Raw genomic sequence first — 72,089 nt, 5'->3', positions numbered from 1 at the left:
GTAAAGTTCGTGTTTATGCTGTATCTAGGCGACATAAAATGACTTTTTATGTTCTAGTGCATAAAATAAAATCTTCGTCTAAGACCAACTTAAGACCAAGGTAATCAGGTGTCAACAGCCACAAACAAAAAAGTTTGTACTTACATATTTTTTAAATAATTTTTAATTTCTATAAAACTAAAAATCAATCAAACCAATCATAATAAATCAGTAAAATTAAAAAGTAGAATTATTATAATAATGCATAAAAATAAAAGTTACATAGAAAGTAATTATTGTTTCCACTGTTGCTATTTCATTTCCTCGCAATCTAAGTGAAAAGCAGAGTGTAAAACTCGAGCATTAAACCCATTTTCCCCTCGACGTGTCTATCCACCCCCGCCGTACCGGCTCGGGTGGCTATATGAACGTCTTGGGTAAAATGGCTCGTTTTATGCTCTTGTTGTACAATCTACTATTTTTGCTTACTTTTAAATGTGTATAGAACCCTCAGGACGCGAGTTTGACTCACACTTAATTTTATTTGTTTTTTTATGGTTGCGGTTTTGTTCACTTCGACGTTTACAGTATCTGCTTTATTGAGTTTGAATGCTTTTGTTGATACTTATGCGTAGTCACTGATTCCTATAGTATGATAGTTTATCTTAAATATCACCTGATACCTATCTCATAGTGTAGAAGTAATGCCAACACCACCAGCCTTATAGGTATGAGTACTCGAGGCTTATTGTTTTTGATTTACCTTTTTTTTTTTTTATTCGACTGGATGGCAAACGAGCAAGTGGGTCATCTGATGGTAAGAGATCACCACCGCCCATAACATCTGCAACACCAGGGGTATTGCAGATGCGTTGCCAACCTAGAGGCCTAAGATGGGATACCTCAAGTGCCAGTAATTTCACCGGCTGTCTTACTCTCCACGCCGAAACACAACAGTGCAAGCACTGCTGCTTCACGGCAGGATTAGCGAGCAAGGTGGTGGTAGCAATCCGGGCAGACCTTGCACAAGGTCCTACCACCTGCAAAAACCTAAGATGGATTTTATATATTATTCAGTTTTAGTATGTTCAGATAGGCCCTCTCTTGACCTTTCTCTTACAGGCTACTTTTATGTATTGCATACTTATGTGACGCAATGGATTTGAATTTAAATATTGACGATTAAGGGCCTGTTTCACCACCTTGTCGACTAACTTTAAGTGTCAGATAAAAGTAATGCCGTCTTTGTTTATTCGGACAAAACAAACAGAGACGGCATCACTGATACCGTCACTTAAAGTTAGTCGACAAGTGGTGAAACAGGCCCTATTTAAGCGATAAAATAGCTATAATGTAGTGGCCTTGTCGCTGTGATTCATGACAACGCTGGTTTTGTTATAATTTTTTTAAAATAATAATAATAATAATAAAGCTTTATTTTTTCCATGCAAAAATGTACAGTATTAAGTATATAATTTAATTAGCGAATTAATTTGACATAATTAATGTTTTTAACAGTAAAAAAAAATAGTACTATTCGGTAATTTATAAATTATTTTTGGATGGACCCAAATTCCTGTCTCTCAACCTCAATTCTGTCCTTGGCTATGTTGAGCCAATCTCGGCCTGCTATTTCCGCTATTTCGTCTGCCCACCCGGCGTGTGTACGACCTCTCGCTCTTTTTAAAGTATTGGCCCTAAAATTGGTCCCTGAGGCACCCCTGTTTCAAACATCCCCTATTCCAAAATAACGACAAATCAAACATAAATGCTAGACACGTTTTCTAACAACCCAAAATGATCTCCAAAGGCATCAAAGTCATTCTATCATCCTCTGAATGATTACCAGGAGAACTACAGTAAACCAATATCGTTGTGGTTGGTGACCGCAAATGTACCGGATGGACGCTCGTTACGAGAGCAATCAGGGTGCTACTGAAAAAATGATCAGAATGATTTGGGGTCAATGATTTAAGCAAGGCGAGGATACAAAAGCTTACGAAACGATAAAGGCGTGCTTGACAGAAATGATTTTAAATAATTTATTGAATCAGGCGTTACTTTGCGGAGGTCCATATCAATGAACTAAAAGAATTTCCTTGCCCACCCGCGACCCCACGATAGCTAAGCTTATGCAAAATATGCGTCTTCATGCAGTTCCTCCACTCCCACACTGTAAGAACACACACAAATCACACAAACCCATCTATCACCACACTACACTGACGCGTTTAGTTTAGAAATGATTTTGTATACGCAAACAAAGATTATTGGTAGTATTCAAAGTAGTATCAGTCAAATACGATTTAGCATTTCTTAACCCAAAATTATGTATTATTTTATACTCTTTTTAGGTTTTGGTTACTGTCTTTTATCTATAAGAAATAACCATTTGGAACTGACATGTTCATTAACGTTGATCAAAGTTCCATGATATATAAAAGTTAAAAGTCACAAATACAAATCGGTCTAACTTACAATATCTTTGCGAATAAAATATTTACTGGTGTTACGCACATCAAAAAAATATAGTTACTTGATAAAATAATAGTTGGCTAATAGATGTTGTTCAATACTAAGTTTGATACAAAATTTAAAAAAAATGGTTCGACAAATTGCTTTATTTATCACCAGTTGACGTTCTCAACCTGTTTCTAAACAGCTTTGTTTTTCAAATTTTCATTACGTGCCACAAAAATTTGTGGATGTTATAATTTTTTTAATTTTTCATTGCAATGGTTAGACTATTGTTTCAACCATTCCACATCCGTACTAAATTATAAGAGATAATTTTCACTATCTGTCAGTTACCTCCTTACGTTTGACCTGCTATAGAGAGATGGAAATATTATTATTTTTCGGCATATCCAGTTATGTCAATCACCGAGCAATATTCAAAAAGTTCACTAAAGCAAATTTGTTACTAATATGAAAGCGACGATAAGTATTTTTGTTGAGTTTTCGATTATCAAATTATGGTAATATTATGATCTTTAAATATCTTGCGAATAGTCACTATTGGGAGGGTGCGAAGTACTAGGTGGGGGTAATGAAATCTATCGCAGCGCTCATAGTGGCCAAAAGAAGAAATAATCTAGGCTCTGTCATCTGTCATACTCATATGAATCTGTCATTAACAAAGCAATTTGTATAGACTTTAACTACCTATTTTTAGTAATTGATGTTTGTGTTATGATGCGAGCTTGAATTATTGAACACTGTCCCTGTTTTGTTCTTAATTCCTCTACATCTCGGACATGTCCAGCAACAATTTTCCTTACGAAACGGTTTGTGGTTGAAATTTTATATTGAGTGATACTCACAAAACCGGTCTTCAAAATGATACTCATTTTGATCTGAAAACGATATTTAATTTATTACTAGCGATATAAGAACAATTATATAATTTTACTATTATTCAAAAAAACCAATAAGATAGCTTTATCTTTTCGTTTTACAGTAAAAGTACAACTAAACATGAAGTAAACAAACCCTGTCCTAACGAAAATAAAACATACTTTTTGAATAAATTTTACTTAAGTACCTCATTTAATTTTAATTACCAAAAATGAATTCACAGCCTTTTGTCCACCCAAATCACGGTATCACAGTAATTTTTGTATTATAAATTAATACGTAATAGGTTTGATTTTTGTCACAATGTCGCGATGAAATTTCAAAACGTCAGAGCATCAGAGCCAAAAAAGTTGCGGACGCTAGGTGGCGCCAATGTCGTGCACAGAGCCAATATAACTGTAGTCGAAAAATCACTAACTGACATTTAGGTTCATAATTTAAGAGATAAAAGTAATTATCGCTAATAACTTGCAAAATTAAGCTTTTTGTTTCGATCTGGCAGTTGGAGCTTGTACCATGGCATTATACGAGTAGCATTGCAATGAGACCACAATTATGATAAATATCTCACGCCATAAAACGTTAGATTTTGTGACTTTTCGCTCTATAGGGACGATATGTCGATACCCCGAGAAGGATATAGGATCTTTTTATCCCCAAGCATAAGCATAGTTCACGCAGGAGAGCGATAAACAACTCTTGGCAGACGGAATCACGAAACAGTTACCCCTTATTCAAAACTTAACAAGCCGTATTTAACTAACAAAATGCTTTGTCCTTTCTACAAAACAAATGTCGAAGTGACAGATAAGGACACGAATGAGCGGGGCATTTTAAACTAAAATAGTTGATTGTCGTTTAGAATAAGGGGTTAGTGTTTATAATTATAACACTTACAAAAAAGCTATATCAATCAATGCTTTTAAGGTATGGCAATTTGCCACTGTCAGTGTTTAGCAGTAACACAATAGTACTGCTACATAAACGCACATTGCTTGTATCAGCGATAATCCAATTATATACCTAACTAAGATGCACTTTCGATTAAATGGTTCTTTTACGCACATCTACGAGTATAAGTGGCGTCTTATTGACCACCACGTCGCTCTCCTTATATAACAACAGCTAGTAGATACTATGATATCCTGAGAAGGAAAAAATCTATTTTTAGTCTCAAAAAACGCAGTTCCTGCGGGATAGCGATAAACAAATTCTGTGCGGGAAATAACTTGCGACCTAACTACATGGCTATACAAGGGTTCAAACCCAAGTTCGCACGACCTTGAATATTTTTTACTGCAGTATTTGTTTATTGTTATGTTAACCGTATATTTCAATTGCAATGTAATGTTTTTGTGTGAGGATCAGTGTCATTTTTACAAAAGCTCTCAAATTTTCCTGCAGGAGTTATTGACGTTAGAGAGAAAAATCTTATTATGAACTACCCGTCATGTTATACATTCATGCTTCTTTATTTCTTATGTTTCGAAAGAAAATTAAGTACTAAAGCTTAAAAAATAACCCGCAAAAACTTGCGATGTATCAGTTCTCATTTTTTTACGAACCGTCAAAAGAGTACAAAGAAAAGTAACAAAACAATCCAATATTTTTATTTTAGTTATGCCTAAATAAAAAAAGTATCGCAATACCTACGCTTATATTTAAATGTTTCACTTTTCTGAATTAAACATAATCCCAATGAAGAAATTACCGCTAGACCAGTAAACACAAACGTAACAACATAATCACAAACTAAAACAAATGATCCTAATAAAGACAACACAAAATGAGATAAACTAAAAGAAACTTAATGATACCGAAATTCGTTCCGCCGCGATCGGCCAGCTTCCGCTTCCAAATTCAAATTTCATCTTCTTTTTTGAGACCGTAATGGTTTTTGTTTTCTTAGTGGCCTTATTGTTTTCGGTTCTTATGATGTTTAATGATGATCGTTGGTGTAATACAGGGGCTGTAATAAATTGGTGTTTCGAGGCGGATCGTTGGCGAAATCATTTTGCGAACTGATGGAAATGACATTAACAGTGTACCTTTATAATTATCTGTCTGTGGTCCAAGGCGTTGGTTCATATGGTTTGAGTAAGTAGAATTACAAGAATTAAGCAATTGTTATTTGATTTGTGAATTTTCGTTCTGTTGGCAAACAATGCTTTACAAAAACTAGCTTCCCGGACTCGTCCCGTAGAAATTCCCGGTTCTGTAGAAATTTGTGGGTATGTCCAATACATGATGACGCACAGCAATACCACATGAAGGGAAAAGGGAAAGTTTATTAAATATTGTAGTTTTTTTTTATTCTACTGGATGGCAAACGAGCAAGTGGGTCTCCTGATGGTAAGAGATCACCACCACCCATAAACATCTGCAACACCAGGGGTAGTTTATAATTTTATTATAAAATTTTCAATTATAAAGTGTACCTACATAAATGCTAGTTTTCAAGTTGGCGGAACGTTGTCAGCCGCCGTACTCCTAAATACTCGTACGCTAAAAGAAATGCGGGCGGGAACGCGTACTCACGCGTCTAAGCCAAACTTTTCAAAACCTTCCTTAATACGTCTCACCCTACGTCTACTCTCCACCCGAAACACAACGTTGCAAGCACTGCTGCTTCACGGCAGGATTAGCGAGCAAGATGGTGGTTAAGTTTCTGAAAGTTACTTTTTAGTTTTACTAATATATAGATGTCCCACGCGGGCCCAGTGCGGATCGGGAACTTCACACACACCATTGAATCGCTTCGCAGGTTTGTGCAGGTTTCCTCACGATGTTTTCCTTCACCGTAAAGCTCGTGGTAAGTTCGCACATGAATTTCGAAAAATTCTGCTTGAGAGGCCATAGGTCAAACCAATCGGCCGCCACGGCTTTTTAACGGGAACTACGGCTCAAGCCCTCTCATTCTGAGCGGAGGCCTGTGCCCAGCAGTGGGACGTATAAAGGCTGGGATGATGATGATGATGATATATATGACTCCTGTCCATATTTACAACTTATCATATTAAAATGTATCCACTAGATAATTTTCAGTCACTTAAACCAGATTTAAACTAATTATTTTTTTATTATTGTAACACGACTTAATGATAATGAGTCACGAATTCATCACAAAAAGCAATAAAATTATGTTGCCAAAATAAAAATAGCCTTAAAAGTGTTACGATCTACAAATGACATAGAACTTTAAAGAAATAGCATAGAAAATACATTACTTTATTTTTCATTCACAATTAACTTAATCATGTAAACAAAAATCAAATTTCAATTATAAATAAAGAAAACGTATTGAGTTCCGTAGATATTTTGAATTAAACTGTACCGTTTGTTATCCTTGTTAATAAAGTAGGTTAATTTGAATGAATATAAATTGATAATGATTATTGCTTTTTATCCTTTCAATCATTCTCAAAGCTTCTTGAGCCTGTGTAAATTAATTTGGTAAGATAGACAAATTAATTTATGGATCTCAAAGAGGCAGTTAAGGAATAAGCGGGATCAAATCGACAACAATAGTTTCTGTCTATTCGTAAGTATCTTGTCTACGCAAAAATATCGTAGATTTTTAAGAAAAATTGTCTCATTGAAAACCTGCATCCAAATGGCATAAATTTGGTGACGAGATAAGCAGTTTTCAGCAATAGCTGTTTAAAAAAAATTGTCGCTCGTTGCCAATAGTACAAACAAACATGCCTTCGTTGAACCCTAGTTTGATGCTATAAAAGAAGAGTAAATTTCCATTTTATTTACTTAAACCATCACGTAGCTGTTGACTTAAAACATGAGTTTCTCCAGCAAAGTTGTAATAGTGACGGGTGCCAGCTCGGGCATTGGCGCGGCCACCGCCATCTTGTTCGCTAAAGAGGGCGCCCGCGTCGCGCTCGTGGGCCGGAACGAAGCCAAGCTCGGCAAGGTCGCCCGGCAGTGTGCTGTGTATGCTGCACCGCTCGTCATCCGCGCCGACATCGCCGACGAACTACAAGCCGCCACCATCGTCCAAAAGACCATCGACCACCTCGGCCAGCTAGACGTTCTAGTAAACAATGCTGCAACAAATAAACTTGCCTCTACAGACGATCCAAACATTTTAAAATGTTTCGATTTAGTCCTGAACACAAATTTGCGTTCCGTTGTCCAATTGAGCAACCTTGCTGCACCACATTTGAAGGCTACTAAAGGAAACATTATAAATGTATCAAGCATCGCATCGACAGCAATTCCCTTTCATAAATACGGGCCATATAATGTTCGATCTCAATATAAATATGATCTTAAACTTCCCAAGATCAACAACTCAATGTTTAAAAAAAGTGCTTTAATATCAGCTATTCATGTATTTAATAATCTTCCCAATGATATAAAAAGTATAGATGATAGCACTTTTAAACGAACACTAAAAAAATGGCTAATAGAAAAGGCTTTTTATAATTTAAAAGAATTTTATGCTACTTAGTAAATTGTGAATTCGACTTTACGAAGTATAAAACATTGTATGCCCGGAAGGGTAACTGTTGAGACACTAAAAAAATTTCACCATCTTTGTACATACACAGATTATACAATAAAGTTTTTTCTATTCTATTCTATTCTATTGCGTTTCAACAGCTGGTTTGGATCACTATACACGCTGTAATGCACTGGATCTGGCGCCTTTTGGTGTCAGAGTGAATAGCGTCAACCCTGGGCCGGTTGTGACAGAGAGCCTTGAAAACACAGGCAGAGCCAAACCAGGTGCAGGAGCTCAAGCTTGGGACAGTTATAAATACATGACGGCCTTAAACAAAATTAGCCAGCCTGAAGAAATTGCTGATCTCATTGCGTTCATTGCCAGTGATAAGGCAAAGAGTATCACAGGTTCTAACATCGTTACTGATAACGGTTTCTTATTAAAATCGAATTGGAACTCAGTTAAATGGAATTATTAGGTCGCACACCGAAACGGTAGCAATTCAAAAATAAACAGCTGTATTGGGAATCTTTACCCAAATCTGTTCAGAGGAAACATGTAATCAATTTTAAAGAAAACCACTTTCTTAGATTTATAAATACTTATGTCATAGTTTGAAAATTTTTTTTTTTGTTGTAACTAACTCTTAAACTACTTAAATCGATTTTAGCGTCGAGGCTAATTCGTAGCCCTTCCTACAACGTGACTCTGCGGCTGCTGCAACACGCGCACTCTCATTGTGCGATCTGTGATTTTCCATACAACGAAGTGCCTTATTTCACCTCCTTAAAGATTGTATTTTCAAAAACCCGTCCTTAGTGCTTAACTTTCGTGATGAAAGCATGCCCTATGCCGAATTTCAACCTCCTAAGATCAGTTTTTTGGTCCGCTTCTTTTATTTATAATTATTTTATTTATTTTGGGGCATCAACATACATTATAATCGTACAATATGGGTGCAATATGTGTTTACTTACAATATGTAAGTAATACGAGTAAATAGGATTAGACCTAGCCAAATTCGAAGATCACGGTGTTCCCGAGTTCAAACCCCGCCGCGGCCGAGATAAAATTAACTTTTTGTATTTTTTTATCGCTTGCATAATTTCAATCAGGGCGGAGAACCGGAAGCGGCCATTATAGAGGTTAAAGCAACAGAGGTGCGCCTAATGATGCCCCGTTTAACTTTCGATACACGGCCAATACAGCGGTTTTTGTTGCATTTACCGGTTACACCATACCCGCGCGTCTTACAAAGTACGAGTAAAAGTATGTCTGGATTTTGCTGTCAAATATTTTTTTGTTATTTTTTTTATTAGCAAAACCATTTCTCGGCGAAATCGAAAATTTGTTTGCTGTTGCAATTTGTCTGGAAATTTTGACTGACTATTCATCATCATCATCATCCCAGCCTATTTACGTCCCACTGCTGGGTACAGGCCTCCTCTCAGACCAAGAGGGCTTGGGCCATAGTTCCCACGCGGGCCCAGTGCGGATTGGGAACTTCGCACGCACCATTGAATCGCTTCGCAGGTCGTGCAGGTTTCCTCCTTCACCGCAAAAGCTCGTGGTAAATTTCAAATGTAATTTCGAAAAACTCAGAGGTGCGAGCCGCGGTTTGAATCCACGACCCTCTGCTTGAGAGGCGATAGGTCAAACCACTAGGCCACCACGGCTTACTGACTATTAAAGTAAATGAACTATAAATACCTATTCATCATCCCAGCCTATATACGTCCCACTACTGGCACAGGCCTCCTCTCAGAACAGAGGGCTTGGGCCATAGTTCCCACGCGGCCCAATGCGGATTGGGAACTTCACACACACCATTGAATTGCTTCGCAGGTTTGTGCAGGTTTCCTCACGATGTTTTCCTTCACCGCAAAGCTCGTGGTCAATTTCCAAATGTAATTCCGCACATGAATTTCGAAAAACTCAGAGGTGCGAGCCGGGGTTTGAACCCATGACCCTCAGCTTGAGAGGCGATAGGTCAAACCCTATCCACCACGGCTTTCCTAAATACCTATTATCTTGGCTCAAATGCTTTTGTTGCATATATATAGCTATCGTGATGTCACGGGTGAGCGAGCAAAGTAATTGTTTATTAGTCATCATCATCATCATCATCCCAGCCTATATACGTCCCACTGCTGGGCACAGGCCTCCTCTCAGAACAAGAGGGCGAGAGGCGAGGGCAGGTGGGAGAGGGGGTTGTTTATTAGTATTTCATTGATATTAATCACTGCAAAGTAAGGCTGTTCATAAAATAATAATAAAATACTATTTTCACTCCTCATGCTCGTAAAGTTCGTGTTTATGCTGGATCTAGGCGACATAAAATGACATATTACGAGTATGCTCTAGTGCATATTATAGTAAAATCTTCGTCTAACATCAGGCCTAAACAGTCACAAACAAAAAGTGTCAATGTACTTATTGTGTAAAACTAAAAATCAATGAAATAAACCAAATTAAATTAATAAAACTAAATATTTATAATTATATTAGCAATGCATGAAAAATAAAAGATGCCCAGTAAGTGAGCAATGTTTCCTATGTTGTTATTTCATCTCCTCGCAATCGAATTGAAACGCAGTGTAAAACTCGAGCATTGCACCCATTTTCCCCTCGACTTGTCTATCCACCCTCGCCGTACCGGTTCGGGTGGCTCTATGAACGTCTCGGGTAAAATGACTCGTTATATGATCTTGTTGCACAATCTACTATTTTTGAACAGTGGTGATAGAGATAGAGATAGAACAGTCGTGGTCACGTAGAGCTGGGTCCACATTTGTATCATTCTGCCGATCACGATCACGCGTATCGTATCGTGCTCGCGTATCCTAAGTATGAATATGGTATGAATGTTTTAAACTTTCGTGATTCTCACTCATAGTCAAAATACCATATACGGGACTTATCACGCTATTTTTGTGTCACACCCCACACCCCACACTTCAGTCTACTCGTGACCACGGCACTGTAACGTTGCCGAAACGTCGAGGTAAATATTACTTGTTAAAAAATCTGATAAGTCCCGTATATGGTAAATTTATTGAATCAGGCGTACTTTGCGGAGTCCATATCAATGAACTAAAATAATTCCTTCTCACCCGCGACCTTACGATAGCTAAGCTTATGCAAATATGCGTTTCATGCAGTTCCTCCACCTCCACACTGTAAGAACACACACAAATCACACAAAACCATCTATCACCACCACCACACTACACTGACGCGTTTCGAACTCAAACAGAGCTCATCTTCAGAGTGACACAACCGTACAACCATGCTACCAGTTGTTAGAACTAACGAACCACAACCACCGTTTTAACTTGTCACTGTAACTCCCCAAGTACCCACATACGTTTTATGAACAAAAAACTACCCACAAATTATTAAAATTTTTTAACCGTCCTTCAAAACTACCTTGATTTTTTATTTATTTACTGTCAAGGGCATGTTTTATTAACTATCATTGCTGAAATTAGATCCAAGCCGTAGCAAGGGAGATGAAACTAAATTACCTGCTCATTAATAATAGACCCCATACTGTTGTATCTAATTATCTCACATGCATTCTAAAATTCCGTATATGGTATTTTGACTATGAGTGAGATCACGAAAGTTTGAAACGTTATAATTTTCTGTGCTAAGGATTTATAAAATCGATCATCGACGACATTGTACCGCGGCTCCCATGAATTCACACCTTTTAATATCTAAGGCTTAAAGTTAACTTAACCAAGGGTTAACCTTTGTACTACCGCCCCGCACAGTGGTCCAAATAATGATGTAGGCTATGCAAAGTGGTAGTATTGACATGTCGCAGGTTCGTTGTCCGATGTTTCCTCCCGTTTCTTATTAAAGTTTTTTAAGGGCTTTTTTAGGTTTTTTTTTTAATAATAAAATCAGTTGTCCGTTTTTGTGGGAATCAGCTTTGTTATGTAATAGTTACGTCCGTTTTAAAATGCATTTGCGGCAGGATTTGTTGACCGCGAATTCGCGTGACCGGGATTCGCATTGGTTTTGGAGCGACTCAATGTTTTTAATACCTACTTTACAAAGAGAGAAAGAATGAAAATACATTTTTCATCACACTTGCTCGTAAACAGTGTCGTAACATGCAGGCTACCTTGGTTGCAATCCCCCAAATAAAACCCTCGACCTTAATGTGCTTGTCATGAAACCCGTGGTCGGTCGCATGAGTCATTGCGCGTACACATTTTCTTGCCATGAAGCCCAAGGTCGGTAAATGAGTCGGTGCCCGTACTGATGGCGCTGCGCCGTGCCGCGTGCCCGTGCGCGCGCTGCTGCTGCAGGACTACATGGACCACCACATGCACACGCACGTTGCGGCGCATGCTGCGGGAGGTTGAGGGCGACGTTGCCAAGAGCACAGCCTAAGGTATCGCCAATATTTGGAAGAATTATATTTTTTCTTTTACAAATATAAAATTTTACTTGCAAATGTGATGAAAAACATTGTATGTCGCACGGGCGGTACTAGAATTACGAACATCGACTCATTAAAGCCCTCAGTCTTCGACTTCGGGCTTCTAATAGACTCTCGTTCGTAATTCCTTATTTACCGCCCTTAAGACACAATGTACTATTTCACTTCTTATGGTCGTAAACTTCGTGTTTATGCTGGATCTTGGCGACATAAAATGACTTTTTATGCTCTAAGTGCATAAATAAAATCTTCGTCTAAGACCAAGGTAATCAGGCGTCAACAGCCACAAACAAAGAAGTTTCTATATATTTTTTTAATACATTTTTAATTTATATAAAACTAAAAATCAATCAAAATAAATCAATAAAACTAAAAATATATAATTATATAGCAATGCACGAAAAATAATATGTACATAGTAAGTGAACAGTTGTTTCCACAGTTGTTATTTCATTTCCTCGCCATAGAAGTGAAAAGCAGAGTGTAAAACTCTAGCATTAAACCCATTTTCCCCTTGACCTGTCTATCCAACCTTGGGTGGCTATATGAACGTCTTGGGTAAAATGGCTTGTTTTATGCTCTTGTTGTATAATCTACTATATTCACAACAACACGAGACACACGTAAGATAAAGCGTGTTATTGTACAGGACAAGGGTGAAAAAACAAATGCAGTTCTTTCCTTCATCTCTGCTGAAGGAACTATAGTAGTGCGGAAAAAACCGCAATAGTTCCTTAGAGGAACAGCCAAAGGGGTGTTATAAGTTTGACCGCTATGTGTGCGTGTGTCTGTCTGTCTGTCTGTGGCACCGTAACTCCTAAACGGGTGGACCGATTTGAATGCTGTTTTTTTTAATTGCAAGCAGGTTTTCTAGCGATGGTTCTTAGACATGTTTTATCAAAATCTTTTCTGTACTGCTTACTATGTGTTGGTGTTCAATAAAGAGTTATTGTACTGTATTGTATTGTACATGGAACCCTGTACTGCGCGTGGCCAGACACGCCCTTGGCCGGTTTTTTTAGTGGCGTTACTGAGATTTCAATTTGGGTGAGAGTTACCGGTCGGAAACATCAAATTTGCGCTGTTTGCGCAAAATTTCAAAGCATCCTGCGCTCCTAGTACTTCTACTGCGTCCGTGAGGAAAAAAAACGGCCGAATGCGAGTCTGACTCGTGCAGGAAGGGTTCCGTAAAATCTATACAACATTAGACATTAGCAAAAAACGGCAAAAATCAAGTTTTTTATATGGGAGCCCCCTTAATTTTTTTAAAGTGATTATACAACTTAAGATTCTGCGAATACTTCAAGCGTCTACCTGTTGCCGTTATTAATATCAAGTTAAAAACGTCAAACAATCACGTTTTTTGTATGGGAGCCCCCTTAAATATTTATTTTATTCTGTTTTTAGTATTTGTTGTTATAGCGGCAACAGTAATACATAATCTAAATCAAATCTAAATCTAAAATTTCAAGTGTCTAACTATTACGACTCAAGAGAAAGAGCCCTGTGCCTGTGACAGACGGACGGACAGACAGACAGCGAACTCTCAGTAATAGGGTCCCGTTGGCAACCCTTTGGGACAGAACTCTAAAAAAGCAATTTTCCACACGAGGATGTGGAAACGCCTAAAGATTGAGAAGAACGGAACGAATATCGTATTCAACATCCTGCAATTTGAATCAAAACCTTAGAGCAACGCGGGCTTCCTACGGAAGGGAGTAGCCATATGCCGCGTTCCCCTCTGTCAAAGTACAAGCCCAACTGGGCATACGAATTTTATAAAACAAGGCGCGCTCGGATTTCAAACTAGACCGAATCGCGTCGCGCGAGTGAACGCTGCGGTGCTAAAAATGGTGAGTTGTTCAGTTTTCTGCTGTAAAAAGAAATCTGGGACATCAAGCTTAAAAAAGATGGTGTTACATTTCACATGGATTCGTTTACCAACATCGAGTCCGCTAATGATGTACGGATACATTACTCAATAAAAACGTGTGCTCTTGGGCAAAGCAGGTAGGCACCCGCTATAATAAAAATTCAGGTATTTTTTCAGATAGTTAATCAATACTTAAATGGATAGATACATACTTAAAAACATATAAAACACCCAAGACTTATTCGTACAAACAAACAAACATTCGTATTTTTCATAAAACATCTGCCCCGACCGGGAATCAAAACCGGGAGCTCAAGCTAGAACAAAGAAAAAGGTAATTAAAAAACCACAAAATGAAACCGCCTATATATATAATAGAATTTAACATTTAATAAAACAGTTACATCTCTCTTAAAATATTGTTTTTGAGCGTCACCCGCTTTGCCCAAAGCACATACCCGCTTTAGGCCCCTATTCGGGCAAAGCGGGTTTTAGTAGAGGTTTTTTGTTTTTGTTATTTTATAAAAACTTGATAAGTAATAACCATAGAAGTTCTTTTATTTGCAAGTACGATAATTAACCCACCAAATGTTGTAAAATAATATCTTTACATAATTTGATCATAATTTCCACCACATTTTGACGACCTTGGCTGCTCCGAGTTATCAGATGGCGGTTGTACGAGTATTTAAACTATCCTAACGAGACCGTTTGGACCGGATCGAACGGACCGGGACCGTGCATGTAACGAGCCTATAAGTCCCTCAAAGGGCCGGCAACGCACCTATGATACCCCTCGTGTTGGCAGGTGTCCATGGGCGACGGTGATTGCTTCCCATCAGGTGACCACGTGCTCGTTTTCTCAATCTTATATAAAAAAAATACTAGAAGCTTCTAGAACATTTTAGAAGGTTCTAGAAACCTCCCGACAATGGCGATGCTCAAATAAAAATAACTCATAACTACATAGATATGAGAATGTTCCAAGCCATAAAGAACTTCTCTAATGCATTATCCGAAACTATAAGTTATAGGAGAGATAGGGGAAGGTCCGCAGAACAGAGACAAATAATCAAAAGATTGATTATTCTTTTGTTTGTGGTTGAATTTCGCTGAAGTAAGAAAGAAAGAAAGAAAGAAAGAAAATACATTTATTTAACGCCATAAAAAACAAACATAGGAACAAACATAGAACAAATAAAGACATACATGACGCTAAACAGGTCCCCACTCAGCATAATGCCATGGCAAGCCGTGTTTAATGATTGTGAAATACTAGCAATTGCAGGGGAACTTTTCACTAATATAATATTAAACAGGTGAAGGTGGCTATGTATGTGTGACTGACTGAACCTTTTCAGTCCTATCGTACTTTATAATATAGGAATCAATTGTAAGAATTAATGCCGAATGTAGTTAGTACATTATAATTAATGTTATTATTAGTATCTACGTACATACGTACGTATAGCACACAAATAATGATATAACCTGATTTACCTACACCATACCTTCTTTCCCGAGAACTTCCATTATTCGGATTGGATAGCGATAAGTGAGCGGGAAACCGGTGGATGCAAGTGGCGAGTTGTCGTTCATTGTGGCGTTCTAAGGGGAGGCCTTTGTCCAGCAGTGGACGTCTTCGGGCTGATGATGATGATGATGATGATGATGATGATGATGAAGTGAGTTCTAGGCAAACAAATTCGCAGACAACAGCTGGTTTTTATTTAATATTATGTTCTAATACGTATTTCCACTAGTATTTTAAGTTAATAAACATATAATAAACTCTCATTCTACCTGGTCACGACTTGAGAAAATCTTTAAAAGAAATTTATAAAATATTCTATGAAATTTCTGACGCTACAACGCTTTTATATTACACTGCCGGACAAATTTTAAAGAACTAAATTGAAATTAGGTATTTTAAAACGATAAAAAAGTTGACCTTATTAGTAATAGTGAAGTATTGTAGTAGGTATATAATATACATTTGTATATAAACTTTTTATTGGACAAAAATATAAACAAACACAATTTGCTAACGTTGACACGTTGTTTTTTTATTCATCTTAAAAACATGAATAGTCTCAGTCACAGGTGTTAGATGAAAGAAATATTACTATCGCACTTAAATTGAAAGGAATCGTGAAGTTTTTATTATTTATAAAATCAATAAGTAATCAGAATAGGGTTCCGTTTATTACCTAAAAACTACATACATAATTTGCAAAATGCAATACTTTGTGGTGCAAAGGTTGTGTTGCAATTCAACGTGGCAATGCAGCCAATGCGAAGGGCACCTTTGCACCGGAAAAGATACAAGAAGAGATCTTAAATAATTATGTTAAATATATATTTTTTTATTTTCAAATTATTTATAACTCAATTATGACTATTCCTCAAAAAGTTGTCCATTTTCAGTTGTCCACTTATTTAAAAAAAAACTTTATGATAAAGGTGATAAAAAGTTAAATATTCTTTATTGTTCGATCCAATAGAAAGATTTGATGTAGTTACAAAATTGCGATTTTTTTTCCTTACAAGATTTCGTGACTTTTTCCTGACGTCAAGAAATTTTGGATGTTTTATAAAATGCAGTTTATGTTTTATGATCTCGTCCTTAGTGGTACAGCAGCAGTGGATGAGCGATTACTGTGCTCAAAGTCTACACGCGACCCTACCGCCAATGTAGAAACAAACACAAACACAAACAACAAACAACGTACTTAACGAACTCTTGAATAATTTTCTTTTATTTTATTTATTTATTTAAAGTGTTTAGATTAATTTGAGCACCACGACTGTCTAATCTACTTCTGTTGCTGACTTATCGTATCAAAGAAAATTACAGTACAGTGAAATATCAAAATAAATGTTAATTTATTCCCAATATCCATCCATCGGGGAATCGGAGAAACAAACAGTTTTTTTTTGTTTTTATAAAAAAATAAGATTTCGTTGATTTCGTATTGTTGAACCAACTAGCCAGGCAGGCCGCTTCGCTTTCGGCTGAAACGGCAAGCCAGCGTGAGTCTCGGTTGTGATCCCAAAGACATCGGACGCAATCTTGATCTAGATTACAGTCCTCTAACGTATCCATCTGTCAACTTTACTTCAAGTTCCACCTCCAGGAGAGAGAGAGAGAGAGAGAAATTACGGGAGAATTAGCCGCTTTCTGATACAGACCGAATTCCACGCGGGCGGAGCCGCGGGCACAGCTAGCAAGAACAAATAATGACGGGGTAAAGTCTTTATAAAAAAAAATATAATAATGATGCTGTCATTTAATTGCTACTCACTGTATCGGTCCACTTCGCAGTAAAAGGGCGTAAGTACGATATGAGTTCGGTTTGCCGTAACACACACGGCTATGTGTGGGTGTCGCGGGTACACAGATCTAAATGTCATAGAACAGTCTAAATAAAAAAATATTAATATTTAATCTTCAGACATGTTTTTTACGGAATATACCTACCTCATCCAGCTCCTCTTAAAATGAGAGGGCTTGAGCTGTTTTCACTCAGGCACAGTGCGTATTGGAACCTTCACATATACATTTGAACTGTTTCGTAGGTTTATGCCGGTTTTCTCACGGTGTACCTATCCTATTCTTCGCCGAAAAGTTCATCAAATGAAATGAATGCATGATATAAAATTGTTTTTAAATCTATAAGTTGCCATTATTAAAAGTAGTTGCGGTCTTTATCTTGTAAAAAATAGGTCTAATGTAATTAACTATGGATTCACTAAAATCTTTAAATTTCGAATAAAAACTTATTGAAAAATAGAAAAATACTTATTTACTTACATAATATTACAGGAAACACATAGAAATTCTTCTCATGATAAACATTGTAAACCTTTCGACATTATGTACATGGAACCCTCGGTGCGCGTGTTAATAAAAGCGTAGTCGTAACATGCCACGTCTAGCTAGTGTTCTCTTCTGTCATCCTTGCTCTATACTCCAAGGTGCACTCACTCACACACTCGCACGCGCCTATTTGGTCTAGGAATATCTAAAAGGAAAACACTGGAGCTGCCGCACTACATTTTTTTTGGAAATGTCAAGTTTTTATTACATATTATTTTTACAAATTTAAGAATTGGTTATAGATTTGTTTTAAATGGTTATTGATAATAATAGGCAGACACAAGATTTTTTTAGACTTTTTTATTATTTCTGCTATAAAAGCTTAATTCATAGCAAATTTCAAGTTTCTAAGACAACTGAAGTTTTTTAAATTCCTGGGCAATTTGTATGGAAACACCTCATTTGATGACCGTATCTTTTGATTGCTATTATTTAGAAAAAAAAATTTCACTGCTTCAAAGGGTAGCAGACCTGAGTATTTAATATTAATTACAGCTTGATACCTCCTCGCATTCCTGAGAAAAGGGCCTTGACAGAGGGATGGACGGACAGACAGACAGACCACACTGATACTATAAGAGTTCGGTTTTTGTCAACATCATAAAGTTAAAATATCCCCGACTCCATAATTTCAAAGTTCAATATCTCAAAAATAGCTGAACCGATTCTAATGAAACATAGCTAAAAACCACCGCAAGAACCGCTTTCACGTTAAAAAAGTCGCATCAAAATCGGTTCATCTGTTTGGCACCAAACTTATAACACCCCTCTTGCGTTGAGGCTAAAAATAAATAGAGAACCTTCTTTTTTAAAGTTGGTTAAAAAATGAAGTCTCCATCCCTTTCCTTGTTACGCACACACACAAAACCACTCACACCTGTGCACACCGTCTTGAGAATAATTTTTGTTGCTCACATATTATTTTTTATCCGTCGTATTTTATATTTTTCCTATATCTCGTATATGCTTTTTGCACTGCAGTGTTTTTATATGTTTTTTATGTTTTTTCGTCTAGAAAACTGGAGCCAGTATTGTGTTGAGACATAAGGGATTCTGTTTGGGGATGAAATATGTCTTGAGAAATATTCTATTTAGCTGACAATAGATTGGGACGTGACTTTTTAATATAATAGGATTTTTGACGGTTTCGGGTTGTAGTGGTGTGCAAAATTACAGGGAAAGGGTGGCACTGGAAGAGATCCCTTTAAGGGATAAGTTCGCCTTTGTACATCTCTTTCACTTGTTAACTGTAATTTTCATTATGTTTTATTTACAATAAAGAGTTACAACAACAACATTTAGAAATTTGATTTTTGGGTCGTTTCAGTGAGTATTTTTTTTTAAATATAATAATATGTTTACCTACTTATACTTAGTTTTATATAAAATTGTTTTTAAGACACAAATTAGAAGATTGTACTTTATTAGCAAGGAGCTAAGGAGACTTATTGTTTAAAGCATTGTATTGCTAGTTATTTTAACTTTTAAACTCACTTTTTTTCTGTCCCTAACTGAATGCTCCTCTCAAAGGTTGACCGGTAGAGATCCCTTAAAGGGATAAGTTCGCCTTTATACATATATCTCAAGGTCTGTCAATTGTGTTTGTTACATACATACCTACTTTTTAAATGCCTGACGATTAAAGTAGGTACTGTCGAATGACAGCTCTAAAAAAAATTAATTTGTTATAATAAAAAAAAATCATATAAAAGCCTAGATTAGCAAAACGTTTGCTGAACATAGGTAATCAAACAGGATTTTTATTTGAGAATTACCATGGTTTAGGCGGAATTTTAATTCGATCACCAAATCTAATACTTCATGCGAGCGAAGTGGGTTAAAGTTAGTATGTATAAAACGAGAATTAAAGTGCTTTGTGGGAACTACGGTCCAAGTCCTCTCATTCTGAATGGAGGCCTGTGCCCCGCAGTGGGACGATACAGCCCGTGATGATATAGCTTTTTGTATTTTTACCCTAAAACGGCAAAGCCAATAAGGATTTTGACACCACCAATCAATTGATGTACTTTTTATGAGCTGTCAAAACACAATTCTCCCATAGAATTTGAGTGGAAATAGCAACTTATGACGTCACTTGTCCGCACACTCAATCAACTAACTATTTATTTGTTTTAAAGCAACAATCTAATTTTGCAGTTAATCTTTTTTTTTTTTTTATTCGACTGGATGGCAAACGAGCAAGTGGGTCTCCTGATGGTAAGAGATCACCACCGCCATAGACAACTGCAACCAGGGTTTGCAGATGCGTTGCCAACCTAGAGGCCTAAGATGGAATACCTCAAGTGCCAGTTATTTCACCGGCTGTCTTACTCTCCACGCCGAAACACAACAGTGCAAGCACTGCTGCTTCACGGCAGGATTAGCGAGCAAGATGGTTTAGCAATCCGTGCGGATCTTGCACAGGTCCTACCACCTGCAATCGAAATTTTTTTTTTTTTCAGAGCTAAAATAAAGGGTTTTTTTACTCGAGTCTGGTCTTCGAATTATTTTTTAATGGTGTCAACATCCCTATTGTAGAAGTAGGTCTGTATTTTAGTGTAGTAGAGTTTTTCGCAGCCTGACCTGCAGCTTCAGTGGCACAGTTGCCAGTGCATTTATTCTAATAATCTAAAGGTAGTGAGTTCTATCCCTAACCGGAGTAGTGCTTTTTGTTAAGTATGTTTTTTTTTGGTGGTATAATTAGTATTTCTAGCTTAGTGCTGTAAATTGTTTAAATTGGTCTGATTAAATTTAGGTTGTTCATACCTTGCTGTCTATGACCAGTACGTATTGCTTCTCTGGTGTATGCAGGTTTCCTCACGATTTTTATCATCGAAAAACTCATGAAGTGTAACTTCGCACATAATATGATTATTCCTTCCTAAAAGCTCAAAACTGCAAGCTCGGGTTTGAAGTCACGGTCTTTTGCTTGGACGGTCATATCACATAGTTACCACTTACATAATAATACTAAAAACAAAAGAATCTCCACTAAAGCTGAACGTTAAAATCTTGTATTTGTATTTTATGAAGTAAAATTGAAAGAACGTTTCGTTTGCATTTCGAAAACATGAAATAACGAACTATATTTCCAAGAAGTACTTTAAACCTATAAAAAAACCTTTAAAAAATAAAGAAAAACCATAAAAGCTGCCGTCTTGCGATGCGTTATCATTTTTATATGTCCACCACCCCCACCCTTTAAGAACACCCACCCCCCATTGCACACACGCACACATACAAAACACCTATAAAGGGGTTAAAGAAAAATGTGTCTACCTGAAAACGTACGATGCATGCATTTTTTTATTCCTCCTACGTTTTCTTTGCTATCCACGATTCTCATATCGGCGATATAAAACTGAAAAATACATCTCACCAAACCAAACAAACCTAGCCTCTATTCCCACCGCTAACAGTCGAAAAACGAATGTGATATTTAAAAAAAACATAGCACCCATACACGAAAAATTCTCCGCGTGCACACAGAATTGTGCCGTTTAGAAAAAAAATAAGTGCACACATATAAATCGCGTGCAGTTCGAAAGGGATGCACTCAGAGTCATAAAATACGCACACAAGCGAATTATTCACTAACACATGCGCTGTGCATCGGCAGTCTGGACACACAATCACATGTGGATCTATACATGAACACTCACACGCGGCCGGTACTGAAGAAAATCTTCTATGTGTTGTGAAAATGCTTTTCCTTGCACCAACCTCTCGGGAAGAGTTTCAAAGCGAATACCTCGCGGTAAAGACATCTAGACGCTCTCTAAAAACTAAAAACCATTATAAAAGCCAAGACGTGCCCATAAAAAGGCTTAAATGAAAATCGAGATTAAAAAAACGCTAATCGATCGGCCACGCCGCCGTTCGAAATTCAAAAGAAATTCTTCACCCGTTTCGCGGCGTAAAAACCAAAATTAAAAGGAACAAAACGCGCGAAAGTAAACCGAAAAAAGAAAAAGCTGTGGTTGAGTGTTTCCCGCCAAAAAGCGTCTAGTTTAAGTAATTGAAAGTTTGATTGTAGTTGGTTCTTTAAATGAGACAACACGTGTTGGTGTGCGATTAGTGATGTAAATGTGTTAATGAGTGCGCGGGTGTGTGCGTGACAATGACACGTTTGCGTGATTAAATTTCGCGCTCGTTAAGAAATGCGTTTCGATCATGCTTTGATAAAAGTGAAATGTTAATATTTGGTTTCGTTTAATTTGATTGATTTAAAAAAAATCGTTTTGTAAACGGATGATTGCTATCAGTTTTGATGAAGCTTTACTGTCCACAGATAACAAAACGTTTCTTCAATGCCTTATATCCCTTTATTTGGGGTCAACGGTCCACGATTCAAGGCGTCAGAACAGTCTTTGTTTTATTTACCGAACCTAGAACACATTGGGAAACCAGAAAAGTAATAGCTAGGACTGGGAATCGAACATAGTTCCTTATTATTCGTGGTGCTTTAATATCTAATAAACACAACAACGCATTTGATTACTTTGATTCGTTTAACTTAATTTTATTTTTGACAATGAACTGTCTAACTTTGCTCATAAAAAGCACAGTTTCAAAGTAACTGTGAGCTTATAATACTATTATAACAAAAAAATATCCCACTAATATAAGGTATAAATGCGAAAGTTTTTGTCTGTTTTATTACCGCATCATGTCTAAATCATTGAACTGATTTAGATGAAATTCGGTATACAGATAGTTTGAGTCCCGGGGAAGGACATAGGATAGTTTTTATCCCGGAAAATTGCATAGTTCCCGCGGGAAAACGATAAGCGAATTCTATGCAGGTGTAGTTGCGGGTGACAGGCTAGTATATAAATTTACTTTTACAATTCTGTCATAGTTTCAAAACGAACTTGTAACATTTAGGGGCTGTTTCACCATCCATTGATTAGTTTAACTGACGGTTAAATGTGATGCCGTCTCTATTTGTTTTGTTCGAATAGACGGAGACGGCATCACATTTAACCGTCACTTAACACTAATCAATGGATGGTGCAACAGCCCCTTATACTCGTAGAACAAACAAAAGATGCGGAGTGAACCGATCATAGAAACTTTAACCTGAATCGACATGTTTCATGTTGACAGAGACGACAACTATCTCGTTTCTTTTATACTATCAAGCTTACTAGTGGAATGCGTAGGACGCTTAATATTTTTTTATATACCTAAGTATTTATTTTTATATTCCTTGACTAAATTGTGTAAGCCAGGAATTTCGGTTTTTGGGGAAAAAAATGACAAAAATATCTAATGACTGACCTAGTCCCAAAGCAAGCAAAGCTTCTGGAATCAATCGTGGGATTTCAAAAATGTATAAAATATCTATTATCGGAAAAGGTGCCACCGGTTAAATATATGGTCTATCACTCTAAAAAGTAATCTGAATTTTAAATGTCAAAAAATAATAATTTCGATAAGACGTCTGTCAATTTTACAGTTCGACTTTAGCCACATATTTTATTTGATAGGAAGTTGTTTAAAAATTGATAAACCACTAAAATTTATTTGACCAAATTTTCATAATTGTACTGGCGAATACATTTTTACAATTGTGCCCTTTTCCAATTTAATTTGAGTTAAATACAAACTTAAATATTGCAGTGTTTTTCGACTGTATATCCGCTTATTTCAGCATAAATTTCGCGCTCGTTAAAAAATGCGTTTAGATCGAGATGTACCATCCGCCAAATATGTGGTCTACCACCCTTAAGTTGATAATCGTTTGCATGTCATAAAACAATAATGCCAATAGACGTGTCTGTCAATTTGAAAGTTCGCCTTTACCGACATATTCATTGACGTATCAAATCCTATCCCAAAGTGTTCCTAAAGTTCCTAAACTTGTTTAAAATTGATAGACCACTTATTTGGCTGATGGTACAAAGGCGAACTTATCCCTTAAAGGATCTCTTCCAGTTAACCTGATCTTCGCCAGTGATGGTGAATATGACGATTACATCAAAGGTTGACTGGTAGGGATCCCTTAAAGGGATAAGTCCGCCTTCGTATAAGTATCTCATAGTTTGCCAATTGTATATCATTTCTTTTCTTTTGTATAATAAAGAGTATATACATTTAAAAAAATACACTTATTAAAAATGAAATAAAAGAAACTTAGTATAATTATACAATTAGAAATAAAAATTCACATTTTGGTTGATCATAACGATAATTTTTAATAACCTCAATTGATACTCACCTGAACCATTCTACAATATTCCATGTAAATCGATTCATGGCAACCGATTAATGAAATAAGGAATTCTGGTAAATGGGTTAAGAATTCCCTGTATTTTAACCTCTAAAATAGTTACGTGAATGACTGACAAACGGACAGGCACACAGCACAGCAGACGCACAGCCTAAACTGGAGCTAGAGTCTCTAAATTTGGTACACATAGCTACAGTATCATACAAGTAATAAGTTTTTTTTTCGAAATTCTCAAGTACCTAGCCCATATTTTGTTTCTCCATGAACCAAAACCATAAAACTCATAAAATTTACATGCAACGTGCAATTTACTTACAAACACATATCGACTTTTCTGATGGACTACCCTATTACGTCAACTGCCATGCCGAGTACAGTCGGGTTCATAAAGCGATAAACGAAAATAAATACTATTCCATTAAACAGTTGAATTGGAAACATGACACAACAACAGCAAAAGTTTTCCATTTATTAATAAGCAGTTAATAAATTAAATTGGAATCCAATAAGAATCTAATAGAAATGTTATAAGAATCGAATAAGATTTGTATTTAAAACACAACTGCAACTCGTACGACAATCTAAACAAGGATTTATAGTCGCACTTAGGCCTTCTACACATTATAAGATTTTTTGTGTGAAAGAAACTTCTCATAAGATTTTTTCCAAGTTATAAATATCTGGTGCCTTATGAGAAATGTCTTATAAGAAATGCAGTTGCATTGGTTTATATGACACCATAATAATATATTCCAATTGCAATCTTATAAGACATTCTGATTAGACAGAGACGTAAATAAATAAGACACAAGAAATTTCCTAATAGCATGCAATGATCTTACCGAACTGCCATCGCCCTATTTGACGATTATTTTTATCCGTTGCTAAAATACATTAGTCACTTTTGTCCCCGACTGTGGCGCCAGCGAATGTAAGTCCACAAAAATATTTTTACTCCGATGACCTAGATTCAAAATAGGTACCCGTTCTAGTTTATCGATTTTAATTTTATCACCCTGGTTGACTAAGTTTGCTATGATTTTATGACAAACATTATATGGACGTTTCTTTGTTATAATGTTTTAAATTTTCACGATTCTCACTTATAATTTAATATCTTTCAGGACTTTCGATTGGGACTTAATCTCCTAAGATGTTAAGAGTTAGGTATTGGGAGGGTGCGAAGTACTAGGTGGGGGTAATGAAATCTATCGCAGCGCTCATAGTGGCCAAAAGAAGAAATAATCTAGGCTTTGTCATCTGTCATACTCTTATGAATCTGTCATTAATAAAGCAATTTGTATAGACTTTAACTACCTAATTTTAGTAATAGATGTTTCTGTTATGATGCGAGCTTGAATTATTGAACACTGTCGCTGTTTTGTTCTTAATTCCTCTACATCTCGGACATGTCCAGCAACAATTTTCCTTATGAAACGGTTTGTGGTTGAAATTGTATATTAAGTGATACTCACAAAACCGGTCTTCAAAATGATACTCATTTTGATCTGAAAACGATATCTAATTTATTACTAGCGATATAAGAACAATTACATAATTTTACTATTATTCAAAGAAACCGATAAGATGGCTTTATCTTTTCGTTTTATAGTAAAAGTACAACTAAACATGAAGTAAACAAACCTTGACATAACGAAAATAAAACACACTTTTTGAATAAATTTTACTTACCTCATATAACTAAAAAAAATAAAAATAAAATAAATTATAAAATGTTTTGCTCTATTTGTCGATCCTTGTTTTTTGGATTGCTCCTCTACCACTCAAAGGTTGACTGGCAGAGATCCCTGCAGGGATAAGTCCGCCTTTGTACTTAACATAATTTTATTTATGTAACCTTTTTGTTTTTCCTTTTTGTACAATAAAGAGTATAAACAAACAAACAAACAAATAACTTTAATGACCAAAAATGAATTCACAACCTTTGTCCACCCAAATCACGGTATCACAGTAATTTTGTATTATAAATTAATACGTGATAGGTTTGATGTTTGTCACAATGTCGCGATGAAATTTCAAAACGTCAGAGCATCAGAGCCAAAAAACTTGCGGACGCTAGGTGGCGCTGATGTCATGTACAGACAGAGCCAATAGATTTAGAGAAAATAATGTTTTGCCATTGCATTTTGTCGGAAAACTTCGTATTCGTCATGCTTTCTCAACTAGCTTACTGAAGTTTACTGGAGCTAATTAAAAAAGTAAGAGAAATATGAACTGATCCAACAAAATGGAAAAAGATTATTCACTAGATCTGTAGGTACTCTGTACTTATCCAAGGGGCGAATTTAGATAGGTACGTGACCCGTGTGTTTTTTTTTTCTTTAATATTTCTCATTTACTTTATTTTGCTGGTTTCAACAGTTACTTACAGAATTGTAGTATAATTTTGTTTCGAAAAAATTACTTCATGCCAAGTTTCTTGCAACGCGTTCTTCTTGATTGTGATGAAATGATGTTTTTTCTGGAAGCGCTGATATGTAGTAGAACCCTTTGCGGCCTACTAACAGATTAATTAAATGTTTGATTTTAATTTTAAATACCGTAAAATGAGGTTACTTTACCCCCCACTGGGTAACTATGCTCCAGTTCTGTATTTTGTTTAAATGTCTTGCAGGTCCCCGTACTTCCTAATAAAGTGACAACACTGAACTTCAATTTTTGCTTCAATATTTTCTTTACTTTTCCCCCTGGTGTTGCAGGTGTCTTTGGGCGGTGGTGATCTCTTACCATCAGGAGACCCACTTGCTCGTTTGCCATCCAGTCGAATAAAAAAAATGATACTGATGGTGTAAAAATGCACCAAACGCCTCCTATAAATTATATAGTATTATAGTATAAATTATGAATGAAATTAAATTTAGGAGCATTAGTTACCCAATATGAAGTAGTTTAAGCAAGTCAGCATGATAGTAGGGGTAATCAACTTTATATAAATACATATATGAACATACCACAGCACAATAATTTTCAAAATAAAACATAGATTACGAAATTTGGAGCAAATATTGGAGCAAAGTAACCTCATTTTACAGTATCTATATTGCTAATAACTCGATGTTTAGCAACCTTTCGGTGGCCTAGGTCGTGAGTGTACTCCCTTACCCAACTTGTGGTCACGAGTAGGTACATACGAGTACCCTAATAAGATTTTTCTAATATGGCGCAATTGTCTAAGTAATTTGTTCTGAGTCTGTGTTTTCAACCGACTACTTTTTGGTTCAAAATAAGTCTTAAAAGGGTAATTTGATGTTTCGTCTTCTCTTCTATGAACGGCGTTGGACATTTGCTACTGCATTTCCTGCTACGTAAAATTAAAAAAAAACATTAACTGTAAAATTATCGAAGTAACTTCAGTGACTGGTGTTCCTTGGATACTAACTATAATTATCATAGTTAACGATATTTGAAATAAACTAATCATTTTAGAATCTAATCTTATCAGTGAAAGAAAATCCAATTAGATTTTTGTTACAAATTATTTTCAACAAATTTAAATATCATAAATATTTAAAACCAACGCGCGAAACGGGTGAATTTATCAACACTTGGTAACATTATAAAAAACTTTTGAAAAATTCTAGTCTCGGTCCAGCATCTCCTAACCCAACGATAGTTCCTAAAAATACCTACATAACTTTAATTATGAAGATATAATTATTTTCCTTCGATATATATAAAGTAGTGTAAAGTGATAAATATATTAGACTAAGTGTTCAACCAAAAGAAATTGAAGAAAACAATGTCTGTGACGGTTTCGAGTTCAAACTTGTTTACGAAAAACCAAATGAATCTACCAATGAAGACGGAATTTGAGGAGTATAGCGGTGAAGATAACGCTAAGATGGATCAAATAGATAATAACTCCAGCGATGCTATTTCAGAGTCTAGTGATCTTGAAAACAACGGACCTAACGAAGAAACGAATAATACAGCTCTTGATTACACTGAAAACGCATTTTCACTTCAACCTGTAGCTGATTTTATTAAAAAGGAGTTCCTACCCGACTTCGATTTTGCTAATCCTTTTAGAAATCAAAATTTTGCCTTCAAGGATGGTTTCCAGAACACCAGATCACCTTTCTTGCTTCCTACTCAGCTGTATAAGAATTTTCTGGCTAACCTTGGCAAGAGGAGAAGGAATGTTGCTGAATGTTACTCGTTGTATCCTAGGAACATGTTGTTTTCAAACGGCTTCGGATTTGAAGTGTCTGATGATGAGAACAATGGAGACAGGACGACCGAATCTCCTGACGAGGTAATGGATATGATTGAGCATACTGCTTGCAGTTAGATAATTTGCAACGCAATAGCTATTATAGATTTTAAGCCAAGAAATCTTAAACATATAGCAAGACATCCTAAGCTAATGCTCCAATTTGTTACTGATGTATTAGGTACACTCAAGGTCTCTACCTATTACACCGTATCATATCATGACCGTAACAGTAACGTGCCGGGCAAAAATATATTCTTTGTTGTGAAAAGTATGAGACTATGCCCACTATCACGTTTCCTAACCAACCGTCGCTGTCGCCTGTCATCTATGCGCTTGGCATTCCGTTCCTGACTCGTTCCTATTACGGTCATAGCATGATACGATGTAGTGGGTAGAGACTTTTATAAATACTAAGTATGTACAATCAAAGTCATAAATAAGTGATCATTTCTGTAGCTTGTCGCTTTCAGTCGTTGCACAATTTCGTATGGCTTTTCAAACACGACGTTAAAGGTACAAAAGTGGTCACTTATTTATGACATTGACTGTACTTACCAAGGCAGAACATAATAGAGAATATTATTGTGTGACATTTTGATGTACTCGTTTTGATTCGGGCACCAATTCCCAAAAACAACGAAGCGAATGGTGAACAGTGTAATTCCTTCTTCAATGGTGTGTGTGAAATTTTCTGTACGTACTAGGCACTCGTCTCATTCCGAGAGGAGGCTTGTGCCCAACAGTGGGACGCATAAGGCTGGGATCAAGATGCAATAACAACCAAAATATTCTTTAAGAGGGTCACCTTTAGATTGATTATGAAGAGAGGATAAATTAATATGATGGTTACTGAATACTTACTTAAATATGTTTCGAATTCACGTTTTGCTAAAATTTCATCTTTCTCTTTCTTTCACGCGAATTTATGAATTTAACTATACGAGTAAGAGTGATATCGTAGAGGATATTCCAATCCGCGTAACTACCATTAGAATTTCGCGTAACTGTCATTTTTTTTAATGAAAATTCTTTTAAATAAACCAAGCGTGAAGTTAAAAAGTATCCCCTTTAAAACTACACTTGGTGGAGACAAAAAAATGTATCTTTTCTTATCTAGTGATGCATTTTGCGTACCTACCTCTGGGACCCTTACCTCCAATAATAACTCATTGCCATAGTGTATTGCATACACAGTCAGTCAGCTTTGCACCAAACTAACATGGTCATATGTTTCAGAAGGCGGGCGCGTCGTCAGCGTTCGTGTGGAGTGGAGGGGGGCAGGAGCAGGCAGCCGCGCAGCCCGCCGCCGTGCCGACCGGTGAGTTTGACAGTAATTGTAATGTGACGGTTGATGCTAAGATGAAGAAGCAGAAGGATGCTAAAGTGTGATCAAATTTAATTCGCGTCATCTTTCACATTATATACCTAATCGGCAGATTGACTAGAAGATGGTAGATACTGTATCGACTATATCTAAGACACACTAAAAGTTCTTGACTGTTGGCCTCTTGGACAGACTCTGAGTCGCGCAATGAGCTAAAAAGAGAGGTATACTTTGTGCGATAGAATCTTGCATACAAAAATTTGCTGAACAACTAAAGCCACCGATTTAGCTCGAAGAATATGCAAGTTAAAGTGGCAATGGGCGGGTTCCATAGTTCGAAGAACAGATGACCTTTGGAGATAAACATCCTCGAGTGAACCTAGAGTCCCCATACGCTAGCTCATACCCTCACTCTAGAGAATACATGTTCTATCGGGTACAACTACTAAGGATGCTTCTCATGCTTTTGATGCGTAGTGGATCAATTCCTGGGTAGTTAGGTACTTTGCGCCTGCATCAGCAGCACCCTACCGCAGCAGGGTAGGCAGCACTAGCGCTGCCTCTGCTACCCTCACGCTAGAGAATACATGTTCTATCTGGTACAACTACTAAGGATGCTTCTCATGCCTTTGTCTTCTGCAGGCACGTCAGGCGGCGGCGGGGCGCAGGGTCTAGTGCACTGGATGTCCGTCATGGCGGAGCACATGGGAGGGGGGCACCACGACCCCTCCCATTATGCTCTTCCCCCCTGGAACAACGGGGGTGTCGATGTAAGTACACTTTGGAAATAATACATTACAATGCCCCTTAATTTTTGACGTCGCGGATGAATGTTCTATATTCTGCTGCAAGAAGAACACAAAAAAACAACGAAAATAATAAAAGCCTAGTTAGACTTTAACGCGCTTACGCTAGAGAGAATAATCACCAGAGAGAGAGATGCAATTTTTCTTGCTACTAAAATCGATTACATTGTTCCTAAAACAGATCTTATAGATAGTTTCAGACTTTCCCATACTGAGCGATCTAAATGACGTCAATCTGTATATTAAGGACTCTTGGCTAGATCCCCAGCACTGAGCTATCTACATCCATATTATATAAAAAAAAAAATTGTGTGCCCGATATTCTCTGCCTAATAGATTTTTTTTAATCCACACACTTCACTAAAACCGTTGATTTTTTTCTCACGTTTCGTAATTTGCATGCTCCTGGGACGAAACAGATCATTTTTTACCATTAAAAAAAAACCGCGTCGTATTCCGTACTAAATAGACAAAACCTGTTTAAGATTCGAAACGCATCATTAACTGCCAGCCAACTACGTTATACTTTCCACTAATAAACAACATTAACAACTCTATTTTATGGGTAATAAGCAATAGGAATTAAGGCAGAGTTGCAAAGTATTTTTGTCACCCCTTTTACTTCTTAAAGTGCTCGATTGAATGTAGCGACACCCGCGGCGACGCAAAAGTATGCAAAATAGTTCACCGACCACCCTAGTTTTAAAGCCTTTACTTCAAATATCGCCTTTGTATTCATGTCCAAAGTTGAAAGAAAGCAAGCCTAAGCGACAAGGGATGTAAAGGAGAAAAGTAGTGTGCGTATACGTCGCTTTGGTATTTTTGTCTAAATGCCGTCTCATGTCGGTTAGGAATTTTGCATTTTAACTTTAAGTACATCCAAACGTTTCAGTCACAGTGGCGTTTTTTCTATTTTGAATCTAATGCTTTAATATTAAAGCTGGATTTTTGCTTATAAGATGTAGTTATTGATGACGGATTAGGTAAATGTCGTACTCGAAATCATTATGGACACTGATTAATCATGTAAAATTTTTCATAGAGCAAAATCGACGCATTTAGTTCTTTTTCTTGAGAATATTTGCATGGATTCATGCCCCTAGCTTTTGCTAATGTGGTTATTAAAAAAGGATTTTTTATTTAAATTTAGAACGCGGTATCTCGTGAGAAAAAAAGTTTACTTTGAAGTAGACAAAAAATGTTTTAAAGCGAAATGACGACTGTTTTGTAAATAAATAAATATCATGGGACAATTGACACCAATTGTCCTAGTACCAAACTAAGCAAAGCTTGTAATATTATGGATACTAGGCAACGGATAAGCATACTTAAATACAATTAAACGACCAAAACCCGGGAGCACACATTCATGTTATTCATACAAAATATCTGTACCGGCCAGGATCGAGCCCGGGACCTCAGGCTCCGTAGTCAGTTCTCTAACTACTTGACTATCTGCTCATCAAATGACACACTGGAGAAAACAATACTTTTTCACATAATATTAGCACCTGATCAAAGTATTACAGTGTTGCAAGAAAAAAAAATACCAGCAGACAAGACAAGCGAGACAAATAATTCATTTTTTGCCCACAATTCTATAAAAGGAGTTAGAAACAGCAGATAATCATAGACAAGAAAAATATATACTTTTTGCGGCACTTGTGGATTCAAGAAAAACGAACAATCACTATTAAACAGTAGCTGAGAAAAAAGGCCAAGAGCATGTCGACCCACACGTATTACTCGTAATGTAGTTTTTCGTACTAATTTGCGGCAAATATTGTATCTATTATGTACATTATGTACAGTTAAAAAAACTTAAGAAGCTGGCCTGTTGTATATACTCGAAGTAGAGTAGTGCACAGAATTGATATGGAACTTAAGTAATTTTTCGAATATGGACCGTCGACTTATTATACGGACACACATAATATAGTTAGGTTAATATACGAGTATATACAGTCTTGATTTACTATTACTCGTTAACTTGCAAAGCTTCTGTTTAATTATACAAAATGCTATAATTTTTTTGATTTATCCAAAAAAAACCTGTTTGACCAGGAGGGGATGGAGGACGTTTGCATAAGTTTGAACTTAAAAGCTATTTTTTGCAAAGGAATACCTGAATAAAAAAATGAGATAGATGGATTAATAAAACTACATAATTGATACACAAAATAACTACCAAATTACTAGGTAGTACTAAGTCCTCCGAGCTAAGAAGACCCATAACACGCAAAAGCTTTATGGAGATTATTTTTGTTATTTTGACAATGATGTTGACTATGGACCTAAAAAGAAGCATCTAATGGAAACCTCAGATACAAACCAAGGCAGATAACTTTGCCCTTAAAATTAGACAGACGCTTTCAAAATTGTTAATGTTGATTGTTTGAAAAATCTAAGAAATTACTCAATAAATTACAAAAAAAAACAATAAATAATATAGCTTCATAATCGTTTTAAACACGAAAGTACCGTGAAACTCACTCATATTAAATGATATAAGTCGGGAAATCTTCATAATTGTGGTACTTACTACTAGACTTTCGTCGCACTAAAAGAAAGAGAAATTGCTGTATTTAACAACACAGAAAATTGAATGTATTTAAAAACGACACCGTTTGGGCGAGGTTCAAACGGAACTGTGCAATCAAGACCGTAACAGCTATTTTCATGTTAGTTAATAACAATTAGGTTTACACTTTTACGAAATAACTAGCTTATTAAGAACGGCTGCAGTTAGTAAAAACAGAAAAGGTGCGGTTAAAGAATGTACTAGAAGGCCTTGTAATGTAGAGTCAGCAACAAAAATATACATACGTTTGAAGTGCCTAAAATAATGTATACAGGACTTTATTGCCTGAACATTAAGGTTGTGTAAACATATTTTTTGCAATTTGGCTGTATTCATTTCTTTGTTGCTGACTGTACGATACCATTGTAAGGTACAAAAAACACTCGTCCTGAAATATTACCCATTTAATTCATGTCTTCGTTATGCTGAGTCAGCGACCGTTTCGCTTTTGCGGTCACACAAAATTGTGTCTATGTATGTTAATATTTTCATGTGTGTTTTCATGTATTTCTTTTTTTGTTTCTTTGCGTGTAATTTGTGTAAATTTTATTGTATTTGTGTGTCTTCTGTATATTAATACACAAATTACACACAAATAAACCAGAAAAAACACATGAAAATAGTAAAAAAAGTACTTTTAAACAAGAAAAAGTTGATCGACCTATTTGACAACTTTGACATTTAGAAGAAAGAATTTTTAGTTACATTAATAAATTATTATTATTAGTCTTCTTTCTTTATATCTTTCTTTCTTCTAAATGTCAAAGTTGTCAAAATAGGTCGATCAACTTTTTCTTGTTTAAAAGTTAAAACTTTGATTTTCTAATTTCGTTTTCTGTAGTCAAAATTCATCAAGCGTACATATATTATTGTCGTAGTTACTAATGGACTATCTCCTGAGCACATTAGTAGCATATATTACAATATTTTTTTCAAGAAACTGTTACTGTTGTATCTTGGACAACGGGACAGAATAACAAACAAGAAATAGTAGATTGTACAACAAGAGCATAAAACAAGCCATTTTACCCAAGACGTTCATATAGGCACCCGAGCCGGTACAGCGAGGGTGGACGGATAGCTACGTCGAGGGGAAAATGTTACACTCTACTTTTCACTTATATTGCGAGGAAATTAAATAGCAAGAGTGGATACAATTGTTCACTTTCTATATACCTTCTATTTTTCATGCATTATTATATAATTATATTTTTTTTAGTTTTATTCATTTGACTGATTTTTAGTTTTATATAAATCATGAATTATTAAAAAAGAAGAAACTTTTTGTTTGTGGCTGTTGACACCTGATTACTTAGACGAAGATTTTATTTTATGCACTAGAGCATAAAAAAACATTTTATGTCGCCTAAATCCAGCATAAGCACGAACTTTAGGAGCATGAGAAGTGAAAAAGTTTATTGACTCAAATAGATCTCACGATACCTACTTGCGTATACTATATAACGTCACGCAATCCTCATTTAGTCAGTGCCAGCTAGGAGTGGCTGTGAAATTGTTTAGGCATTTTTGTGGACGCCTTTCCTTCGCGTAACGTCAGTCTTGTCCACTAATTGCCGATCAGCTATCGCTTATCACCGCATGCGCAGACACGCTCGAATGACCTGGAGGCTAGAAAGTCTATCTGTCTGTTAAAAAAAAAGGTATAACACGGTACGGTTCATAATATCTAATAATACGTACAGGATGATTACTATTTCCCCGCAAAAAAACTTTGTTACAAAGTAAGTATGATAATCATTAACAACAACAAAACAGCTAAGTAGTATTTATGATAATTCAGTGTTACCTAGTAGAGCCCGGCTCGTAAGGAAGTAGTAACTGACATAGACAGACAGATATAAAAAAGATTTTCTGACTTTTTTATTACTTGTGCTATAAGAGCTACCTTCAGACCAAATTTCAAGTTTCTAGGGCTGCTGGAAGTACCATAAAGGATTTGATTCCCCTACAATTTGTATGGAAACACCTTTTTAATCTTCGTTGTCTTAAAAGATTCATTTATTTAATCTTTGATTTATTTCAGCGCGATACCTCTACGCGTTCTTGAGAAAAGATTTTAAAAGACGGACGGACTGACAGACAGGCGGACAACTTAATTACCCTATAAGTGTTCCGTTTATGACAAACTGAGTTACGGTACCCTAATACAAATGAACAACTAAACAACTTTGTTGACGAAACATAAGAAGTCATAGTTTTTAGTTAGTAAATGCTACAAAAAAAACTCTATGTTCTTCGTACAAAAGATATGACAATCACGAGCAAGTATTAAAAATAGAAAGACTATAAGATTACATCTCTTCATACTAAAATTAATTGCGTTCTCACCCCAAAAAGTTCGCACTTGTAACTGACAAAAAACAACAATACCACATTGACATATCAAAATACAATAAAGAAACGGTCGCCGACAAAAGTAACTTTTTGAGTTACGACAAAAAAATTGGCAATATAATATAATATTATAGTGCCCTAACGATGTTTTGATGGCTGCTGTGGGCTTTCATACAAATGAAAAGACAAAAAAAACTACAGCCTGTAGGAACAAATAGTGATGGGAAATAATAACGGTGCTGACTTGATTAATTCAATCGTTTAAAATCAATCACGAGTGCGATTAGTTCAGTGAAAAGTTGGAAGCCACTTGGCAGCCGCTGCCGGAAAATATAACGGACGATGCGACTTGAATGTTTTCAAAGTTTCCAGTAAAATTTATGATATTCGTCCAAACGAACGTCATTTAATGATAATAAACAATAAAGCAAAATAAATTCTGATTCGATACAAAAAAAAGACTTATGGTAGTTGCGACCGTAGATATAGTTTAGATATAGTTAGTGTTTAGTATTGTAACTAAGGGACCCCATACATCCCTGTATTTCTTTTATTATTATTTTTTTGTATTTTATTTGTAATTATATTTTTATGAAAAAATGACTTTCTGCCAAGTTTCTTGCGGCGCATTCTTCTTGGCAATGATGGTCTTTCCGAAAGCGCTGGTAGTTTAAAAAAATGACGTGTAAAAGTGCCCATTGCGGCCTATTTACTGAATAAATCATTTGAATTTTTTTTTTTTTTTTTAATTTGATAGACGTCACCACACGCCGCTTTTGTCGTAGACAAGCAATTAATGTTGTCAAATGAGTTGGATGAGAGCGACATAGTACAGTTGCTAGCATTATCGGCGCGTTTAGTCAAGAGAACCAAATCCCGAATCCAGTCCAGTGCATCTATAAACTTGGTCGTTTTTAAAAATCTTAGACTTCATTTAGAAATCATTGTTAGCGACGCGCTCGGCTGTACTTGCCCTATGTTGACAGTGTGCGCCTGCTTTGGAAACGTCGCCGTCAGCGAGTGTTTTTTGTTCTAAAATGTCAGGCCAACCGAGCGCCGCTTCCCAAAATTGTGATAAATCGGGCTTGAGAAATAGGTTCTTTTAATATCTTAGGAGTGTTCAGTCAGTGTTATAGCTATCTTCATTACAACCAGTGCACCATATCTTACAATCATTCTGGTAATAAAAACAATGTCAACTTTTTTCGATTGACATAATAGCTTCAAATTGTGATCATCTAAATTTTGACGTGGGCCTTATGAGGTTAAGTTCAATTCTCTCAAAGAGTGACTGACTGACGGACGCGGACAATCTAAAGCACTGGAGACCGAGACTTGAACATAACATAGAGCATTGAGCATAGAGCTTTTTTGAAACCTAAATGAATAGTCCTCCCATTCAGTCAAATGTTGACTGGTAAAAATCCCTTCAAGGGATAAGATTGCTTTTGAACATGTATTTTAATCGTCGTTTGACAATTACCATCCAGTATGATGAGTACGATCTATGTTTTAATTATTGGCTCCTATTACTAGCACGCAGGACCAAGCAAAGTGGTGTAAAAATTAAGAGGCCTTAACCCAGCAGTGGGTGGATGTGGGCTGACTTGATTGATTGATTACAAGCCACACCCGATATACATAAAATAGAGCACAAAATTTTGTGAATTAAACAATCAGATTAAAAACATAAGGTAGTATACCATCTTCTGAAATAGTACGGTTTTTTTTTACCATCTGCAAATTTCCCACGATCAAACCCCAACTAATAACATTTATTAATCAAATCAAATCAAAACAATTTCGCTCATCTCTATTAATCACACAGGTCCACAGTCAAACAAAAAGTTCTCATAGGTGATGCATTGCCAGTCACTCAAGCGTCAACAATCGATTATTGAACGAGTCCCATCTGCCAGATCATAACGGCTTAATTACACTACGTCAAAATCAATTCACCGATTAAATATTTGAATATGATTAACGTTTAATCATTTGTAAGAATTCCCTTATTGTTACAGCCCTAGCTGCATTCAAATATCGAACGACTATGTCCAACACTATCGCTCTTTACTTAAAGACTTTATGTCTACGCAATAAAGTTTGAATTGTAGTGGTTACTTGAAAGTTATGTCTGTTTAAAATTATATGTTTGAAGCAATGAATGAAAGATTCATGTGAATTCGTAGTCTGGTTTTTTGGAACATTGCGTAGTATCATTTACGTGTAATAAGTATAAATGATATTCCTTTTTTAAATGAATATTAATAGGTTTTACTGGCTTTCAGTAAGTACTCGTGCTGCTTAAAAAACGATGAATATGTTGTAAATTTACGTACTATTGGCAAAGTAGGTAAGTTTTTATTGTTCCCGATCGATACGTGTATGGGACGGGATTTAATAATAAAAAAAAAGTTTATTTTAGGCTCTGGTCTCATTATAAATCATATCAGATACATTATAATAATAATAATATTTGTAATTTAATAGAATTGCATACATTTACACTTAATAACCTAACAAACAAAAAGTTGGAAAACCCCCGACTTTGTCACTTCATAGTTCAATATCTCAAAAACGGCTGAACCGATTTTGATGGAACATGTCTAACAACCATCGCTAGAAAACCTGTTTTCGAATAAAAATAAACCGCATTCAAATCGGTTCAGCCGTTTAAGAGCTATGGTGCCACAGACGTACACATATAGCGGTCAAACTTATAACACATTAGGTTAAAAAAATTAAATAAATAAATGACACAATTACAAAATAGAAACATTTAAAATAAGATTTGAGATTTGCTTAGCTTATCATCTGATTAAAATATTATAATTCTTTGAATGCACATGCGTGTCGTTTACGCAAAAACCCGACTGCCTTAAAAAATACTAAAAAGAAGAAAACAAGTCTATGGGCTAGAACTTTGTTAAGTAGCTAACTTAAAGTTCAACATCGGGACCCATTAGGTAAGAATTTTTGAGCGTCACGATTTAAATGGGTCCCGACTGCAATGTTGAACGTTGCAATGGCAAGTCTACCTTTATAAAACGGATTCCAAAGGGTCTTAGGTATTTACTTCATACGACATTTCAACTTAATCCACTTCACTGCTACCAAAACAAGTTAAAATCACTAACTCATTACCACCCTAACGGAACCCTCATTACCATCGCAATGCTACCAAACACTTGAAATTAACTTACGATATTAATAACACTAGGGCGACCAAAAACAATGGCCAAAGTGAGACAACAATGCGTACAATAAACGCACATATCTATCGTACGGTGGCCGCAATTTTGACAGGCGAGAGACCGGTCCTGGAAGATTAATGGTGGCTCTACTCATCGCGGTAATGACCCCACGGTAATGACATACAGGGTAGGGTGGCTGCGGTTTACGACTTTTTCTTGAGATAGCATCTTGAGTTTGATTTGAACGGAGGACTGGATTAGGTGATAAGTTGGGTTTTCTTTCGCTAGATGGCGATTTAGATTTGTTTAATAAATTGATTTGTTAATGAGCTACGAGCTGTAGGTATAAGATCTCAGCACGCAGCTAGAACTTGAAAACTGTGATTTATGTTTTTAATAATAATAAAGTATGATAATAAATTTTCGATAAATAATTCAAAGTCAGAGTCAAAATATCTTTATTCAATTTAGGCTAAAACAAGCACTTATGAATGTCAAAAAAAAATTACCACCGGTTCGGAAAAACCTCTGTTGAGAAGAATCCGGCAAGAAACTCAACGAGGTATATTTTTTTAAACAGATTTACAATATTATTAAATTATATCTATATATCACAAGTATTTAACACAACTTTATTTTTAACACAGTAGGTTCGCTATTTGAAGGGATTCGAAGGGAATGCGGATCGGAATTATTTCCAAATATCCCTGTCCATGATATAATCATTAACTTTATAATACGCCTTAGATATTAATGTCTTCTTGACAATAGATCTGAATTTTGTATCTGTTTCATTTGTAATAATTTTTGGAATTTTATTACAAAAACGTATGCAATTTCCCAGAAACGACTTTTTGGTTTTAGCCAGTCTGTAAGATGGAACTTTAAGCTTCCCTGTGTTTCCAGTAGCCTTTGGCTTATCGACGTTAGTGGGAAAATCAAATATGTTCTTTCTTACATACATGATTATTTCAAAAACATAAAGCGACGGCAGGGTTAGGATACCTGTTCCCATAAAAAAGATCTTAAAGATTCACGGGTTACTTCCATGAAAACTGTTTCGGTTTTCAATTTAGTACTATCGACAGAGCTTTGATCGAGCTAAGACTCGAGAGCACGCGCTTTCTTAGAGATAAGACTAAACTAAATCGATTTTTTTTCCTCCCAAGAAACTGTACTTAACAAATTTCATCAAAATTGTTAGAACTGTTTCCAAAATTTCTGAAATAAATTACCTAATACTAGAATTGGTCGTCTATAGGTATTCTATTTATTTATCACACTTATATTAACTTTACATAATCATCATCATCGGGCCTACGCGTCTGTTCCAGACGAATTTTGGTGTGTTGCCTGTGCACAACGTCTTTGGTGGCTGACTAGACCGATGCGAGAGCGACATGTTCGCCCACAGGCCAGACAAGATAAGTCCGCGGATATTGGTGCAGAACCGCCTTGGTGTCGTTTCTATCTCTTGTCAGCAAGTGCCTTGAGCCAAGCCTCAACGCAATGCCTGCGACTCTCCAATACACATCCGCGCCAACCTGTACGTTTGTCCGCCAACTTTTCCCAGTCAAGGTGGTCAATTTTGAAGGCGACCATATCTCGTTAAGCGCAGTCCTTAAATCTACACAAAGGTCCTCCGAAGTTTCTCTTGGCACTGGCCACTGCGCCGAGCATGACATGACGTGGTAATCGACAGGGCTCCATTCTACGCACATGCCCTAGCCAACGTAAGCGTCTCAGTTTGAGAAGAGCGATTAGGCTAGGCAGCTGTGCAATTTCTAGAACCCTCTCGTTGGTGACCCTGTCTTGCCATGAAATAGCCAGGATCCTACGCAGTCAGCGCATGTAGAAGGAGTTTTACCGACGCTCTTGTTTTGCAGACGTTGTTCCAGGTTTCAGCTTCGTACAAAAGGATGCTCATGATGGAAGCCTGAAAGACAACCATCTTGGTCTTTGTATTGAGCTTTTTATTGTTCCTCACTCTTGTACTAATGACTTTATATATAAAATACAGGATTAACGAGTAATACTGTACGATTATCACAGCATTAATCATCATCATTATCTCGGTCTATATACGTCCTACTGCTAGGCACAGCCCTCCTCTTAGAATGAGAGGGCTTGAGCCATAGTTCTCACGCGGACCCAGTACGGATTGGGAATTTCACACACAACATTGAATTACTTCGCGGGCTTATGCAAGTTCCCACATTATGTTTTTTTTCACGACTTAGTGAACGTAGCGAAAAAAATTCTACTAGCTAGACTTCTACTCACTGTACCTACCTACTGTCTAAAGAGCTAGCCAGATAAAGCGTCAGAATAGGAGTTATGTAGGTCAAGACAAGACCCCTTTGCTTAGCTTAAAAGGGTATAAAGTAAGTCACTAGACGTAAAAAAAAATTTTTTTTCGTTTATACATGGTCACCCCAGCATCCTTGCTTAATGTCTTTGCCGTAACGGAAAAAACTCTGGCATGTTTATCTTGGTACGACGCAGCGTCTGCGAATTGGCTGTCCCTTGAATTTCGGGACGGTCCTAATCGATTTTAGCGGGACGGGCCTAATTTGCCGGATTAATTGTGGACACCCTCGTCTACGGCCAATTTCCTTGTAGCAATGATATTGCTAGTATTGTTTCTGAGGTGATTTTGTTGATGGTGATGATTAATGTACTGTAATGACGTTATTTGTTTGCTGGTAATTATTTTACTCCTTAGCTTATGTCTAATCTGACGCGTGGACTACCTCTTATGTTTTTGTCATAACAAACATCTCAACACCCATGTCATAACAAACAGAATGGCCGTTAGGGCCGAAAAGTTCTCGAATGGAGACCGTGGATCAGCAAGCGCAGCTCAGGACGTCCACCAACGAGATGGACGGATGATTTGGTTAAAGCAGGATCACGGTGCTTGCAGGTCACTTTTAACCGAAGCAACTGGAGATCTATGCGGGAGGCCTATGTTCAACAGTGGACGTCCTACGGCTGACACATACTTAAATATTTAAAATATTAAACATTCAAGACTTTGTGATGTGAAACAATTCATAATCCCAGACTATATACGTCCTACTACTAGGCACAGAGCTCCTATCAGAATAAGAGTGCATGGGCAGTAGTTCCCACACGGGCCCACTGCCGATTGGAAACGTCACACACATATTTGAATTGCTTCGCAGGTTTGTGCAGGTTTCCTCACGATGTTTTCCTTCACCGTAAAGCTAGTGGTAATTTTCAAATGCAATTTTGCACATGTAATTTGAAAAACTCAGAGGTGCGAGCCGGGGTTTGAACCCACGATCCTCTGCTAGAAAGGCCATAAACAAACCATTAAGCCGCCACGGCGTGAAACGATTATTAGAAAAAATTGATGATACCATCATTTAAATGCATTTTGTGATACTACATAAAAAAATATTGAAGTTTGATATGACTTTTTCTTCTCGACCCTCAAACGTGTCTGACCCTAGAACAGACAATTCTATAGAACGAAATCACTCAACCATAAATTCCTCATATTTGTTCACATGTTAATAAAGAACAACGAAATGCGAATCGAATCGCTTACGGCTACCAGAAGTTAAAATAAGCATGCATATTCAAAAACGATTACTTATAATACACCTAGTTATATTAATTAAAAGGCTCAAATCTCTTTTTAATCAAGCGGAAATTTACAAAGCAACCCTACCCTAAGGTATTCGCATATTATTTCTTCACATTATATTGCTTGCAAGATGCAGTTATATTTTTTATATCTCCCACATTAGTATTAACTGATTTGGCATAATGGTTTGACAAGGCCTCTGAATTTGTAAAAGAATGTGTAAACCCTTGCTCACACATTCGCCCGTTTCGGAATATTATGGCCCGAGGGGAACTATTATGGCCCAAGCCCTCTGATCCTGAGAGGAGGCCTGTGCCCACAGTAGTGGGTCGTATATAGGCTGGAATGATGATTAAATCCATTGATATTCCTTAATAAAATAAACTCCACCATAGAGCACTGTAAAAGAAGTTTTTATTCTTTTATGACCCCAAACAAATACCAAAGCCAAAGCTTTGGAAGTTCCCAAACAGGGCCCGGGAGGACCCTTTACAGGATACATATACATACACACATATAATATGACTCGAGCACTACTGCTGTCAATATCGGAAAAAAAGGGAAACAGGAACGAAATCAATCAAACTTGATTTGTGTTAAAAACAAACAAGCAATAAAAATATATAAAAAAATCAAATGATATACGGTACATTGAATGAATCATCAACATACATGTATGTGATCAAATCTTGCAAGTTTTTGACCCACTTCTAGCAGTCGGATCGACTTCAAATTTGGCATAATTATGTAAATCTGATGACAATACAACAATCTGATAGTGACATCTTTGTGGTACTGTGGTTCAGCCGTAATCATCCCCGAAGGAACTCCTCAATGGTTAATGGCATAGACTGCAGACAATGCAAAAAATGCTTGTATTTTTTTAACACAAAGTAATTAAAATATACGGTGGATTGTACACAGGATTATTCCTTTTTTATGAGACAGTTTGTTTTACTAGTGTCTACTTGGTAACTACGTTAACAAAATTGTATTATTTTTCAAAAATTACTTTAAAGTATCAACTCCTTTTATAAGCACTTACGCAATAAATACTTGTACAAGCCACTGTTTTATTTTTTGTTTCAATAAATTTTACAGAAGACGCCAATAAATATTCTTCCAATACAATATTATGAGAGGTACAATGGCCCAGTTCATAAGGTACCGTATTATTGGGGACATAAATCCTTTGCCCTTTATTTTTATTTTATTTTAATTTAAGGGTTATTTGCAAAGGGGTGAGTTGTGGGGTTACCTGTCTTGAGAAACGTTACTTTACTCGTAAAGTGTGTTTGAAAGATCTTGATCTTTGTTAAGTTGTGAAGTCATAAGATAGGACTGTTTCTTTTAGTAAAAAGTTAGGAACAAATTAAATGGTATCAATATTCTATGAATCAATAAAATTATAATTATTAACAATAATCAGAGTTCACTATAATTGAAACAGGTTGTCACAATTATGCTTTCTAACCAGCACAGATTATATTATACAACTCAGACAAATAAAGTGTCTGGTCGTTGAAAATGCTTTTGAAAATACACTGATTGAGCTGGACGGGGAGACCTGTGTCCAGACGAATAATGATGATGAAAATTAAATAAATGCTTGATTTACACGACACATGTTTACAGTTATTTTTAGAAAATAATTTTGTCACACTTAGTTTTGACCATGAGCTTAGAAATTTCTGACAGCCATATTTTTGTTTCCTGACATTATTTGAACTTACTCTGTACGTAGGTATACATAGTATACCAGTTGTTCTTAATTGATTTGAGAGTGACAACAGTTAATTTACTATTTTTTAGACATAACATTTACATTTACATTAATATAACAATAAAAAAGTTCTTTTATAGTTTTTGAATAACAGTATCAAGACTATGCAGTCGATCTACACCACAGATAACTTGTACCATCATTTAATTCCTGTAACCTCGGTGACAACATAATTTTAAATCAGAAAGGGCGCCGTTTTTTGTCTCTTTTTTTCGATCTAACTGTATTTGTCATCATCTTCTTACTAAAGCGTCGCGGGGCATTATTTCATACAAAAAGTGTAAGAGACTTAGCTCTTTTGTTATTTTTTTAAGTAGATAAAGGTGCTTGAACAGTCAACATTCATTAGATGAGGATTAAGTTTTAGTCTCTCTGAGTTGAAATCTCTGCGAGCGGCGAGTAATAAAGTATTTTCCTTTAAAAATCAACGTGAATTTTCAAATAATGAATTTCCTAACTAATTGTGTAGCAACTCTATTGTGAAAAAAAACCGGCCAAGAGCGTGTCGGACACGCCCAAAATACGGTTCCGTAGCCATTACGAAAAAATTAAGTAATATTTTTCTAAGGATTTCGTATTTCATACGGAATCTTCCAAGTTTAGGTATATTTTATACTTTAGGCTGCTATTTAAGAGTAAAACTACTAATAATTTTCAAGTAAACTTAGCAGTTATAGTTTTCCTTGAAAGTTTGATATACTTTCTACCATCCTGAATTTTTTTAATTTTTTTCACCCACCTGTTTAGATTTTAGAGGGGGGGGGACGCTCGATTTTAATGAAAATTTGCACTTTAAAGTTGAAAAAATCAATGAATCGAAAAATCGTCTTAGCAAACCGCTAATGGTTTTAAAAGACCTATCCAACGATACCCCACACAATACGGTTGGATGAGAAAAAAAGATCACCCCCACTTTACGTCTATGGGAGGTACCGTAAAAAAATATTTTTACTTTTTTATTGTACCATTTTGTCGACATAGTTTACATATATATCCGTGCGAAATTACAGCTTTCTAGCATTGAAAGTCCCTGAGCAAAGCCGCGGACGGACGGACAGACAGGCAGACAGACAGGTTCCGTTTTTGCCATTTTGGTTCCGGAACCCTAAGAACAATCGTATCGGTTTATGAAATGACGCTTCACAAATAAACTAAATTATTTGAAAAGTACCCATTTCACCGACTCAAAGTAATAAGTAAATTTATACACAAGAAAATTAAAGTTTTTTGGAATCCATGGGCGAACATTCTATGTTCTATGAGGTACCTAACCTGTCTTCTTGGTTTGATTGCAAATTAGTAATAAATAGTAGAATGATAAAATAATAATATTCAGGAATTTGTTATTTTACATGCTGATTAGACCAGGGTATGGCAGAAAAGCAATCATATATATGAAATCTTATATTTCACAAAATAAATAAGCATTTAATTTAATATTTGCATAATACTTAGCTACCAACATTCAATCAAACAAATCAAATTTATCCACTGCAAATGCTTCAAATGTTACTACTACTTATAAAATGGTAATGAAGTTTGGTAATGATAAAGAAACCACCAACCAACAAGTAATATAGAGATACTCTACTTAAGCCCTCCCCCTCGGGCGTGTATGTTTGTGTGTACATTAGCCTGGCAATGAGATGAAACAATAATGCCAATTGCCTGGCTACTGTTAATTATACTCGTACCTCCGCGTGCCGGCTCATTGCGACGAATGGAAAAAGACGGTATTCGTCGCGTGCTCATTTTCATCATTGGAGTTAAACCACAGAATAAGTAATAGAACAAGAAAACGTACTCTCTACTTTAGCTAAAGGCTTTGGTATGTATTTTAGCAAACTAATACTCGTATATTTACATCGGTGAGCTTTTCGAGAAGTACTAGCTTTCGGGAAGTAGCCTGTATGTAATCCGACAATTTACCTGTCGTATAACGGAATGTTAATATTTTTATAACTACTGATGTTAAATATCTTTTCAAACTATATTCTGTTATAGTTTTCTCTTATTTAATTGAAAATAGACGACAAGTTTGTCAAATAATCTACAATAAACCTAGACTGATGCATTGGTATTTATATTTGTATGCCCTTGGGCGCAGCATAGTGATACAAGTCTATGATCAGTGTACCAACTATTTTAACCTATGTTTGACAAATAAATTATTTGTATTTGTTTGTATTTGATATTAAAATGATAACGAAAATCCACTTCTTTTGCTCTTGCCTTATATTGTACGGCGTTGCTTGAAAGAAACATTAGAAGAAAAAATAAATTTAAATTTAAAATATGTATGGGCATGTCATAAAATGGTCCCAAATCAGCAAAAACTGCCGTCTTGCAAACTTGTTTAATATCTGTTATTACAAATACCCAAAAAGTTGTATTAATCCCAATTATTAAATTTAATAACACACTCGCCTCCCAAAAGCTTCTGAAATTCGGCACAACAAGTCGTCCTTTTTCGGCCATCCGTCTTAGGCTGGCGACAGACCGCCTCGTTTCGGCCATCTCGGTAATTTGCTCCTGTGTGTGCAGCGCCTTATTAAGGCCTGTACAAACTGATACTTAAATTTGTCCATAAAGAAATACTGATGGAATTTGTTATGGCCACTTCATCTAATTTCGAGTATGTACTTAATTCCAACCCAATCACTGGGATTGAATCAATATTTCTGAAACAAAGAAACATAAATACTGTTGTTTTAATTAATAACTTCATAACGCAATCTCGTTTTTTGTACTTGTTTTCTATTAGATTGCAAAAAAACTATTAAATGTTTTCTGACCAACGCGTCGAACTAGAACATTACCAATTTTCATTCCTGCCTTATCTAACTGCTCTAGTTAAAAAGAGACGTACGGGCTATTCGCTTCACTGTCTATCTGTCCGTATATCTGTCACAGTCATGATAAGCGAATCTGTCAACGTCACAAGCGATAATAGCATGTGATAGCCATATAAGACTTTAAGATTTTTTCTCGGCATCTTGCAGTTTGTCTCATGTGCTTTGATTGCCAGCGGAACGGTTAAAACAGGAGGCTCATTTTTAGGGTTCTGTGGCGTGCCTCAAAAATATTAGAACCCATACTGCCCTGTTTAGGCAAGAGGCAGTACCTGAAAAAAACGCTTTGTGGCTATTTATGCCAATGTGTAGCTTAAGTGGTAGAGCTTAATACATTCTGCATCAAATGGTACAGCTCAAAAGTGTGTTTTTTTTAGATACCACTATGTCCTTAGGGACGCAGTATACATTTTTTTTTCAAGTCACCTCTATGTTTCTAATATTATTTGTTATCATTACTACCACATTAGCTGTAAGATTTGTTTATATCTTTATTTTCCTTCAGCAAACGTTCTGCTAATAAAAACAAATAAAATTAATTACCAATACAAAAATGAACAATTAATTTTCGGTCCTTTTATCTTTCGATTGTAGTCTACTCTTGTTTCTGATGACGTATCGTATAGAATAGAACGACTGACGAGATACCATTCAAGAAGAAGTTCACCTTTGTTAATTAAAATTATTAAATTCCCAGTGATGCACATTCGGCCTCAATTGCTCCTTGAATTAATAATCCAAATCAAACGACTCTTAACACATCCCATTATCTCATCGAGTAATCCCATTTATCCACAGTATTAAGACTTTACAAAACCCCTAAAGTAATTTAGCCGGTAATGACGCAGAGGTCGACGGCCGGAGGCGTCGCCCGCTGACGGTGACTGATGCGTCACTGATGCCCAGCCTTAGGGGTTGGAGATGACGGAAAAAAATAACAGCCTGTATTGTAAATCGTAGTTTTGCTGATTTTTTTTTAACAGTAAAAAAAATAAAGATTTGTTTGCTCAGATACGTACAATTAAATTAATTTACATATTATAATAATGGTAACAATATTCGGCCGACTATTATAAATGCGAAAGTTTGTAAGTCTGTTTCCCTTTGACACTTATACTATTTAATACGAGAGCGAGAGGGACGGTACAGTACGAACTTTGATTTTCGAACTTCGGGGTGGTCTGTTGCCGGCCTTTAAAGAAACTTTGAGCCCTGCACATTCGAAGATGTGTGAAGTTACCAACTCACATTGAACTATTTCGGGACTGTAGGCCGAGATTGTGAGTAGGTCTGTGTCTGGACCCCAGCACTGGGTGTCAGGAGTTGATTTAATGTCATTGACATTGACTAGTATCAGGGCGTTTTCATAAAAAGCCTTTATTTTTTCAATTTTGGAAAAAAAAATCCTACTCAGAATCAAAAGCACAATCGATTCCGATAGTTTAAAAAAATGACCCAAAATAATGTCAGTTTTGTGACTTTTTTTTTATTTCACTGGATGGCAAACGAGCAAGGGTCTCCTGATGGTAAGAGATCACCACCGCCCATAAACATCTGCAACACCAGGGGTATTGCAGATGCGTTGCCAACCTAGAGGCCTAAGATGGAATACCTCAAGTGCCAGTAATTTCACCGGCTGTCTCACTCTCCACGCCGAAACACAACAGTGCAAGCACTGCTGCTTCCCGAAAAATTTAAGAATATAATGAGACGTCTTTTATAATTGTTTTTTTCATACACTCAGTACGGGCGTCACAAAACTGACTCTTAAATTTTGTATGAAAAAATTAAATACATTTTGAAGTTAAACATACACTTTTTTTAAAACGCTCATCAATGACATCAAATGAAGCCGTGGTGGTCTAGTGGTGTGACCTCTCAAGCAGAGGACCGTGGGTTCAAATTCAAACCCCGGCTCGCACTTCTGAGTTTTTCGATATTCATGTGCGAAATTACATTCGAAATTTACCACGAGCAGGACGATAAAGGAAAACATCGTGAGGAAACCTGCACAAACCTGCGAAGCAATTCAATGGTGTGTGTGAAATTCCCAATCCGCACTGGGCCCGCGTAGAAACAACGGCCCAAGCTCTCTTATTCTGAGAGAAGGCCTGTGCCCAGCAGTGGGACGTATATAGGCTGGAATAATGGTACGGTCTCGTAAGCTACCGTAGTCTAGTTAAAAAGGGTTCAACATAAAACTCGGTTATTGATTATCTATACAATGTTATTTCAAGACCCGACAGCATAATATTTTACTACCCAAGACGTACGTGCGAGAGTGTGTGGGGGGAGTGTGTGCACACACGACACACACACACAGCGAGGATAAGAAAAATACTCGTGTCTTCGGTTTTTCTTCAGAATAGGGGAGGCGTGGAGCTGGTCACAAGTTTTATTTTATAGTTGCTAAAAGATGATACTCATTTTTAGAATTTGTATGTTCTTGTGTTGAGACTGAAAATGTTTTGTAGAGAAAAAAATTGTATGCCTCTTTTTTACTTTGAAATAAAATTGAAGAATATAACGAAACGTCTTTTATAACTGTTTTAATTAATTCGACGTTTCGGCCATGTGCAAAACGGCCGTGATCAAGAGAAACTAATTAAAAAACCGACCAAGCTCGAGTTAGACTCGCGTACTGACTACTGACGGTTCCGTTCAGATTTTAAAGTGTGTCAAATACACGCTATCATAATTACATAGGCCAATGAGAATTTAAAAAATAAATAAACAAAATTACGAGTATTTGAAAAAAAACTGTCTTTAATGCCTTTTCATTTCTTAGCTTCAAAATATGTTTTAAAACAAGAAATAGAATATTAATCTACTCAACGAATTCTAAACAATGATAAGCCATTACAACACAAGATGGCTTTGAATATTAGAAGTTTGTAACTACAGCAGTTTGGCTGATATATGAACAGAAATAACAGAATGACACTTAAGTGATAACAATGGGGCTCCGTTTGGCCTTATAGTCAATAAGTATATAGATATTGAAAATCATCATGCACTGGTAACATTCTTTCATATAAAATGACCAAATGAAAATGAAATAATCATGCTAAATGAATATCACATATATTCAATTCATAGAAATCGCCAGTAATTGCTTTTTATTCATTTAATCATGTCTTAATAACTATTGTTTTCTAATTGACATGAAAACATAAATTATTGTTTTATTGTTTTTGCCTTCGGTTCACATGCGCACGCTATTTGCTATGAAGTCACTCGTATTCTCACGGAAACCTTGCATTACTATGTCCTGATTAAATTTTCTAAGCTATCATTAACATCTACTTAAGAAAAAAAAAACTGAAATTGACAGCAAAAAACAAAGTTATTATTTTCTCTAGTCGATCTTAAAGATTTCTAGAGAGTAAGTATAAAAAGTCTATTGTTATGTTTTTTAATGTACTATTTTTCCGAAGTAAGTATTTATTATTCCGTGTGCAATAAAAAGTCATTGCTACTTTACTGCTTTATTGTAAAAACTTTAACAATGAGTTGCAAAAGATTAAATATCATATAATTTCTAGCTTTAGCCAATTTAATCTTCAGCCTTAGTCGATTAAAAAAACTATTTTCCACGACATTTTTAATAAGTACCGAGATAAATAAACTTGAAGTAATTTATTTATTCAAAATTACAAGAGTTATGTAATATTATGATTTAGTAGTTTGTGACTAAAATTTGGTGACAGCATTAGCTACCTAAAAAGTATAGAAAATGTGGTTATTTCAATATTACGTACATAAGTTCGATGAGTTTAACTAAAGATAACATATAGAACTAAAGAAAAATTATCAATGAAAACTATTTTATTTAAATAACCAAATTTTCTCAAACAATTTTTTTTTTCAAAAAAATGTCTGTCGTAGTTACAGGCCCATACTTTATAGATTATCTCCTAAGCACATTTGTAGGATATATTTTAACAGTTTCTGTTGGAAACTATCTCACTGTTTTGTCGCTTGGACAACGGAACAGAATAACAAACAATAAAAAAAATATTGACCCTTGTTGTAAATTAAGTACTTTTCCGAAGTTTATTTACTTACCCTTAAGCGATTTCAAAATTAAATGGTAGAACATCAAGACCTCCAATTTCAATTCCATTAAATTTTAATATTTTTATTATATTACTGTCCTCTCCATATCCCCCCTGTTCCATCTTTACACGTCGCCACACATATACACCGGCCTGCGTCACACGTGCGCAGCCATCTCACTCTCTCATACAGCGCCAGAGCGAGTAAGCAGCCGAGTTTCGGTCTAACATTTTATATGTTAGCTGGGTCATGGATATAAAAATCGTTTTTCCTACATACACATACATTTATGTTGTATATGTTGCAAGTGGAAAAACTTCAATGATGGAGAATTATTGCTTTTGCTGGAGCTGTTTGGAAATATTAAAAGTTTTCCTTGGTTTGTTTTTCAGCATTTTATTATACTACGAGTAATCAAAACTATACTTAATAGTTAATTAATAATATTTTCCCAGTATGTTGATTTTTTTTCTACACTATACGTTTGACATGTAGTATTTTCACTTCCAATTAACGTTAAGATGGCATTTGCCGCGCTTGTTACCGTAAACTCTAAGCCCATCGACTCAGAGTTTAAAATTAGTCTTAACTTAATTAACTTTAATTAGTTTGAAAATAAGAGAAAATGGAAATAAAAATGTGTACAGTAAAGTGCAAAATATTTTTGAGTAGGTATTAGAAGTTAATTTTGAAATACAAAACTTTTCTTTGTGTTTATTATTTGCATTGCATTCATCGTATCTTTGTTGGTGTATGATGTATAATTGCATAGGTACTTAGTGCATTTCTTTCAATCACTTAACACGGCGGAGTTACTCTTTTTAGGGTTCGGTACACAAACGGAACCCAATTAATGAGACTCCGCTGTCTATCTGTCTGTCTGTCCGTCCGTCTGCCACAGGGCTCTATCTCTTGAGTCGTAATAGTTAGACTCTTGAAATTTTCACAGATTATGTATTGCTGTGGCCGCTACAGCACAGGGTACAGCAAACAAAAAAGTTTCTATATAGTTTTTAATAAATTTTAATCTCTATAAAAATCAATCAAATAAATCAAAATTAATCAAGAAAACTAAATTATTATAATTATTTAGCAATGTATGAAAAATAAAAGGTACCTACCTAGTATGTAAAAAATGTTTCCACTGTTGTTATTTCATCTCCTCGCATCGGACATTAAACCCGTTTTGCCCTCGACGTGTCTATTCACCCTTTCCGTACCGGTTCGGGTACCTATATGAACATCTCGGGGAAAACAGCTCGTTTTATGCTCTTGTTGTACAATCTACTATTGACTTTGACTTTTGTCATGTTGAATGCGGGTGTTTTACGGGTACTAAGACCTCATGAAAGTTCCGTCCACACGACCGCTGTCTTACAGTGGCATCCGTGAGTGTCATTCTTGACAGTTTATCACTTCACCACAGATAGAAAGTAAAGTAAAGCTGGTGCTCTATATACGCATACTTATAAATCAATTTTATCAAATTACCTACATTGGTGTGGCCACGGTGTGGCAGAACTAGATTTTTTTGACAATCCCAATTGCTCGTTCTAACCCCATTTCAATAAGAAAAACATTGATGATGTTGTCTTTGTCCAACAGCACTGCCAACAGAAAGATGGTCTGGAGTACGCCGCGTGGGCCCGGCCACGAGGCGTCATGGCCATCAAACAGGGCTACGAGGTAACTAGGACGGACATTTGTAGTTCCATTATTTTCTGTAGTGGTCATTTCTATATTTGAGATAATGAGGTATGGGGTATTTGCGATGGTCACCATACAGTTCCTTTTTTTGTAGTTATCGTATCTTTTTTTTTGTGAAAATATGATTTCGGCAACCGGCTATTCACGTGAATCATGGCCTTCAAACATTCTGTACTTTGTTTTTTAGTGGTGTAGAGTAGTTGTTTGGATGTGATTTATTTTAGCCACATTGCAGAACACGAGTAGACTGAAGTGTAGAGTTTGTCTGCTTAGCAGCACGGGTCCTTTGAACTATCCGAACTTGGTCACGAAACGATTGGTTGGTTGTGGTAGCAGTTATGAGTGAAAATCACGATATATTGAAATATTAGCACACACACACACACACAAGAATCACGCCTGTATTCCCAAATGGGGTAGGCAGAGCACACGAAACGTTACCGCTTCGGAGCCTCTTTTAGCAATTTTAGGTTTAAGTTAGCCTAGCCTAGCCTAGCCTGTCGCCTACGGTATAACTTAACCTATATCTTCAGTCGCCTCTTACGACGTCCACGGGAGAAATGGAGAGGTAAAAACTTTAAATGTTATTGTAACGGATAACTCACGTCTTAAATCGAGTTTAGTTGGACATGTTTTGGGCTAATTCACAGCCCTTCTTCCTAGGAGCAACGCGACTCTGAAAGAAAATATGAAAATGAAAATGACGATGAAAATGCGGGTAGTTGTGCGCCGGTATTAGTTTCATCGGGTATTCGCGCTAGCAGAGCGGTGGCGTGTAGTGCTAGGAAAAAGGGCTACGAATTAGCCCGAAACATGTCGAGCTAAACTCGATTTAAGACGTGAGTTTCATTTAATATGAGTGAGTCTCACGGTAGTTTCATGTTCAAAATTTAAAATATATTTATTATGAAGATTAAGATGTTCATTTGTACACTTTATTGTCTGTTTTATTACGTTTTTACAATCGTAATTAGACATTAAACGACTCAGTTATCATGTAGACTATGATTGTTGCATGCAAGTAGAATTCTTTTTGCCTGTTTTATTGATCGTATCGAATTAGTTTTTAATGTTTCTTTTACTTAATTATACATCTTGGTGTTTTAATTGTGTTATTCGGTATACGGTAGTTTAACTTGCTTTTGTTCTACTTACATATATGTGTGATAAGTCTTGTCATGACTTATCATGGTATCAAAATTTGCAAATAATTTTTCCCACTTTCTGGTATCTGATTGAACTGAATTGTGGCATATAATATATGTATTATGTAAGTCCGGTAATGGCAAAATTAGGTACCTAATTTTCTGGCTCCCATAGACCAAACGTGATTTTTTTGCCGTATTTTGCTCGATATTAATAACGGCAACAGATAGACGCTTCATAGAATATTTAGTCATATATTCTCTATAAAAATAAATAATTAAATTAAAACAAAATAAATATTTAAGGGGGCTCCCATACGACAAACGTGTTTTTTGCTGATGTCTAATGTTGTATAGATAATAATGGTACGGAATCCTTCGTGCGCGAGTCTAACTCGCACTTATATTAACGCACTATTTTCTAATAATCTAACAGGGAGACTAATTAGATATTTTTAGAACACTAACCTATTGGTAGATCTTTCTTATTCTCAAAAAAAATATGATCATTAAATTATCTTCAAACTAAAAACTTAACCCCTCGCATGCACACCGTACTGGTGGCATGTCCTTACACACCGTGGTGTCAAATGATACATCATCTACACGCTTGCACTATGCCCCTTCAGGATGGGACTGACAAAAGCACGTCATTTGACAACGTCTCGGCCAGATAACGCCCACATTTGCTGTAGACGATTTTATTTTTCTGCTGCCTTTTTTGCGGAATTTTGATGCAAAGTGAAGCTTGATTGTTTAAAGAAAAATAACGCTATAATACTTGATTTGACTAATTCTCGACACATAGTATGTTTCTGGCAGAACGATTTGGCCGTATAGGTACGCATAGGAATGGCCTGCTATGGCGCCAGAACGGGAGCTGTGGAGGTCAAGAGGGGAGGCTTTTACCCAGCAGTGGGATACAATATCATGCAATTTAAAAATATAAGTATCACATGTGATACATGAAAATTGCTCGAAGTACTCAAAGGTTGACTGATAGAGATCCTTTAAAGTTTGTGATTCTTTCTTTGTTTTTGTACCTACATGAAATGGTTTACGCGCAAATATACATGTTAATAATTTTATAAAACAGGTCAGTCATAATTAATGGAAACAGCGGTTTTTTTTTCAACTTCTACTGAAATAAAATTTATAAAAATAAGAAACAGTAAGCATAACAATATTTAAGAAAGTAAAAAATAGCAGCATTTATTATACTAAAAACTGAACTGGTTGTAATGATAACAAGGTTTTGCAAGCTTTAACATTCTATACATAAACTGGTCTTTATGAATTTATATTCTTAAAGTAAGCCATATAACCCTTAATTCGTACGTTAACCCTTTCATCGGCAAACTAGGTCGGTAAACACCGTGTTTGCTGCAATTCACGTCCAAAGTTGCCAATAACCACGATAGATGGCGCTCTACTAAAGAATCTCTACCGCGCGACGCTATTCAGCCCATAACTACAGCAAACTCGTATAAACTCCAGCTCTAGCATTCTAAAATCACCTTATTCCCCTGTATATAGGGGTCTAATTTGCAGAGTTACATTAACGAAATGAGAGGTTGTGGAAGTTATGGCGTTTATAAAACAGTTTTACGATGTCACATAACGGAAAAGTATTTTGTGGAGCGCATTTCAGCGGAGACATAGAGTTTAAATTATTTTTATTTTGGTTTATTATAACGTAGCAGTTTTAAGTTTATTTATCTTCGACAAACGAATATAACCAAATTGTTTTTATATTGTTAACCCGGTCACTGTGAAAAATAGATAAGTATAAAGCTTTACGTAACTAAGACAGTGGAATTTATTCTCAGATCAACATTTGTCGGTTAATAAATACTTACGTCATTGTTCAAAAATTTCATGTTTCCAATTCATCATCCAATATACAAGCCTTTCCATTCTGCCAATATTAAAAAATAATAATTTTCACTATCCCACAGTTACATGGACCTAAAAACTTTTAACAAATTTTTGCGTTTATTCATTTTGTTTACCTTAAAAATTCATTTAAAATGAAACTATTTATAAAATTTGTTACCGCGTCTAAAGCTAAATAAATTATTCCATTTCCTTTCTGAGAGGACGCCGGTACGCACTTGTGGATTGTCATATACAACTCGATGATAATGCTGATGATCTAATATAAATTTCTAGTTACTACAACAATCCTAGAGTCAAAATGTGCCGAAACTACGTGCCATTTTTTACGGAATGGCCACGGTCCAAAACAATGCCGCATAGTGCCATAAATTAACAAACTATTGGTAGAGAACTCATAAATCACAACTACCCGACCCGCGATACATTCGTTGCAAATTAATTTGGGCCGATAACGCCCTCTGGCGGAGAGATGGGACATTTAATTTCCATGCGCAGTTTAAGGGTTAAGTGATAGTGGGTTGTAAGGGTGGATAATTATAATTAGTGTTCTTAAAAAAAAACATTGTTTTTTTTGACTATACTTTTGTTGTCTGTACCTGTATTGTTATCTAAACTACATACATTATAATTATTATATATGTAGAAGTAGTCCAAGTATTTGATTTCTACGGTTTTAGTATGGGAACACCCTTTTTACAGATCGTACCTATCTTGTAATCAATTGACCTAGTCCCAAAGGAAGCAAAGCTTATGTTATGAAATACATGTAAAAATTTAATTTATTTCTTGAAAGGGTCTCTACCAATCAACTTTGTGTGGATAAGACTGGCGCTTAGTGAGGGACCGAAAAAGAAGTTTCAAAGTCAGAAATAGTGAAAACTGCAATATAATGCTTTTAATATGTATTACAATACATTAACTCATAAAAGAAACCTGTATAAAATATTCTATATCTTCTTCTATATAAAAATGAATCCCTATTTCCCTTGGTCACGGCATCACGCGTGAACGGCTGGACCGATTTCGCTAATTCTTTTTTGTTGTGTTTGCTATTGTCAGGAGAAGGTTCTTATAAAAGAAGATTTAGAAAATTAAAAAAAAAACTACACCGGGGCGAAGCCGCGGGCATCAGCTAGTTTCTTTATAAAATACGAAATGAGGGTCTCAACAGACAGACAACATTGAGCCCTAAGGGTCACTTTTCCCTTTCTGAGCTATAGAACTCTAACTTCTTTATATTGTCCCCATGCGCCACCATGGATCGCTGTAATTACAAAATTCTTGATTACCCCTATGCGCATTAATATTGTTAACATAAAACATGCCTCATGGGCCTTTTTATAGCAAACCGCAGATGTTTGTAACCAATAAACTAAATATAACCTTAGAACTAAATAAAACTGAACTCGGCCTTTGAATAGCTAACTAAGGAATAAGCATTTTACTATGGCGACATTTTCTCGCCAAGAACAAATACGCCATGGAAATTCCGACACTTATGGCTACTTGCTGGAAACACATAAATCTCGAGTTAGCGTTAAGCTCAGTTTAGTAGTGTCAAATTGTATGGAACTGTCGAGCTTAAGTCTGGATTAACTACTAAATCTAGATTTATTTTTTCCTGCAAGACGGCCTTAGCAGCCAAAGCAGTTTTTAATCGTCATCCCAGGCTCACGTCCTACTGCTGGGCACAAGCCTCTCATAGGACTTTAGCTGAAGTTCCCACGCAGGCGCAGTGCGGATCGGGAACTTCTCACACACCATTGAATTGCTTCGCAAGTTTCCACAAGTTTCTGTCACTGTAAAGTTCGTGGTAAATTTCGAATGTAAATTCTGAAAAGCTTTTAGATGCGAGCTCGGATTTGAACCCAGGACCCTCTACTTGAGAGGCTACATTATATGTCAAGTTATTGAGCTACCACGGCTGGCAAGAACGTGTTAGCAAAAAAGTATTATTCTAGGAAAATTCCTTGATTCACAATTCTATAATAAACCATAACCATGTAAAAGCATAAGTAAACAAACACACTAAACGCCGTTTATATAAGTACCATAACTTACTATGTTTAAGATAACTAGGTCCTTTCCAAAGTGCATTGACACTTTAACCTCAGAACGGGGTCCGCAAAAACAGCCCCGTACCGGTCAGTTGAATTTTCACTGGATAATACCTAAAGTTGTTAATACCTCCATTGAAAATTTTCGTCCCATTTTCAATATACTAAACTAAATCGAAAATACAAACTGAGACATGGATGCATAGAAAAACCAGAAAAAGAGACCAGCGCTGGGAATCGAACCAAGGTCCTCAGCAATCCGTGCTGCGTGCTATAACCCCTACACCACCGCTGGACAGGAATCTAGACACGATTTTTTCCTATGCATACATATCTCAGGTTGCTTATTTCTACTACGCTACTTATGCAGCAGCACTAGCGACATCTATGTTCCGCTCTCATCGAGAGACGTCACACTCTTTCGGAACCAACCGAATCTCTTGTCGGTTGGTTCCGAATACTTATGGTACGTATCAAATTATCAACTAAGGTCAAAAACCATAATTTTGAGTGCGTAATTTCATTAAAAACCGTGCAGCTGTTTTAGAATACCAAATTAGTATTAATAAATGATGATGATGATGAGTTAATACTCAATTAACCTAGTCCTAGGGATAAATACTTACATAAAAATATGTTAAGAACTTGAGAAAAAGATTCGTATATTTCATACAAATAACTGGTCCACAAAAGCGTTGTAGTCAGGTTCTTTTACCACTAGACAATCCAGTCGTAAATCGAGACAGTCAAGTATCACCTTGTTCCAAAAAATTGTTCCATAATCGACTAACTTGAGTTGTTTCATTTTGTTTTATCAGCTCTATACGTGTCCTAACTTACAAACGTCAAAGGGCAGCCCGAAGCCTATATTTTAATACAATTGTAATTTACGCGCATGCGCGAGAGAAATCATGCGTTATTAATGGGTCCTAGGTAAGTTATGGAATGGTCACCCTACACTTAGGGGATAGTTGGGACTTGTCCGCAGTTTGACGGTTGCATGAGATATGAATACACCAATATTTGGGTTAGTTACGTATAGGCACGAAAGTAGAATCCAAAATAATATAATCTCTTGCTCACATGGGTCAAAATGAACGAGACGGATTTAATGTTCTTTTTACCCGACTGCCCGAAGGAGGGTTATGTTTTTCGAGCGTATGTATCTATGTATGTATGTCCATTTCTTTGGTCCTCGCTGCTGCCTAAACGGCTAGACGGAGTTTAACATATGAGGTATTATTGGATTCGTCATAACTGTCGGAGTGACATAGGCTATACAATATTTAAATATGGCGTTTACGAAAAAAAATATGGCGGAGGATTTTGTATTTTAACAATATGGGTATCAAATGAAAGCTAATAATTAGCCCATTCTTAATATATATATATGGGTTATAATAATACTTTTAATCTACCGTTTTCACATAAATATCAAAAAAGTGTAAAATAAAACATTAAATTAAAAAATCAAAAAATCCGACTGCCAAAACTTAAAGGAAGAAAATAAGTCTAGTGGTCTAGAACTCTGTTAAGTACCTACCTAATTTAAAGTTCAACAGTCAGGACCCATTTAAATCGTGACGCTCAAAAACTCTTAGTAATGTTTTAACAAACATATAAAAGTATGTTTATTACGGCCTTTACTAACTAAATTTGCGGTTATAACTAAAATAAACTAAACACGTCTGATCACACTTAATCCTAGATAGTAGGTAAGTATTTTTTTAAACCTTTTGTCACTTTAAAGTTCAATATCTCAAAAACGGCTGAACAAATTTTGATATAGAAACATATCTAAGAACCATCGCTAGAAAACCTGCTTTCAAATAAAAAAATGCATTCAAATCGGTCCATCCGTTTATGAGCTACGGTGCCACAGACAGACACACAGACACACATAGCGGTCAAACTTATAACACCCCTCTTTTTGCGTCGGAGGTTAAAAAACTACCTATTACACACAAAGTTTGTTATGAAAACTCATCCACCCACTCGAATCTGTCCGTAACTTTAAAACCTTTTGTGTATAAAGCTCCCCCTTGTGGCAAAGTGACATAACTTCAAATAATAAATAGCTACGAAGGGCGCTAGACAAAGGTGGTCAACTCAACTTAGCCGTTTGTTCACTTAGTCACTTAGCAAGTGATAAGGATAAATCATTGGACCGGGATTAATCAAATTAGTCCTAAGTTATGTCGGTGGTCAGATTTTGAAATATTATACCTACATCATATTAGCTTTTACTGGCTCTGTATGTGATAACATTAGATTGGGCTGTTGTAGGTAATTAGGTATTTTAAATTCAAATTGATTTCTTTTATTTGTAAGAATACAGTAGAATTTTAATGATTAATATTTAAACTTTAGAATTTATATCATTAATCTATCTATATATCTTATACCTTTAAACGAGCAATTCTTGTATTTATATGTAAATATATAATTAGAATCTCGGAAAAGGCTCCAACGATTTCAATGAAATTTGGTATGGGGGGTTTTCGGGGACGACAAATCGATCTAGCTTGGACTATCTCTAAGAAAACGCTTATTATCGAATTAAGATTGGTTTTTTGGAATCTTTTTGTATTTTTTATATCAATTCCAAATTTTTACTTTTACGGTCATCCCGTAAAACCGAAATTGAAAATACAAACTGAATATAGATGCACAGAAAAAACAGAAAAATAAGACCATCACTGGGAATCGAACCCAGGTCCTCGGTAATCCGTACCGCGTGCTATACCGCTACACCACTGATGGGCTTATTATCGAGTTTTAGCCCAAGCAAATGTCAGTCACCCAAGTACTGACATTTATATCACGCGAGAACTATAAAAAAATCCGGGATAAAATTTTATCGTAAGTCCTTTACAAAAAGATAAATATTTAGCATTTTTGCGGTGTTATTCGCCATTACCGTTACCAAATAATGTTTAAAAAAAACTAATAAAATTACTGTCATCAGAAAAGCTTGTACTAAAAATCAGAAACAAAGAGAGGAAACGAAAGATTTATTTTCGTTACATTAGTAATAAGACTAAAACCAACAATAAAACTAAGTTACGTGGGGATACGACATGACACCAAAAAGGTCCTCCATTCAGCATGACGTTATGTGCACCAACGCTGGTTTTCAGTAGAGCCCAAACGTTATTACGTATGGATGCATTATTTTTAAAACAAACTTATTTCTTTTCAGGCCAAGATGAGTACGGGAGATGGGTCCGTGGGGCACCAGAAGACGGACGAGAGGCTGGGCCACCATCAGTCCATGAGCCAGATGCTGTACGGAGCCGGGCTGGGCCCAGGACGATCGGGTTGGTCACCACTTATCTTTAAAAATATCGAGGGTATTCTGGCAAAACCGAATAAGTGCAAATTAAAAAAAAATAGTTACATACTCAATTTTTTCTGCTTTATTTGTCTAGCAAAACCGTATAAGTAAATAAATATTGTGCACTTATCCGTTTCTGCCAGAAATACCATCGATATATTTAACACAGCAACAACAATAATCACTGACTACCAAACCTTGCTCACCCGCCACCTTTTTTATGATATAGGAGGAAATCGAGCAAACGGATCGTCTGATGGTAAGCGATTACCGTCGCCCACACTTGCAACACCAGAAGAGTCACAAGTGCATTGCCGGCCTTTAGACCTTACCGCAACCTTACGACCTAATGCAACAAACAACAATAATTATTATAAAGTCGTTTATGCATACAAGATAGTTTAATCAACACAGAAAGTAAGTAGGTAGGTACTCAGCGTAAAATTTACAAAATAACCAAATCGGCCCTAAGAAATAATTAAGGCAGTCAGTTTTTTTTTTATTTCATACTTTTTTGATGTTCCTTTGTTATAGATAGTTTAAAAATGTTACAACATGACATGTTTGTTTATATGTTTGAAATAAACTAACTATTAGCTTTTTATTTGATATCGATAGTACTAAAATTAATAAAAGTATCCCCCTCCGCCGTATTCCTGTAATTTTCCATATTTTTGTGTTTTTGATTTAAATAAGTAGGTAATTCGTATTTTACAAGTTGAACTGTAACAATGAATGAACTTACTTAATTTGCAGGTGGTAGGACCTTGTGCAAGGTCCGCCCGGATTGCTACCACCATCTTGCTCGCTAATCCTGCCGTGAAGCAGTGCTTGCACTGTTGTGTTTCGGCGGGGAGAGTAAGACAGCCGGTGAAATTATTGGCACTTGAGGTATCCCATCTTAGGCCTCTAGGTTGGCAACGCATCTGCAATCCCCTTGGTGTTGCAGGTGTCTATGGGCGGTGGTGATCTTTTATCATCAGAAGACCCACTTGCTCGTTTTCCATCCAGTAAAATAAAAATAAAACTTATATTATCTACCAAAACCAAATCGGTCTAGGAAGTTTCTGTCAATGAACTAAGAACACTTTCGTAGTCTCAGGAAAAATCCGGTGTATAGACAGTTTTGGTAAACATGTATATAACAACTTAACTAACACGATAACCATCAACCCCCACTTCCAGGCTCGTCATCGTCATCACCGGTGGGGGGTGCCAACGCGGGCAGCGGCCTGCTAGTGGTCCCCAACCCCTGGGCAAGGGACCCACGAAGCTACAACCCCTGCATGCCCATGCGAGGAAGTATCACTGCAAGATGTGTCCCCAGGTATGTTCTATACACCCTTCATAGGCTAGAACAGACAGACTGCACTCCAACTGCAATTGCCGACTGCTCCATGCAGTTGCAGACAGCGTGCAAAACGCGAATGAAGGTATTCAAAATCCATATACTATATACTTATACTAATATTATAAATGCTAAAGTGTGTTTGTATGTTTGTGTGTTTTTCCGTCTTTCACGCCGTAACGGAGCGACGGATCGACGTGATTTTTGGCATAGAGATAGTTTATGGGCCCGAGAGTGACATAGGCTACTTGTTATCTCGTAAAAATGCACAGTTCTCAAGGGAACAGCGCGCGATAACCGAATACCACGCGGGCAGAGCCGCGGGCAAAAGCTAGTTAATAATAAAGACATAATTTTCTAATAGAGAAATGCCAATTCTATATACGAATTTTTTAACGATGACATTGTAAAGTAGTTTAAATAAAGGTATTTTTGTAAAAAAACTGACCATTAAGTTCCTAATTAATAATTATTACATTTATTTGACACCTACTTAATTTTAATTTAAATGATCAAATTTTTCATATCGTCATTTTGATTACATGCTATCTTTCATTTTTAGTTATTAGTTGTTACTGTGTGCCCTGACAGCGTCATGGACTAATTTATCAAAATAACATCATTATTGCAATGTACCATCAGCCAAATAAGTGATCTATCCATTTTTAAACAAATTCCCATCATATGAATATGTCGCTAAAGTCAAATTTGAAATTGACAGACACGTCTATTGGCGTTATTGTTTTATGGCATGCAAACGATTATCAACTTTAGGGTGGTAGACCACATACTTGGCTGATAAAGCAAATAAATATAAAATTTGGCAATAGGCAGTTCGCAGTTGTTGCCGTTGGAATGTAGTTCATCTGTACGTCCTTAGGCTTTAGGATGATGGCTTTTAAATGTATTGACAACTGTTATATTTTCTGGTTTTATTTTTGTAGTGCGTTCCAAATTTCAGGATTAGATTGGCTAATAACTTTACTAAAGGCCTAGTGTCAAATTTAGGTGCAACTTGAAAGATATCATTTGATTTAAATAACCTTTGGTGTATTAAATTGGATATAATTTAATTTACTCAAGAAGTATCTAAATTATATAGGGTTATTATTAATTATAATTAAATAATGTGCCTAGAGTTAGGTTAGGTTAAATTTATACTATGAAACCATCGTAGAAAGATAACTTCTTAAGTAAATCGAATGATATCAAATAAAACATTATACCAAAGTTTATGGAATAAAGTTGTTACAAATTAAAAAATTGACTTTTGATCCTTTTTCACATAGCTACTCAACTTGTTTTTATTAGAATTTTTTTTTTACATAAGTCTTAATGCGTGTAGCGTCAATATGTGTTACTATAATGGAAAGGAAAGCAAACGTTCCAATTATTAGTTATTTTATAAATATAATATTCCCAACTCAACCTCTATAAAACAGCACATCAACTTGAGTCACATTTTTAACAGTTCCACTTTCCTTTTGCAATCAAATCTTTTTTTTACTGTACCGTTAAATATTTTGGCGTCAGCGAGTTTCGGCTTCTAAAAAGGGCCGATGTGTGGCTCATCAGGTGTCGGCAACTGTTTTATAATAATTGATTTATAATTTATAAAATTGCTGACCTTATTGGATAATTTATTGAATCAGGCGTTACTTTGCGGAGGTCCATATCAATGAACTAAAATAATTTCCTTGCTCACCCGCGACCTTACGATAGCTAAGCTTATGCAAAATATGCGTGTTCATGCAGTTCCTCCACCTCCACACTGTAAGAACACACACAAATCACACAAACCCATCTATCACCACCACCACACTACACTGACGCGTTTCGAACTCAACCAGAGCTCATCTTCAGAGTGACACAACCGTACACCATGCTACCAGTTGTTAGACCAGTTGTTGTTTGAGTCTAACAACTGGTAGCATGGTGTACGGTTGTGTCACTCTGAAGATGAGCTCTGGTTGAGTTCGAAACGCGTCAGTGTAGTGTGGTGGTGGTGATAGATGGGTTTGTGTGATTTTGTGTGTTCTTACAGTGTGGAGGTGGAACTGCATGAACACGCATATTTTGCATAAGCTTAGCTATCGTAAGGTCGCGGGTGAGCAAGGAAATTATTTTAGTTCATTGACCTTTTTGGACGCGAATAAAATGCAATGACTCGACAACAGATTAAATTGGCGTTAGCTATTAATATTGAATGGAATTTATTGATAAAAATAGCCCGGTGCTATTTAAAAAACAGCGAAATATGTTAACCTTATTTTGATGCCAATATTACTTTGTTTGAGAAATGATTTTTCAAGTCTTAATTATTTGAGGCTTGGAATTCTTCTCGCCTTTAATCTGATGGTTATCTTTTTTTTTCTTTGATAAATTGACATACAATAAAATTGTTAATATCATTTTATCTCCCGAAGTGCACGTTGTGTTCAATTTTTTTTTCTATCATGTGTGTAAAATCAACGATACCGGTTCCTGAAGAAAAAATAAACAATATCAATTATCAAAGTAGGACTTAGGATAGTTTTCATCCCGGAAAACCACATGATTCCCACGGGAAAGTAATAAATACTTAAGTACATAAATTAAACACATCCTAAGTACCTATATACCGCTATATAAGTAATAACTCGTGAACCAATATTCGTATTTTTCATATAATAATATCTGCCGTGGGATCAAACTCGGTACCTCAAGGTTTGTACTCAGGTTGTTTAACCACTCGGCTATCCGATCGACTGAAATTATAAATATCACCCAATAGTTGCCTATCGCTGACCACCGGCGAAAACCAAAGCGAAATGACGCGACTCAGGAATTCTGAAATTTACACAAACCGAATAAGTATTAACCGATTCGACTTTTTGTCCGTCAGTCTGCGCTCCGGCATCCCGAACTTTTGTAATGACATTCCTCGGGCCCCGGTTTTGATTAGAAAGGTTGACGATGACTGAAACCTGTCATGACATTTTGTGCTCTATTTTGAGGGTAGTAAGAAGTTTTTGGGGAGATGGTTTTGTTGTAATTAACGGGATCAAACAAAGGGGAGTTACGGTTATTTTTTTACTAAGAAAAGAAAGGAATTCTTTCGATACATAATGCTAAATGCAGTAACTTTAATATTTTTCTTATTTTCTTACTCCTAAAATAATACATAATAATATTGTAAATACGAATGTAAGCTCGGACTCTCACATCTGTATTATTCTGGAATATATGCAAAATAACGGATGCCGCTCGAAGGATATAACAACAATTGATATAATTTTCATTTGATATAATGCAATTTATCTTAAAAACCAAACCTATTTATATTCTTATTAATACGTAAAACAATTTATTTATTTATGAAGATAATAATAATAACAATAATTAATTCTTAATTAATAATAATTAATTAATAATTCTTATTAATTCGATTTGATGTACTTTGGGTTAGGTTAGGTTAGGTTTATTTATAAAAAGTTTTGTGAAGCTCCTTTCCTTTGAAATTATACCAAATGTTGTTATATCCTTTGAAAATATATCCAAAGTTGTTATACCGAACATTATACACCCCAAAATTACATTTGAAATTTACCATGAGCTTTACAGTGCCTAAAGGAAAACTTCATGCGGAAACTTGCTACTGAAAACCCAAAACCGACCCGCGTTGGAACTATGACCCAAGCCCTCTTATTTCAAGAGGAGGCCCTGTCCCTTTGCGACGTGTCTAGGCAGAGATGATGATAATGATGATTGAATTAGCAACGGACGGTATTAACCTTTGCATTCCCCCTTACAATTCCTTGCCATTTATATTCGCTCACTGTGCCCGTCCTTTTCTCACCACGTCAAAACAAAAGGGACGGGCATAGCTACAAAGTTGCCACTAACTTGACGTGCAGATATCATACAATTGTGGCATAAATACATAACATGTTTGTGTAATACATAATGACCGGCTAAAAAACTCGTATCTCAAAATCAAAGGTCTTCTTTAGTGAACTCTACGCTGTGTGCTTCAAGGTTTAGTTTGGTTTACATATTAGTTTGAGATACGAGCATTTTCAAAATAGTGACGGTTGGTTAAAGAAGCGACTGCCAAGTGTCGCAAAAACTGTTGATAGGGAATTAATTGTAAGCCATACAGGACGCTGTAGCGTCAGCAACTTAAGGGGCTACCCGAAGTTTTCATCGATTTTTTGACAAGTTTTGAATTGTATCTCCTACTTTTGCACTACAGATAGAATTATATGTTAAAGTTATCTTCAAGTTTTCCTTTCCTGTTTAGGTTAGCTTGAAAAGATCCCTTTTAGGGATAAGTTCGCCTTTGTACTCTTTTGTTTTGTTGTTTTCTTTTTGTATTATTTTTGTGTTACATACATTGTATAGATAATGGGTACGGAAACTTTCGTGCGCGAGTCCGACTCGCACTTGACCGCTTGTTTAAGCTTTAAGTACTTCAGGGTTATTACAAAACTAACCTAACCCACACAGGGCTCTACAGGATAGTCTTCAAATATTATCCTGAATATTTCACGATTTCAGAAAAAAAAAAAATCGTTCCTCTATAAATAGTTGGGAAATAAATGATTTGAAAAATATATACAGCGTAAATCCAGGATCGTCTAGATTTATCCGTTCGTCCCGTCCGTTTGACAACATCTTAATTTCATGTCACGTCCCATGCCCCAATGACCTTCGATTTGAATTCCTTAGTTTTTTTTTTATTATTCGACTGGATGGCTAACGAGCAAGTGGGTCTCCTGATGGTAAGAGATTACCACCGCCCATGGACACCTGCAACACTAGGGGGATTTCAGATGCGTTGCCAACCTAGAGGCCTAAGATAGGATGCCTCAAGTGCGAGTAATTTCACCGGCTGTCTTACTCTCCACGCCGAAACACAACAGTGCAAGCACTGCTGCTTCACGGCAAGATTAGCGACCAAGATGGTGGTAGCAATACGGGCGGACCTTGCACAAGGTCTTACCACCTGCAAATGCAAAATTTCTAATGTTTCTTGTAACTTGTTATATTAACAATAACGGCTTTAAGTACCTCACGGTACTAACCGCCAGTACCGAGTAACTAACGCCATCTAGCGATGTTTCGCCTGTCGAAAAACTTTCTCCGTAGAGCAATTTATCAATATAACTTTTCCTGGTCGATAAAAATCATTTCGCCGTTTAACAACTAACTTTTGCTTTTTCTGCGGACGCTACCCAAGTTGACGAATTGAATTTTGATGAGTGGCGAGCTCATTACCATCGGCGCAGGCGGCGTTCCAAATTCAAAAATAAATGTCAATGGGAAACCACTGCAGTTTGCACATGTCAGAGGTCTTAGGGCGTTGGTAAAAAGCATGGTTTTGCGTAATACGGTATTTGACTATTTTGTAAATGTTTTATAAATTAAAACAACACAATGCCTGTGATCGAATAGAGAAACAAATTAAGCTACCTTTACAAATAACAAAGTTATAAAGGTTTGAAATTTAAGATTAGACAGAGAATGACATCGCACACGCCAGTACCACCGTACTTGCTGCATAGAGAAAAGCGTTTGAGAAAGAGACAGGTTATATAGATTTTCAAAAATCACTATAAATCCAATTTTCAACCGTTTTCTGTTTTCTCTTCGCTAAACACTGTCTGTACATCTATATTTTCATAAGAATATTATAAGATGGCAAATTCAGGAGTTGTCAAATACCGTATTTGGGAACATTATTTAATTTTATTGTCGTTTACTTAACACTTAATTCATAATTTATTTTAAAGCTGGTGATATCTTACTGTAAGAGCCTAAAATCAACATTATGATTTAATTATTTTATTCTCAATAAGTAAAAAGCCTTGATGTTTCCTATATCTAGCAGATATTTAGTCAATCAATGCTTAATATGGTTTGGATTATTATAGCGCTTATATGTTTTATTATAGCATTCGTGCGACTATCCCGTGGGAATTTTGCCGTTTTGGGGAATAAAACTATCCTAAATCCTGCCTGGGGTCAGAAATTATCTCTATACTAAATTTCATATAAATCGGTTTAGCTGTTAGAGCGGGAATTGGTAACAGACAGATAGATACACTGCAATCTGTTTTACTTTTGCAAAAGGATCCGTTGATCTATCTACTTGTTTGACGTAGTTTATTTAAAAAATATATAAAAAGGGGTTTAAAACCTTGATTCCTATATACGTCTCAGATATCCTCCCAAGACAGCCGCCTAATTTTTTTTTTTTTGTGTCTTAGTTTTAGTTAACAATTTCTACTAACATACTATGTAAGTGCCTTTACTCTGAAAGTGCCTCGCTCTCATGGTCTGAAATAAACGGTTCTTTTTTTAATATATTTCCGTTGTCTTTATTTACGTTGTATCAAGAAGAATAAAAAAAGTCGTTGCAGAATTCCATGTTTGGATATAGCAGTCAAAATTTTGGATCCTCCAACTTAATATGGCTCAAATCGGGGACTCATCGAAATTAATGCCTAAAATGACAGTTTTCTACGAACATGTCTTCAACACACGTTCAGCGATTGTTTCACTTTCGATAGCACAGTTAATTTCACGACTGCAATATTTTCTCAATTTGGGATCGATTTCCGAAAAACCATAGTGAATTTTCAATAAAACTACCCTAAGAGAAAAAAACATATTAGACCGAAGCAAATCGTCTTACAAATTTCCACTATTCCCATAAGTATCCCATAACTTACACAAAGTTACCAACTAGCTCAAAGCAATGCAAAACCACCTCTATGTAATCACAAATACGGATCATCCCACCTGTATACGAGACTTGGTAACTCACCACACATTTCAGCACTGACTTGCTAACAGTTCACTGAAACTTGTGCTTTATTCCTTTATGTTAAAGTTGTGTTTTCAGTGGCTTAGGAAACTTCATGATTTTGGACAGTCAGCCTTATGACTGTCAATTTTTCTTGGTGTAAGATGTCCTTGATTTCCTGTCATTTGCGTCATGGGGTATTTATTGCTAGCTATTTGATGTGAAAGTATTGTTAATTTATGGGAAATAGTAGGGGAGCTTACACTATGGGAACTAAAAAGTCTCGGTAACCCGGTGGTTTGACCTATGGCCCTTCAAGCAGAAGATCGCGTGTTCGACTCCGGCTCGCAACTCTTGAGTTTTTCGAAAGTATTGTTTTCATTTTCAAATTTACCGCAAGCTTTACGGTAAGAGTAACATCGTTAGAAAACCTGCTCAAACCTGCGAAGCAAGGTGTGTGTGAAGTTGCCAATCCGCGCTGGACTCGCGTGGGAACCTCAGCCCAAGGCCTGTACAGTCAAGTGCAAAAATCAGTATTCAAACCACTCAAAAATATGTTACTACGGCCTTATTGCGTAGGAATAAGAGTCTGTGGTACTTATTTTAGAAACTTTGAATAAGTTCATATTTTTACACTTGACTGTACATAGCAGTGGGACGTATAAAGCCTGGGATGACGATGATGACTAAAAACTCGATAATAATAAAAATGTCCCAGTGTTCGCCACATTAATGCCCAATAGATGATACCCTACTGATAAATCTACTGCTAATAGATAGAAGCAGTAGACTAAGGTGCATTATAGTGTCCTATAATGTACCTTAGTTCAGGTACATTATAGGACACTATAATGTACCTGAACTAAGTGACATATTTACACGGAGCATGAATGAGAGGCTGCGAGGTCACTCTCTGAAACTGATACGCACTCTAAGTACAAGCAACCCCAGGCGCCATTTCCTGGGCAACCGCGTCGTGAAACAGTGGAACAGTTTGCCCGAGACAGTGATCAGTGCATCTCAGTGAATACTTTTAAAAACAGGCTTGATAAGTACTTTGAAGACAATTACACAAATTATATGCACGCATCAGCTATAAGCTGCCTGTGCATTATATAAATAATAATAATAATAATAATAATATAATGAGAATAAATCGAATTGTACTTACCAATAAATGGAGTCTTATCAAATATTCGGTTAGTCAAATTATGTAAATTTATTAGCTACAATACAACCCACTACGGGATCTTGGACGAAAATATATAGAACAGCTTAAAGCGAGCTTTAAGCTAGTATGGGATGAAATATAAGAGTACTTAATAATGGCACGAATTCAGCGACATTTGGGGTCGCTAATGTCGTCATCAAACGCAGGGGACATCCCGAGCTACAGTTAACCGTTGTTGAATTGTTAATTTGTTTAATGAGTTTGTTGAATCTTTGTACAAAATGTTAAAAGGTTTAAGGTTCAGTGGCGAGACACCGTAACAATTTGACCTATGGTTTTTTTTGACATTCGTAACTGCCTGTTATAGGCTAAATTCCTCATCATCATCCCAGCCTATATACGTCCCACTGCTGGGCACAGGCCTCCTCTCAAAATGAGAGGGCTTGGGCCGTAGTTGATGACGGCCTATGTCGGATGTGATAATGGTGATGATGACAGAGCGCTGTATGCTCGCTGCGTAAAGTATACACAGTATAATTGCTCGCAAACGTTTAAAAGTTCAATACCTCAAAAACGGCTGAACCGATTTTGATGAAACATGTCTAAGAACCATCGCTAGAAAATCTGATTTCAAATAAACAAATCCGCATTCAAATCGGTCAACCCGTTTAAGAGCTACGGTGCTACAGACAGACAGACAGACATAGCGATCAAACTTATAACACCCCTTTTTTGCGTCGGGGGTTAATAAATAAAGCATTACGTACTCAATACGTAGCCCTGGAGCCTAGTGGTTTGAATAATGGCCTCTCAAAGGGTTGTGGGTTCGACCTAGGCTCGCACCTCAAAGTTCTTCGGAATTCATGTGTGAAATTACATTTGAAACTTACCATGCACTTTACGATGAAGGGAAACATCGTGAGGAAACCTGCACATGATCAGAAAAATCGATGTTGTGTGTAGAGTTCCCAATCGCAATGGACACGCGTCATTCCATTCCGCCAAGCCCTCTCATTCCAAGAAGAGGCCTTTGCCCAGCACTGGGATGTATTCCAAGATACTGTATACATTTGATCATGACGTTCCGTGAGTTTGAAAGAGCATGTACATTATACAGTTAACAAAACTAAACGCCGCTAACTATGGTTCTCGTTGTATCTACCTACGGCAGGTGAATGCGCACGCAATTATAAAATACTGTCGCCAGCATTAACATGTGTGGCCACAGAGTTAGAGGTATTGGTGCTGGTAGTATAATAAGTTCCTGATAAAAATATATTACAATACAATACAAATACTCTTTATTGTACACAAGAAATAGTAGTAGGAGAACAACAGCTTACAATAATATGATTATGACAATAGTGACACATAGCCAATTACAGGATCTCACGGACTGATAGTCTCAAAATACAAGCTTACAAGTTTATTATATAAGCTGTATTTGCTCACTGTACTTTTATTGACTGTACTTGCATTGCCTTGTCATCCAACCTATAGTTATAATGTGTACCAAACTTAAAGTCAATCCGTCCATTAGAAGTTGGTTATAATGAACTTACAAGATTTGATCCAAAAACAAACAGGGT

The 72,089-nt window shown here is 36.2% G+C and overlaps 2 protein-coding genes across 2 annotated transcripts; both read left to right on the top strand.

Moving 5' to 3' along the window:
• The first annotated feature begins 7,129 nt into the window (after positions 1-7,129).
• Positions 7,130-8,273, top strand: LOC141438621 (uncharacterized oxidoreductase MexAM1_META1p0182-like). Its single transcript, XM_074102486.1, has 2 exons — positions 7,130-7,574; positions 7,924-8,273. The coding sequence occupies exons 1-2, from the start codon at positions 7,130-7,132 to the stop codon at positions 8,271-8,273; spliced, it is 795 nt and encodes a 264-aa protein (XP_073958587.1).
• A 19,573-nt stretch (positions 8,274-27,846) lies between these two features.
• Positions 27,847-63,143, top strand: LOC141438620 (uncharacterized). Its single transcript, XM_074102485.1, has 7 exons — positions 27,847-28,515; positions 29,713-29,794; positions 30,443-30,570; positions 52,652-52,732; positions 61,057-61,174; positions 62,377-62,624; positions 63,102-63,143. Exons 1-7 carry the CDS (start codon positions 28,000-28,002, stop codon positions 63,141-63,143), a joined length of 1,215 nt encoding a protein of 404 aa, XP_073958586.1. The 5' UTR covers positions 27,847-27,999.
• The last annotated feature ends 8,946 nt before the right edge of the window (positions 63,144-72,089 follow it).

This window comes from Choristoneura fumiferana, chromosome 19 (genome assembly GCF_025370935.1).
Source record: "Choristoneura fumiferana chromosome 19, NRCan_CFum_1, whole genome shotgun sequence".
NCBI classification, from domain to species: domain Eukaryota; kingdom Metazoa; phylum Arthropoda; class Insecta; order Lepidoptera; family Tortricidae; genus Choristoneura; species Choristoneura fumiferana.
Note: the sequence above shows the minus strand (reverse complement) of the source record. Positions and strands in the feature narration are given on the sequence as shown.

Coding starts and splice junctions, on each gene's coding strand:
- LOC141438621 (XM_074102486.1), top strand. CDS start 7,130: ATGAGTTTCTCCAGCAAAGTTGTAATAGTGACGGGTGCCAGCTCGGGC. Junction 7,575..7,923: donor ATCGACAGCAATTCCCTTTC/ATAAATACGGGC, acceptor AAAGTTTTTTCT/ATTCTATTCTATTCTATTGC.
- LOC141438620 (XM_074102485.1), top strand. CDS start 28,000: ATGTCTGTGACGGTTTCGAGTTCAAACTTGTTTACGAAAAACCAAATG. Junction 29,795..30,442: donor GCCCGCCGCCGTGCCGACCG/GTGAGTTTGACA, acceptor TGTCTTCTGCAG/GCACGTCAGGCGGCGGCGGG. Junction 62,625..63,101: donor CGTGCAAAACGCGAATGAAG/GTATTCAAAATC, acceptor TTTCATTTTTAG/TTATTAGTTGTTACTGTGTG.